We start from the raw sequence: 72,089 nt of genomic DNA on the forward strand, positions 1-72,089 counted from the left end.
TTTTTTCCGTATCTTAAATTGCGAAAAAAAAAATATTTCAACCAATCTTAATAAACAATGTAATAGTTCAAAAATCGTAGGTATTCATGTACCAACGATCTTCTTGAATAAAACTTTATATAAAGCTCTGCTCTGCGTTATGAAGCTTTCCTCCCGCCAGTCGAGCGAGCGAGGCGCGGGCGGTCCCGAGGGAGTGTTTGCTCGCGATAAGGGACTGATAAGAGCCGCGGAGCCTCTGCGGGAATCGTTCCTCTGCCTCGTTGTACGGTTTATATCCCCTGACGTTTGCTTAGTGCATCGTAATAGAACACCTTTATAGTTTCCTGTTTCGACGAAATCTAAACATTTTTTTATAAATCCTTCCTCCGATTTATAATAATGTTCTTATTATACAGATTCATAACCTAGCCATTCTATAGTGCGGCAAATCTTGAATTAGAACAAACACATTCGAAAACTATGCGACCGTTCGCCAAAGAAATAACCAAATTGCGCAGATTGTAATTGAAATCAATTGTGCACGTTTAAAAGTGCATATTCAGTCTCCTGAAATTCCGTCAATTTCCACCAAACGATATGCGTTTCATATTCATGAAGTTACAATAGATGAGATATAGACTGCTTTATTTACGTGCCATGAACTCGGACTCTACTATTTGTTTTATTCTTTTAATTATTTAATAATTGAAAAAAGATTAATATGATAATAGATAATATTCACTGTTGAGTAATCAAATATTTTCATAAGGCAACTCGGAACTTCTGAGACTGATTTTGTATTAACAAATTATTTCTTTTCCAAATATGAAGTACATATTTATCAAATCATGTACTAACACATAACATATTATTATAAGCAAGAATATTAATTAAATACCTCTAATATATTGTACTGTATCCTACATTTATATAAGTATTAATTTCCCATCACTTATAGATTCTGTGTATATAACCTCAAAACAGACTTTCATCTTAAAATTGTATGAACAGCTAAGGTGAAATAAATATTTATTTTAAGTTAAAATATTGAATCATAATTTTATTACATTATAAAAATACTGTTTTTGGCAAAGTTGCGTTTTCTTCTTTCAAGCAGTCTCAAAATAATTATCAAATTCATCATCGTATCAATGGAATTACTTTATTCGAATTCATAGTTTTATAACTTTTATAGGTGTTAACATTTTCTAGACACATTGAAAATTGTAGACTTCCATTTATACCGGTAGAGCTACGCGACGGTCGCGGTAGAGCGCCGGCCGCCGTTTCATGTGATGTCCATGAATCATATGGATTTTAAACAATATTCATTAAAGTATGCGTTGATATTACTGTTTAAAATAATTAAATTTTGAAAAGAAACTATAACAGCATTTAAATTCTATAACTTTGAAATACTCTACATTTCATCCGCCTTCGAGCGCGTTGAAGTTTTGTGTATTTCACATTGGAATTAATTGAAAAATTATTTTATGTATCAAATTTATAAAGCACTGGTGGTTAAAATCTTACATTATCTTGTTAAAAATATGATGAATTATTTTTTATAAACATTGAATGAAAATAATAGCGTAGGTAGAAAAGAATCTCTTAAACTGTAAATAAGTTTAAAATAATGCGCAATAAATGTGTAGGTGCTGTGCTGACGCAGGATTTTCGGCCGCGTAATAAAAATTCGAGGAAATAACACACATTTCATTTTAGAATATTAAATAACAAAAAATATTTTTCTTATTGAAAAAATAACTATTACACTCAACAAAGAAGTACCAAAATAATTATTATGCTACGCTTCGGCTACTAAATTTCCTTTTCATTTGAAAATTTAAAAATTTCAAGTTGGTATAGTTAAATGCTAAAGTTCAATTATGTATACTTATCTACGCCATCTTTAAAAATTTAAATAAGATTATTTATTTTAATTCGTTTAAATAAAAATTATTCGACACATGTTATGTTACATGGAAATGGTTTTATCATGTACCTACAGGTATTATCCTGAAATTTCTTACAATATTTTTATCTCCTAAATAATTTGAAAATATTCCTATTAAACGGCGAGTGATGATTCCTAAAAAAATATTCGTTAAAGAAATGACAAAAAATAGACAAATACACGGATAACATCATAGGTTTTATTTTGTTGAGTTTAATCCGAGTACCTATACCTACTTCGTTTTTATTTGCGGGCGCTTTATGAAAACCCTTTTTGTCGTCACTCTTCTTATAAGAATCTTTGGCACACAGTAATATTCATACAAAAACATAATAGGAACCTATTAGCTCATTATAGAGAAATACTAAAACGCAAATAACTGTAATAAGTTGAACAATTACAACGACATTTTTTGGATAGACATAATAGACCTGTACGCGCGGGTAAAATCATTTTGGAGGAACTAATCAGGTAGGTCTACATTCTACATTTCTCTACAATCCCAATATTTTAAGGACGTTAGAGGTAGAGCGATGTAAATAGATAAAAATACTAACTAATCTATTCGCTTATTTGTCTAGACTCTAGTCAACTCCGACACCACGTAACCCAACTCGATTAGCTACAACCCTTTCCTACTGAGATATCACTGCATCTAACGCATTATCTATGAGAAAAGTTTAGCACGATAATGATAGCACTACTCACCGTGCGCGATTGTCCTAATTACGATACGGTGTGAGAGCCCGTGCGGTGTGCGGTGTGTGGCTGCGCAGCGGCCGCGCCAGCGTCGCTATCGCTCGGGATCGGCACTGCGAGTGTTATCAGCGCGGCCGGGCGGGGCGGGGCGGGCGCGGTACCCAGGGCGCGGGGGGCGGGAGGGGGAGAACGTACCCGCCGCCCATTGGTCGACGAGATTTTCACAATTTTCTGCCGTCGCTGCCGGTGCTACGGCGCGCACTCCCGCGGCCGCTCCACCATGTTTGTCGACAGTGTTCAACTTTTTGACGCTCGTTTGTTTGTTGCTATGTGATGTAGCAAGCAATATCATCACATATCATCATACACATGTTTGAAATTGAATTTTTATGAATGTTCGGAAGTTGTCTGCGGAGATTTAGTTTACCTCCAAAATGCGGCATCTTTAGCAAGGGATGTAGGTACAATTTAAAAAGTAGGAAACTAGACAATAACTTTTGTTAAAAATTGGTCTTTCTATTGGGATTCTTGAGTTTAACACGAAGCTACGAAGCTACGTTCTTATGAAACTAATTCTTTGAAAGCATTATGACGATAATTTTATTTAGGTAGGTACTTATCGCTGACACATTCAGTTGATTTTATCTTCCATCAAATTTAAAAAAAATAAAGATGTATTTCTTTAGATTGGCACCTCACTTCGCTTATCGACAATATCATAGTAAAATTCATATCTATTAGACCTATATTGATGTGGACAAAGTATAAATTTGTGTTATTGATCTAATAGCTATAGCCTTTATAATCGACCCAGGTTCTTAATCTGTTTTTCATACCTAATATGGAAAAGGATTTTAGGTTCCTAAATAGATACCCGAGGCAACAGTTAGACCATGTTGATAGAGGCTGGACTATTATTTTTGTGTTCGTTGTACTGGCCTCTGAGATAACACTGAGTTCGCCCATGTCAGGAATTCTTGGAGTTCAATAAAATTACCTAAGTATCATTTTTCGTTGTTCTATTATATATAAAATGGTTTTCAATAGAACATAATATTTTTTTGTATAAGACGTTTAATTAACACGCCAATACCAATCGATGTTTAGAATATCATCAGAGATTAGCTTCAGCGATTTTCGATGGCGATGTGTCAGACAAAATAATATGATGATTGACTGCTACGCGGGATATCGCCTATCGATACATGTTAAATAAATATTATGTACACAATTTTTAGTAACTAGTCGATGAAATAATACAAATTATTACTCATTGCATAGGTAGGTACATATTGGCTGGAAGGTAACACTGCTCAACCCACAGACAGGACTCTATATTTCTAATCCAAGTTTAGTGTGCAACTTTTTGTTCAGTTGATGCCTACTTCAGTATGTTTTTATATATGTGCATTACAATTAAAAATAGTTGCAAGATACATCGGCATTAAGCGATTTGATAATGTAGGTATTTCAATTGAAAAATTATCTGAAATTGTAGGTATATAAAACCTTCGCGAGAAGCAGGTAGCAGCAATCTTATCTAAATTCGTTATTAATTTAGATTTCAGCAAGGTTAGTATATTATATTATTCTTAATGGTGTCTGATTTTATTAATGTCACTCCTACGCATTAAATATGGAAAATAATAACACAATCATTGTGTTCATTTACTAAATACCTACTTCATTTGTACATAAGCTTTTTCTCTCTTCATAATGACTAGAAAAACTTTTACAAAATTGATATCTTCATAATCCAGTCAGTTAATCCTATAAAGATGCAATTCAAATATTATACAAAAAATTTAATAAATATAACAAGTCAAGTTGATAACAATAACAAATACTTATATACATAGTTTATTATAAGTAATGTGTTTTTCCAATAAAATTCAAACCTGAGATTAATACAATTTTGGATTTTAAAACATATAAAAAGGCCATGCAAGTAAAAGGTCTATATGTATAATGTCTTAATATCTCAGAGACAATAAAAGTATTATAAGGCTCTAATATTAAAGGTAAAGGTTCTAAAAAGCCAGAAATAGAGATGGAAAATTTCCATCTGCTGTGTATATTGTGGAAAAAACTTTATAAAAACTTATAGAATTTATTCTGTGTCTAAAATGTATTTTAATAGTTGTGATTATAGTCAGCCTGTTGAGGTCCTCATATTTGTTATTACTCGACTAGACCTTGCTATACTTCTAGGTATATGACACACATACACACACACACAATCAATGTAATGGCTTCACGTGATATCAATCGCAAATAACATGACGGTCGCTAATCGCAGTTTATCCACAAACCGATACGTTAATGTGGAGACAATAATTTTTCGATGTTATCTCCACAATAAAAACTGTAAAAATTGATAAATTTAATGCGCTTATCTAATCGATGGCTTATTCGAGACATCGATCATCGGTCTAATTACTAAATATACACATATATACCTACATTTGTGTGTTATACTTACACATACGAAACAACCTTATTTAATTTAAAATAAAGTATTATTTGTACCTAACTCTACAAAAGCGAAATAGCAAAGATTGGATAATTATAGCGACCACAAGTGTGCCTAATGCCTATAAGTTGGAATCTAGAAGAACAATAATGCAATTAGGTTGTTATTATGTTCCGAATAATAAATACATAAAACACTTGTAAAAGCCTCAAGCGAGGTGCTCACTGCTCAAAGTCGAGCGTCGATACCAATAAAAATATATTTATTTTAATTTTGTGTCTAATCTAATTAATTAAATACAATACAAAATCAAACAATTTTTTTAATGAAAGTGAACCTAACGAGTTGGTCAAAATTGTTCCACTCAACACAGACATGCCACGCATAGTTCAAGACTTATTTATTTAAAAGAAAACGTTTGATAATAAATTACGATTTTTATAAAGTTAAACAGCGCCTTATCAGCCATGATCTTATTGCACCTAAACTATCTTTAATTATGAGTGTTTTCAACTGTAATACAAATTTGAATTAACCACAGTTTATTTATTATCCATCTAATAAATACACCGGAGTTGTGTCTGTGACGTCACGGTTATGTAACAGTAAACCTTATGCTAGAAGAACAAGGGAGCAAAGAGAGATAAGGAGACTGTTTCTTATGATATTAAATATAATGCATGCATGCATTTACGATTATTAATAATTATTATCTGACTCGCAAAATACAGACTGAACTGAACCTTAGTATGGTGTATGGTCTCTGTCAAAGACATATGCCAGTTATCCTAGTCTCGGCTTGTTACATGTCTACATTTTCGTGGGGAAATTATAAATAGTGTAAAACTTACTTTTTCGGTTGTATTATTTTGAACCCATATACTATAAAATTTCATTCAAATCTATCCAATAGTTTGTTTTTTAAGAGTTACAAACATACAATCTACATCCTCACGCACTTTCGCATTTACAATTATATTAGTAGGAATTAGGATAAAGTTACCTACTTTTAAACCTAGTCTCAAGAACGATCTCAAGAAGATTGCCGGCATTGCTATAATTGTCTAAAAGTGATTTGGTGTAGGATGTGATGAAATTTTGCGATGCTTGTCAACGATTTCGTGCCGTAGCGATAATGGCAGTGATTCCAACATTATCAATGATCTAAACGCCTAATTGGATACGGCGCGGATCGATTTTTGATATGTTTCTTGATTCTCCATACAGATAGCAGATAATACTGAAACACAAAATTAGCTTAATCACGAGTACGTAATTATGTAAAGTCATGAGATGTTTATATTTCAGGAAATCAAACAATTGCTGATATTTTTACTGTCGACCATTTCATGGTTTCATGGAACACACACACGTCAGAGAACCTACTATATAGGTATTATAAGTAAACATAAATTAATTTTTTCAGAATATAATTACCTAAAGAGAAACCTAGAAATTTCTGCTAAGTCAGTCGTGTTATCGATACAAATAAAAGAAAAAGTGTTAATTAATAACTTAAGAACGGCTGAACTGATTTGGCTGAAAAGGTAGAGAAGTTGGTGGAGTCGTAGCTTTCTAAGCTGGTTCTACCAGAAGAAGGACATAGCATACTTTTTATCCCTAAAGTTTTGAAAAAAAATACAACTGGGGCGGAGCGGAGGCCAATGCAGCTAGTTTGATATATTTTTATTTTTTATACTCCAAAATAATAGAAACCATTTTTATAACAAGGTGAAGATGAAGAGGAGCATCGAAAGCCATCAGCCAAGGTGTATGAAGTGTCGTTATCAGCACTTGTCGCGATACCGCGTGATTCACCGAGATCAGCGCTTATCAGCCTTGTTGTCGTACTCTACGTGAGCCCTGAGCCCTGGTTCGGCTTACGGCGACTCATGTATTGATGACGATCATACCATCGGAAAATACGCGGGCAGACTGAAAATCAGCGCTGTTCGGGTGCCAGCCCACAGCATGGCTGAGTCTGTTCCGATTGCCTAATATGTGTTACTTTTTAAGTTAAGATAATCTAAGTTTTTGTTGGCAATAAAGCTTTCTTTCTTTCTTCTTTCTTTCAGTGTTATATCTATACAGTTTGACCGACTGTTTGCCACTAGGAATAGAACTATTCGAAAATTACACCTACAACCTTAAAAGTGAACCTTATGAGTTTTTCATTTGCAGCTAAACCGATATAAATACGTAGAGTTAAGAGTAAAGTTTTCTCTGATTATCATGAAAAAGCAAATCTAAATCCTAAATTCAATGCAAATTTGCAAAATTATGAAAAATATTCTAGATTAGATCGATATTTGTGGGAATGAGCCCGCTATCGGCGGTATCGTGACAGCCGCCTGTCAGCGCCGCCTGTCCGATACTCGCTGATCTTGCATCACCAACATTTTTGTCAAACTCCTTATCGTTGACAGATCTGCGACGAAGACATATTCCTCAGTAAGTAATCTTTTCCTAGACAATATTAACAATGTTATTTGTTTTGACATTTGTCATGTTTCTAAAGTAGGTACCTACTCTTCCTGAAAATATTTTTCTGTGCGACTTTTCGTAATAAGTACTTTCAGATGACTACTCATTTTAATCCCTAATTGTATTGCTTGTGTCGTTTTTTTGGCTATATGTAACCAAATTTACTTGAATGTGTTATTACAATGTGTTATAAATAAGCCAAATGATGTCTACATAATATTTGAAAACCAAATGCGCAATATGATGAGAACCTGCAGCAATATAACGTTACTTGCGTAGCGTAATGCTTGCGCAAATAGCTTACAATGTACCTAGGTAGGATCTCGGCACATTACACCTACAGGTTTATTGTATTTGTTATGAAATGGAAAGCTACGAGTGTGGATTATAAATAGCAGAGTCGAGTGCCTTATCTGAATCGTGGATATCGTAATCACTTGTCACGTTGTCATAATAATATCTTCCTTACTGGCTTTTTTTGTGATGGTTTATATAATTCATATTTATTTATTTCTCAATTATGAGCTCGAGTTCTATTAGAATAAATAAATGTTATAATATAATATGACTCATAAATCATAATATTATTTTTATCTCTACATCCGATATGATACGATATTAGACTATAAAAACCGCTAAACCACACCCTACAGCTACGCGATCGAGTATGTTTCTATGAAAGAACCTAACTACGCACTTTGTTACTTCACTGTGTCAACACTGAAGGTATTCAGTGACACAGTTCCATCGTGTTGCAATCGTGTGGCCTCTATGTGTGGGGGGGAGGGGGGGGGGGGGGGGGGCGCACACTATGAGAGCATATTTGGCAACATTTCAGTACAATTCATGGTGTAAACATGCAATGTAACATTTCTGCTTACACGCAAATAATTGAACAGGAAACGAGAAGTATATTTGGAACACTTTAGGGTAATAGATTTAGGTAAGTACTCATGTAATAGCAAACAGGTTTCGTATGTTATGATCAGCGTTAGAACACAAGGGTGTATCTATGTACTAGTTACTACGAGTCGCGGGTGCAACGACCTCACCCCCAGCGAACAGGTTGTCTTAGATATGCAAAACGTTATCTCGTTTATCTTAACTAGGCGCTAATGTGGCGGTTATCTTAGAGATTTGATAATCGTATCTAACAGATACATTATCTAGTCCACCAGCTGTAGTGCTCGGCTCGCCGCTGGGCCCGCGCGTCCTGCGGCAGGCGGCCGCGGCGCGGGCTGCGGCCGGCGCGGTGACGTCACAGTGTCCTGGTTGTTGCGCTCTGGGTGTGAGCGATAAGCGGAGCAAACAGCGCCGGCTAGAGCAAATATTTGCCGGGAACGGCGTCGGCCCGCGCCCCCGCGCCCCCACACCTCGCGCTCTACGCCCGAGCCCGCTCTATCTGCGGCAGCTGAGATATCACGATACCTATCCACGATATGGAGTAATTATCAGATAGAAGGTTAACAGATTTGATTACGAGAGCGCGTATCTTCATTACCGACTACACCGCTGCGAGATGCCGCCTGGAGAGCTCCTCTCCGCGGCGCGAGCGAAGCCGCGCGCGAGTGTGTGTATGTGCTGTGTTGTGCGCGGCGGGGGCCGGGGGAGGCGGTAATCCCGCCGCGGCCGATCTGATAACGGCTCAATACGTCCACGGATTATTGATGGGCGCCGCTCGACCTCATCACGGTGTTATCAGTTGTTTTTTTCGTCGAATATTTTCCGAGAAAAGCTAATAAAGCGGGTGCAGGTGTGCGCGGGGCGCGGGCTCGCGGGCGGGGGGAGACGCTGATAAGCGGCCATATTGTTTCAGGCCCTCCCCTCCCCCCCGCCTCACCGCGCCGCCGCTACAGGCGCTGCGCACGTCCGCACCATGCTTCAGCTCACAAGAGCCTAAGTACCTACTTACCCGCTGGATACCTATTCTATCACACAACAATAAATTCCATTTTCTGTGTCAGGCACCTGCGATGAGCATACTGATTTATGAGACATACCTATACTTACCTACCTATGTATTGCGAATTGCGATGTTACAATAGAGCGCAATAATTATTAATTGTACCATTTAGCCTTAGGTACTGTAGTACATAATAATATTATGTCTGTACCAAGTTATGATATTATTCTGTCACTCAGGTATTTTGTTTCTCAGACTTTGGTTCGCTCTTAAAATTTCACTTTAATATTAATAAATCATGTACCTAGGTAAAATCTAAATTAATAATTAATTTATCTCTTCTAATACCAAATTGTACCTAATAGGTACCTAGGCTAGCTACAATGCTCGAACAAATCTTGGTGATATTCTTTACAATACTTATTGAGAATTATTGATGTTCAAACTGAAACATTTCCTTTTTTCAACTAGACTTCGTGTGACTTCGTTAAGAAGCGCTATTGAATCATCAAAATACAGAATAGAACTAATATTGACCACTGGTTCTGTTGCCTGTTGGCAATCTCTACATAGGAGAACCAGCGAGAAATTCTGTAGGCTCTAGGAAACTATATTATGTACTTAAAAAAATTAAATCCTTTTATGATGTAGAAGAATTGATTTACCTACCTAATATGTAACTAAATATCTGCCAAAATGATAATCAGCTAACAAATTCACCATAAATAATATTATAACTCTAATGAATTGACAACTATAGAACTTAGTATTTTACATTTGTAGCAAACCTCGAACCAACAGACAAACATTGTCTGAATGATGAAACTTACGCGGCCGACGGCCGCGAGGCGCGAGACTGTGATTTTACATGAAAATGTTTTTGGTGGGATTTCATTTCTTTTTGTAAGTTGTTTGTAACAATTTTTTTTTATTTTTTTTCTTCTTTTTTTGGGGTGTATTTCTTGCACATCAGAGACGCCTTTTTTTATAGCCCACTCTCTTGTCAAGGACAATTTTTCAGCTACTGTGTGGACCACAGTGTGGACGTAAGAGGCAGGAGACGTTCGCAACACTTCTATTCATTCATATTTATATGATCTGATCTGAAGTATATTATGTCTCAATATAATTATGTCGATTAAATTTTTATTTTTTTTTAACAAGGAGTACAGGATACATATAATATATATCTAGGGGAACCAAGTTTTAGATTATTATATTAGACCTCTAGCGTCATCAAATTTAATTTAAAATTACAGGTCTCATACAAACTCCCATCCCCTAGTTTAAGGGGTTGGGGGATGAAAGTTACAAGTTTTATATTTTTTTTTTGTTGTTTGTGTGCTAATACTAGCTTACATACAAAATTTCAGCTTTCTAGGACATTAGGAAATACCTTAAGAATTTTGATGATCATCAGTGAGTCAGTGACGAAATTAGCGTTTTTAGATATAAATAAAATCTGAAGTATAAAAGCTAATGTAATTAAAACTTAATATGTTCAATAAGTCCGCTATTGACAATACACCGAAAATTTTCTTGATCTAGCATAATCCAAACCCAAGTTGAGGGTTCAAAAAAACGTCGAAGCGCTTCGAGAAAAGGTAGGTAGTGCCCGTGCGCTTCGCTTTCGCTTGGCTCGTCTTGGCGGGGCACTACCGTGCCCCCAAATGTATGTTTTTTTTCTTGCAATTTTCAACTTACAAAACAAGTGGCACAATGTTGGCTACATTTTTATTGGGGAAAGATAGAAGAGATAGAACTCATGGGTAAAAAGGATCATTCTCCATTAGTTACATTACAATAATTAAATCTTAAAAATGTATGTGTTACAGGAAATGTATGTAATCCGTCATTGTATACAATTCCTAGGAAATGTATACAATTCCTAAAATCGTAAGGAAATGTGTGAAATAAATTATTTTATACACATTTCCTAGGAAATCTATACAATTCCTAAATAGCTATCGGAAATGTAAAACATTTAAGATATTGATATGTCGCAGGCAAGGGTTGGACTAAAGCAAAGGGGGCGCAGGACTTAAAAAATTTTTGATGGAGTTGGTGTCATTATAACACCTATTTATTATTGTTTTATCGTAAAGATTACGCTTATATAAGCATGTTTTATAGGAACAACTTTTCTCTAAAATAAAAAATAGCCGAGATATTCGCCCTCAAAGTTAGGTTAGGTTTAGGTTAGGTTAGCCGTTAGGTTAGGTTAGGTTAGGTTTGTTAAAAAAAAACTACACAGAAATAGGAGCCCCGCGAAGCGGGGCTCCGTCGACGAAGATCGAACGATCGAAGATAATAATATGAACATAATATTATTACAATTTTACGGTATGACTGTTAGCCGATTGTATCAATAAGAGCTATAATAAAAAAAAATAACAACGTGTTTTATTACAGAAAGCATTTACTTTACACATTTCCTAATACGATATAGGAATTGTATACAATTCCTAGAAGATTATACATTTCCTAGGATATGCATGCATTAAATAATAAAAAAATAAAAAAATAAATAAAATTTATTAGCAACTTCAAATATAATCATTACAATATTGCTCTGCCTTCTGAACTAGGTAATTACCTGTATCTCAGAAGGCAGTGCCTTCCCTTACAAATTCCATATTACATTATATTTGGCAAGTTAACAAAATAAATTTTAGTGACTAATGACGAAAGAATACAATGATAAAGAAAATAAAAATAAAATATACAATTTGGCCGATGGATATTGTGTGTGTGTGTGTGAGTGTGTGTGTGTGTGTTGTGTGTGTGTGTTGTGTGTGTATGTGTGCTTGTGTGTACCTGTGTTTGCGTGAGTGTGCATGAGTGAGTGATTTTGTTGCAAGCATTTATTTAATAGTTATGAAAAGATTTTCAGTTTGTATATAATCAAGATTTAGGAGCCAATTGACGATGTATTTTTTAAAACGATTGGTAGGTAAATTTATAATTTTGTTGATGTCATTAGTCGGGATACTGTTATATAACCGTGGAGCAATGCAATTTAGTTGCCGTTTTGCAAAATGAGTCTTGGTGGTGGGTATAGGGCACCTTACTTTTCTCTTCCATGTTCGAGGCAGTGTGTGGGCTGTAAAACGGTGGTATCTCAACAGAGCTTTTAATATATAAATCTTGCGAACTGAAAGAACTCCTGATTTCGCGTAAACATCCGCCGTGGAGTGCCTGCAGTATGGTAGGTGCATGAGTACTTTTAACACTGCCCGCTGGGCACGCTCAAGTTCGGACATTATAGTTTTAGGAGCCCCACCCCATGACGTCACACAATAATTTATAATGCTCTCACATAGTGCTTTGTACACTTGGATAAGCAGTTTTTTGTTAGCAACTGATCTTAGATGCTTAAATATATAAACAAGCTTTCTAACACGATTACAAACATGAATGATATGGTCTTTCCAACTCAATTTGTCATCTACTAGTATACCCAAGTATCTTATAGATGTAGCCCTAGTTAGTGTCGCACAATTACATTGACTTAGTTGCCCTCTATTACATGGAAAAGAGTGTAGCTTGATGGTTAAACTTGTGGATGGACCGTAGGTGGCTGTCTTTGAAAAACAAAGATATTTCGTTTTAGAAATATTTAATGTGAGCAAATTATCTTCAAGCCAGCTTGTGACATTTTTCAATCCTCTCTCTGCTTTACTGTGAGCTTGTTCCCAACTGTGACCGTGAAATAATAAGACCGTGTCGTCAGCAAACATCTGGATATCTGTGTCGGTAGCAATTTGGTCAGGGAGGCTATTAATATAGGTTAAGAACAGAGTAGGTCCTAACGTACTGCCTTGAGGAATACCAAAACTACACGACGAGGCATCACTCATATCATGTTTTACTCTCACATACTGTTCTCTACAAGACAGATAACTTCTGAACCAATTTTGTGCATGACCACGAATTCCTAAGCTTTCCAACTTCGATAATAGGATCGGAATCGAAACTGTATCAAAAGCTTTTTTTTATATCAAGAAACACGCCAACAACCTTGTCCCCTCCATCGAGAAATTAACGTTGTTAATCTCTGTATGGCTTCTTCTGTTGATTTTCCTCTCCGAAATCCATATAGAAAAGTAGTAATTAAATTGTTTTTTTCTAGGTATCTGATTAGATGGCTATTGATAATTTTTTCCAGAATCTTTGACAGTGTTGAAAGTAAAGATATTGGTCTGTAGTTGGAAACATCTTGTTTATCATCTGATTTATAAATTGGAGTCACGATAGCTTTTTTAAAGATGTCTGGAAAGATACCTTGTTCTAAACTTAAGTTACATAGATATTCAATTGGACTAATAAGATATTCTTTTGCTAGCTTTATAAATCTACAAGATATACCATCGAGGACAGGTGCGCTAGAAGTCTTCAAATCATTTATTATTTTGTTAATTTCATATAAATCAGTTGGTATGAAGGACATAGAATGGTTATTCGGGTTTGAATGTTTTATTTGATTTGCGAGTTCATCTTCCGTCTTGCGTAATTTATTTAATATCTCCCTAGCCAAGTTCCCACCTATGGTTGTGAAAAATTTATTAATCTTGTTTAAGGACTCCTTTGTGTTACTACCAATCGTGAGCAGCTCCGTGGGTATGTCATTGGGTGTTCATACGTGGTTTACTTTCATATTACATACGTCTTTTATAATATTCCACGTTTTTTTTAAATTTTTCTCACTATTTTGTAATTGCATTTGGTAATATTTCTGCTTTAAAGACTTTATAATTTTGTTACAAGTGTTCCTATATTTAATATATGTACTATTTATTTGACTATCGCAAGGCCGTAGCTTGGCTTTTTTATGCAACTTATCTCTTTTACGGATTGATCTTATTACTCCGGGGGTAATCCACGGCTTCAGAGGCAACTTCTTTTTTGATAAATACTTAATCGAAGTGCACTCTCTTATAACTCCACCGATACTGTTCACAAGCCATTCAGCACTAAGATTTACATCACGCAGGGAAAAATACTGAGTCCAGTCGATTGCACTGACTTTTTCCAATGCTAATGCGTAGTCTAGTACCTGCTTAGACAAATTATTTTTTAATCTCGACATCTTATTAATTTTTATTTGTAAAAGAATAGGACTGTGATCAGTTAATGGTGGAAAAACCAAAGTCTGCCAACTATCCGAGGTTTTTATCATAAAGTGGTCAAGGCAATTGTTAAGTCTTGTAGGACATGTTATACCCAGTTCCAGTCTCCAGACCATGACTAGCTAAAATGCATAAGTATTCGTTTAAATGAGAGCTATGGATATCATTACAGAGAGTGTTAATATTAATATCACCCGTAAATATTATGTGCGGTTGTTTAATTTTTTTGAGAATAGTATCTAAGCATTCTAAATAAGGTCGCGGATTTGTATAGCTGGGTGGTCGATATGAACAAATAACGGAATACTTAAATGGATATTAAGAACAAGGCAATTACCATCCACCATTTCAGGTTCCCAGGAAACAGCTGTCAATGATTTACGTACATAGGTAAACGATAACCCCGTCATTCTGGTTTAAATATTTTTTAGTGTAATGCACGTTATAATCTGTTAGATTCGGTGGAAAAACACCCTCCTTTGACCAACACTCAGTTAGAACAACGATGTCCATTGGTGTGGCGAGCGTTGCAAGAAAAGCCGCTAGTAGATCAAAGTTGCAATATATACTTCGAATATTTACAGTAATTATATGAAACAAATTAGGATCGTTTTGTAAAAGGTTTTGGCATCTGTATGTGTCATCAACTTGAGTACAATTTACTGAAACTGTATCCAAGTCAGACGTTATGATTTTGAACGAATCGAATTTATTAAAATATTTATTAAATATTTCATATCATTACCACCTTTATTAATTTTATAAATTTTATAATTAGTTAGTAATTAAATAGTTTTTTAAACAATATTTTATACATTTCCTAAATGGTATCGGAATTGTACACATTTCCTAGGAATTGTATACAATTCCTTGATTTCATACATTTCCGGTAACATATGCACTGGTTTAGTTTTAGAAATAAAACACATTGTATTTGATAATTTCATTTATTAAAAGTGTACTTTATCGCTTACATAATAATATGTACAAAAATATAGGCAAGTCTCCGCCTCTGACACAAGTCGAAGTCAAACCGACGTCGATACAACAGTATCCTCCTCGGGTCCGCGACACTACGTCGGGAACCCGATGTACAACATAGCTAACTCTATATAAATCTATAAATTGTCGTTCAATATAAACTTTATAATAGGACATACTCTGATAAATATTATATCTTCTAATTCGGTCTGTAAACATAAGAGAGGTTTAAAGATCTTGTCGCAATAGCACTGGACACAGTTTAGTGTGCGAGATGGCACGGCTCATTTACATTAAGCGATACACCGGCATCCACAGGTGTGGAGTGTGACAGACGAGCTCCGACAAATGAGAGATACGTAACTCAAAGGTCTAAAACCATAAAAATATATTAGAGGTATATTGTTATTGAAAGCTCCTGAGCCGAGCTGACGCTGCTCACATTCTGACGGTTATGCGACACGTTTGGAGTGACTTTACTCTCTCCGGTTCTGTTAATATAAATGAGCTGTGCTAGAATTTAATTCAAATATAATATACAGTTCTACAAGTCTAGAACGCAATGCTTCATTATATACATCATCATTATTATGCCACATAACGAAATGAGATGCCAATTATTTAATACAAAATAAAGTTTAAATATATCGATATTGATTAGCCTCTCGTTAGGTACAATTAAAATATATAATCCTGTATAACTTTGGTCTGTGATAAATACGATATATTATAGTAATATCAAGTGCATTTACACTAATTATTTGCTTAGTAATAACTATTTCTCGCATTTAACAAATACTTATTCAAAAAAGACAGTCAATGTTGCTATGTGACTGTCGAATAGCAGTAGTATTTTAGAAACACGAAAACAGTGTACTAATAGATCTGTGTCGCTTAATTACTACACAATGTAAATTGAGCTCGTTCTTCCTTTTCTTACAATTATTCAGTAATTATAAATATGAATATAAAATTGTACAGGGCCTTAAATAGTAAATTCGCGGAATGCTCTTTGAAGTCATGGAGCTCGCTGCGGCGCAGCGGTCTACTACATCTAGCGAACGATTAGCGCATATCGAAACAGCCTCTAAACTATAATATTACCGATAACTTACAATAAGGAATTCATCTTAGGAATGTTTTGCAGTCTCAAATATGTCTCGAACATTTGGTAACAGGAAACACGGTACTAACTCGTAAAATATCTAGATTTAACACGAATTTATAACTTAACTAGACAACATCTCCTACCTAATAATTAATTATTTATCTGCCGCTAGCGACAGATCGCGTAGCGTCTTAGGGTTAATTATTATTATATAAGTCGGGCTAGTCGCGCGCCGCGTGCCAGCAGGCGCCGCCGCGGGCGACCGCTCCATTTGGTCTACTAGCGACTCTTAAGCTATCCACCAGCTGGCCGCGCATTCGTGTTCAATGTTCATCCATATACATTCGGTTACAAGGAGAAACTAGATATTACTATTAGAGACTCACGAGTCGCGCCCGACGCGAACAACGAACGCGAAATGGCGCCAGGCGGTGAGGACACTTACACTACCATATAATTATTAACGAGTGAGATTCTTATGAGACCGCGAGCGGCCGCGGAGATTCCGGTTTGTTCGTCGCGGGGCGGGGGTGTGTGGCGGTGCGGGGGTGAGGGGGTTGGCTCAGCTGCCGAGCGACACGACCGTGGGGCGGTCGGCGTCGGGCGCGTGCGCGTACACGCCGTCCTCGTAGAACTCCTTGTGCGAGTGCGCGTGCGAGTGCGCGGCGTAGTGCGCGTGCGCGTGGCCGTGCGGGTGGGCGTGCCCGTGCGCGTGCGCCGGCGGCGGCTCCTCCAGCTTGACGGGCGCGCCCGGCGGCAGGTAGTAGTTCAGCGACAGCGCCCGCTCCGAGCCCGAGCCCGCGCCCGGGGACGTCTCCACTGGAACGATAAGCGATACATTACAAGAACTGCCAACGAACGTGATTTGTAAACACGGATTTCGCAGCACACGCTTTTTAATTTTAATTTAATTTGTCGAAAGTGGATATTTATTAATTGTAGACGCATTATGATCCACATCGTAGGCACAACTTCGATTTCAACATCGTTGATTACTACCTATTCGATTTTAAATATTCTCTATCGTTTTAATTTTACTCCTACCGAAATCATTAAAACAAAATTGGTCTTACCACTAAACAATTTCAACACAGTCAACTTTAAACAAGGGATCTGTCACTTTAATAGTTGTCTATGTGAAATACGACAAAACCAGATTAAAGAGAACCCGCGCTTAAAGTTAAACCATGTCTAGAGTTTTTTGTGGTAAGACAGTAGATGTTCAAGCGACTTGTTATTGTTATTTGCTCATTCGACTTGCTAAAAAGTGTGAAGTCACAATACCTATTACATAAGCGTTAATTGACAACATTTCATTTTTCATAAGGCCATGAAAGAAAAATACCGTTTCTTTATTTTGTTCTTGCGATTACAGAAAAAAATTTATTTCATTTTTTAATCGCATATTTTAAGAGAAATAAAATAAAAACGATAAATGTGATGATGACGTCATACATACGGAGGAATAAAAATGCGCCTTAGCCTAATTTAAAAAAAAAAAACTATCACTGACATTTACAGGGTATGGCATGTGTCAAATTTCATAATATTGTCATTTTTGTGAATTATTCATGTCAACAAACTTTTAAATCGTGTTATTGTGTTTTGGCTTTCTAATTTAATCTCATTAGCGTGATGTTTGTTTGATTGGAGTTGGACCAATTCATTTATATTATACAAATAGTGCCTATAGTGTTCATAATTTTCTTGAAATAAAAGACTTACAATAATTACAATACATATTTACAAAACTTGACGAATCAAAATGACAAATGTGCCAAAATGTCAACTGTCAAGATTTTTTTTTTTTAATTTAAACTAGGTAATGTGGCAAAGGAAAAAATGTATTCCTCCGTATGTATGACGTCATTTGGCGCTTACGACATTTTAGAATGAGATGATTTTAAAACTCAAAAAGATGAATGAAAACTTCGATATTTAGAAAAAGCAAAAAATACGTGTATCATAATTTTTGATCTAGTTTTCATTAAAATAAAAAAATAAGTAGCTTAAAATTTTGAAATGTTGTCAATTTGTGGCAAATTAATATTAGTTTCGAGCGAAGTCAGGCTTAGCGGCTAAAGCGAAGAGTGCAGTGGCCGTACCTTTCACCTCCCTCCCTTCCTTAAGTCTTTGCTGATGAATCGCAGAAGAAATCTGGCTGCTCACGTTCAACCCTACAGTTGGAATTAGACTTAGGAAAGTGTGAGTTTTAGTGTCTTCATTGACACTTAAACTGCTAAATGATACTCGTCAACTTAACCATCGAACAAGAAGCAGTATCTCAGGACTGCTTTAGTATTTGCTTAATCATTGTCTAAGTCTATGCCTACATTACAGACTACACAGACATCCTCTTACAGAATCTAACTATGAACATATTATAATGAATCCTTCTGTTCAAACACAAAGAAAGAGATCGTATATCCCACAAAATGTATTCAATCTACTCACATGAATTCTCCACTTTAACTGTTGAAGCCATGGAGTGCGGCGTGTGAGCGGAGCGCGCAGTGTGCGCGGCGTGCGCAGTGTGAGCAGTGTGAGCGGTGTGAGCGGAGTGAGCGGAGTGAGCGGAGTGCGCGGAGAGCGCCGACAGCGAGGTGTGCGCCGCCGCAGCGTGCGCGATGCTCTTGCTCAGACTCCGGTCAGACTTCTGACTGTTCTTCGGTTTTCTCTTTCGCGTCTGGAAATATCGTTTTTAAATTATCGATATTGAATAAAATATATGGAAGACATTGTTGTATTGTTATTTGCATACTACATTCTTGATATTTTTAATTAACATTTTTTTTATAAAATTTAGAGTTGCTGTTTTTTTATTATGGACTACAGGCCCATGTTGAAAAAGTTATGGGTCATTTGAACCACCAAAACGATATAAGAGCATAAAATAATAAGATTCAGCACTATGCTGTCACTTGTAAGCTGTCCAGATGAAAGAGAGGGGATTGCAACAATCGATATTTTCCCCTTGTCGCACTTTTTCAACATGGGCCTGTAGTCTATTATTGCTCCGTTCTGGGAAGTCCCCTATTCTAGGTAACAAAAATTCAAGTTAAAATTGGAAAACAATCAGATAGAAAGAGACCGAAGAGCTTTTTAGTGTCGGAATACAACTCGCGTTTTAGTGAAACCGAATAGTGCTCGCAAAATGGTAAATAGAAGTAAATTCCCGTTGGACGCACCTGTATGGAATCCTTCTTCATGGCGATGGGGCGGTTGATGTTGTGCAGCTTGTAGTAGAGGCCGCATGCGTTGCACACGTTCTCGCCGTGGGAGTTGCGGCGCCACAGCGACGTGGTGGTCGTCTGGCAGTTGCTGCACGACACGCCGTGCCGCTTGTTCGTGCCCATCTGTGGGGTGATCGGCCGGTCAGTGGGGGCTTGCGCGCGCAGGGACCATACCGTGCAACGAGTTTTTGGAAACTTTTTTTTTTCATTTCAAAATATTCGTTGAAAACAGAACAAAAACAATTTTATTAAATGGAGATTTAGATTAGCTTAAATTTTGATTTGAATAAATTTAAATTTTTACTTCGACTGTTTGATTAATGTGATGTTCTAAACTGTGCACGGTCGGGTGTGTCCTCGCGCGGGCAGAATGAAGTGAGTTAGAAATAAAAGCGTAATGGAAATGTTATGAAGTCTATGAAGATAATTCGTGACCAAAAATTTCATGAACGGTTACTTATGACCGTTATATGACTTAAAGATCGCAATGATCGCATTGTATTGCGCTAATTTAATTGCGTTAATTATATTCACTAATTAATATCGATTCCGAAATTGTTGGTCGACGTCGGATGATTCGGATGAGTTACCGACATGCTGATAACTTGGAAACTTATAAGCGTTGAAAAAGTTAGTGAGCGGGTGGGACTCGGGATACATAGGAGAGGATAGTAGAGAAGTATCGTTGGGGATGAATGTTTCGTTTGATATTGTGAAAACGGACAGGGACGGAAGGTAAGTGTATCGGAAGAGGACAGAAAGTAGAGGGTTCGGGATTCACGGCCGCCGACCCTCTCGTAGTTCCGGATGACCCATGAGTCTCTCCGGCACAAGAGCAACGGCTCGGAGCTCGGGGCGCACGTACCCCTTTCTTCTGTTTGTAGTCGGGGGTGGTGCCGGGCAGCGCGGGCGCGCAGTGCGGCGCGGGGGCGGACAGCGCGGCTCCGACGCCGTTAAACAGGAAGCCCTTGTAGAAATCCGCGCCCGGCGGCGCACCCTCGGCCACTGCAACCAACACAAGTGTCAACGACACGATAGGACGCTCGGCGGGCGCGGATTTCACGCGGGCGAGGGAGGGAGGGGCGGGGCGGGGCGTTAGTCGAGCGGAGAGCTGCGTACGTCGGGGGCGGCCGGGGGTGCCGCGTGCCGCTGACGTACCAGCCGCCGCGGCTGCTTCAGCGGCCGGTTCATGCCGTTCATCTTGTTGTAGAGGCCGCACGCGTTGCACAGGTAGTGGCCGGTGCCGTCGCGCCGCCACAGCGGCGTGTGGATGGCGCCGCAGTTCACGCACTCGCGCCCCTCCGTGAAAAACTCCGCCATGTCGACTGCGCAACACAACATTAGCTCGCACCTCGCCCGCCTCGCGCCGCGCTCCGCCGAGCGTCAATGGCTACCCGCCGAGCGGTCGCCGCGGCGACTCGCTCGGTGTACAATATAAAATATATTATTTAACAGTAACATTACAAAATTTACAAGTCAATAGAGGAAAGCCATCTTATTAATATTCTGTACTATGATTATTCTCAAGCATGTCAATAGTTAATGACTGTCTCGTCGCAAGTTTGCAAAATATTTGCAAACTTTGATTGTCGGTAGGTATACAGCGACCTATGCAAACATATTGTAAAAGAGCGCTCGATCAGCAGAAATCGCGATTGTTTATGTATGTGTCGTCGAACCGGGCCTTGACAATGGCCTGTGTGTGTGTGTGTGTGTGTGTGAGTGTGTGCATGTCCCACGGCAAGGCCGCGCGTGCTCCATTCATGCCGTGCGGCCCGCGGTCGCGCGGTCACGGAGCGCCGCACCGCACCACGCCGCGCAGCTTGCTCGCCGGACACATTGGCACGAACCGATGTTCTGAGCACGCTACTGCTTGATGCATTTACATGAGCTTTTACTCAAATGTATGTTTCCAGGTGGAATTTATCTTCTGTTATAAATAGGTAGAGGTTGAACATAATATCCAAAAGCTTTATGTATTAACACTCCTTCAAAATGCGTGTAAACTTTCACAAGTGTTTAAGAATAGTATTTTTTTAGCCTTAAACTTCAAAAATGCTTTACTTGTTTAAATTTCCAGTAAAAAGAACTTAGATTAAAACATACGTAGGAAACGTCATATTAAAAACGATAGTTTATTTATGTTTCAATTAAAAGAAAAAATAACAAATGAAAATAAATTCAATGTCAGGTCATTGTCGTCATTGTCGCGGGTACAATGTGCTGCGGAAGTGTATTTTGCTGACGAAGCGAACCTCGCGTCTATTGTTTTAATAAGTTACGTCCATTCAACACTGACGATATGAAATTCAACTAATAACTATCTTATATACCTAATAGGAAAGTAAACAATCTAAAACAACAATATTTAAATTAAGTTAACAACATCTTGATTTTAGGTAAGGCACCTCCTACTGTCTCTATTCGAATAGGAAAGTTTATTATAGTGCATTAGGGGAATTCCGAATGTGGGGTAATTCGGAAAATTGTGAATACCTACCACTTCAGAGCATCGTTTTATTGTGAGTATATGAAGTTTTATTGTGAGTATCATGAAGGTATTGTGTGAAAACTGTGTGTGAAAATTAACTACCTATTGCAATTACCCGTCATCCGGTATATCTGAAATTATTTAGGTTATAGAAGTATTGGTAAAACATATTTACGTTACGAACAAACAATTTTTTGGTAAAAAAGAGTCCATAAAAGGTCCCCATCCGTTTTATAGTGCCTTATTTTGTGTTTAAAATGAGATAAAACTTGACATCGTTAGAAATGTGTTGAGAATTAAAATGTGAAACATGAAGTAAAGAATGAAATTAATTAAATTATTACACATAGCACAGCAAGTCCGTTAAATACCGTTTATCCGATTACGTTGGCAAGGCAGTCGCCACTCGGCAATCGAGCGGCGTCACATTCTGGTGTCGGCTTACGGCCATGTAGGTACCGAGAGTACCTACTCGTGTTGTGTAGAAGCTGTGTGTGCTGCGACTGCCAGATGCTTCTCGGAACTGGCCATGGGATTGTAAACAATCCGCGCAACAACGGAAATTGGGCTCCAAACTGTATATCTAGCTAGCTATAACACTATTCATAAATTGGCACTAAGATTTATAGGCAGGTGGACGTAATTTACCTACATGGGAGATGACGTAAAATCTACGATTCGTATTTTCATCCGTTTGTTAACAATGGTGGTTGAGTAAATGTTGAACGTTGAATTTATAGTTACTAAATATAGTAAAAACTAAAAAGTAAACATAAAGTAGGTACGTATAATACCTATATATCCAATTGCCTGCAATATATTTCAAAACCCAATTAGTTATCTAAATATCCGAGCAATAACGGTCAGTCCCGGCTCATTGTAGTCGTCTGTTTGATGTAAAACTAATTATTTTGGTGTAAGCGGAGCCGGCCATGTGTGGCGAGCGGCGTCACTCGCCCGCCTTATCGTGCGACGCGGTTAAACACTCATTATCGTTACACTAATGTTTAGTACGAGTTTTGTAGTGACATCAGTACTCTAGCAGTTAAACTAATACATTTAAAAACAGAAAATAAATTGTTTATAAGTTATAACGGGGTGACGACAAACGACCGAAATCTCAATGACTTCTTTTCTCATCATATTTCTTAGATACCCAAATACCCAATTGATACACTGTACCTACACATAATATGATGTAAGTACCTTATTGTTTTCGAATAACTAACTAATAACAAAATACCGATTTATCAATACAGAAGCTAAGCACTTAATTTACTAATAACATGTTCAACAAGTTAGAGTCACCTTCAAAACGAAAACCTATCTTAGCATATTTTGGCAAACTTAAATTCCTATTATAGGTAAAGCGAATGGTTGGCACCTGGCAGGTAAAACAAAAGAAATGTAAAAGTGACGTAAGCATCGGGCGCGCACGCAAGTGTGTCAACGGTCCTGCGCGTGCTCTCTCCGCGATAAGGCTGCGGAAGTGTCGCCGACCCATTAGCTCCCGCCTTACGCCGCGCACCACGCACCTCTACCATACAATATAACATTATACTCTATGCCTCTGGGGCCTAGGCTCACGTCTCGAACAATTAACGCAATGCCACGCTCGCCACCATTAACTAGCTTGCGGCCGGCGGTACAACTGTAACCGTACCTTACTCTGAACTAGCTTGGATCCCGCATTATACCTACCTTACCAATCTCAACAGAAATTTATTTGAAATTGAAAGATTGAAAGACAATAAACATTTGCACGAACACGACGGTCGCGGTGGAGTTAAAATGTTAAGTAAGTATTTAAATGAAGTACGTACTGATTACTGACGGAACGCTGAAATATGTCAGAAACGATACACTAATACATTAAAGAAATTGCACATGTGTAGTAACATTACTAAACACGGACTACGTGACTACCTACCTACAGCTACTACCTACCTACAGAATGCGACACCGTGAGCGTCTCGCCTCACTTCATTCACTACTCTTGGCTTTTGTTTATTCATGTTACTTGATCGTTACACGTTAATTCATTGTTTAATTTAATGATTGTGTGCCATTTATAATTTATATTATCAAACAAGAAGACATATCGATTAAACTTTATTTAATATTTCAAATGACAACACTTGGGTGTAAAGAACAAATGAATCACAAATGACACTCGTATGGCGATGGGCACACACGGCTTGTTGGCTCGCGGCCTGTTTGCGGCGCGTGCCTTATCCGATACCATTTACGGAATGGTCAAAGGACTTCATCGGAAAGACATTTTTTGTCTTCGCCTCGAGCGGCGCAGCGCCGCGGCCGCGGCCGGCCTGGGCAAACACACCGCGAGCGACCCACAGATATTGTTATTGTATTATCGCGCCTATTTTACACCTCGTATGAAGTCGTATGTTTTCGTTATGGACACGTATGATCCGTGCGCTTCGATAAAACTCGTTTATTTTTCAATAATTATAGTCGTGCAATCAAGTTCTATATTCATTCTTTGAGAAATTCTATAATATTGGAATTTAAATTGAACTTCGTGACACATTTTCAATAGGATGTGCAGTTATTATTTTACCTATTGCACTAAGTGACGGTAGTAAACATTGATAAATGACTAATAATACACATTTTACGGCAAAACAAAGTGTAAACTATGCGTTTTTTGCTTTCCGATGATCAACCGTAAAACAGTTTTTGTGCAATTCCCGCGTAATATTTCAAAGAAAGGCTATTAATGTTTTATGGGGCACCAAACTATATCCACTTTCGAAGACGGATGACGGTTTAAGAGCCCGGGTGATAAGTGTCGCGAGTCTCCCCCCCCCTGCCCCTCCCGCACGCCCGCACACCGCGCCCCCCACCCCACCTGCCCCGCTAGTTATCCGGCGCAGATCGACTATCCTAATAAAAATATATCGTTCGACTCTTGGGGCTATCGCGATTGACCCCGGCCAAAAATAATAGCTCCGACTTCACAATTATCTCAGGGTTGTCAGTACTTATTCCAACTAAATACACTTAAATTTGAAAGTGTATAACATTATTGTATAGTTAAATACAATAACCATTTCTTTTTTAATACTGTTTACGAAAGATAAAACCGTCAAAACAGTCGGAAAAAAATTGACATGTTTATTTGTTTTATCGCTTTTATTTTTTTCGGACCGGAGTCAACCCTACGCGTTATCATCCGCAGCATCCTTCTCCAAACATTGTTATGAGGATCTCAATATATCGAGATAACGCTGTGAAATTTTACGCTACCGCCGATAACGGATAAACTCATCATCGTATCGATAACCGATACTTTTTTTTTATATACTTTTTGTCCTCACAAGATTGTTGAAGCGATGAGCATAGATAATATTGGATATGTTTACGCGGACAGAAGAAATGTTTCGACATATTTAGATGACGAGATAAATATAAAAAGCAAACGCAAACGCTGCTATAATCGCTTCCTATAATTCGATTAATATTAAAAAAAAAATACGTTTCAAACTTTAACAACAATAATGACGACTAATTATAAGTACCTAGTACATGTTAAATAAAGAGCTCAGAACAATGGATAGAGAGCAAGTCGTGAATCAGAGAGCAAACTCCACCGCGCCGCGGCCGGGTCGCGCCGATCGCGCATTGCTTTACGACTCGGCGACAAACATGCTTTACTGCTAACTATTGTTTCTTTGCATTTATCATATTATGACGGTAATCAATACGTATTTAAAAATAATTTCATAGTTATGGAAATTGATGTGCTTAATTTTGTATAGTTTAGGTACGTAGGTAACAGTTTAAGGTCGATCATCAAATCCCAATAAAACGAATTGTCTTCGTGCACATCTAATCGGAATCTCATCAATATGATATTAGATAAAGCCATTAACTAATGACAAACTCGAGATGTTAACGATATTAACTATTTATAGCATATATTTAGCATGTCTAATTACTAATACCAACATACATCTCAATTTAATCAAGGATTGAAACAAAAATTTCAATATTTTTCAAGGTACTTATTGGAAAAATATTGTAGTTGGTTTTGCTAAATTGAAAGGCTTATGTAAATTCAAAGTAGGTTTAATAAGAGGAAGTACTCACTGGCTGAGAGGCTGGCGGCGGCGGACAGCTGCGGCCGGTAGCTGCAGTCCACGCGCCATAGCTCCTGTAATGCATCGAGCGAATATTTGTACTGGCTGAACTCTGAAGTATGAACATAAATACTTCTCAAACAAATAAACTAAACTAGGAACAACGCTTTAGAATCCCATGCAAAAATTTCTCACTGTGACTCCTACTCATGGCGACGTTACGTTAAAACGACTGATTATATGTATAGAAAATATTTTGATTGCATAAGCATCTCACTAAACTAGGGTCAGTGTACCACTAGCTGACCAAGCACCAATAAAATAAAATAAAATAAATAAACCAAGCACCAATACATGACCGAAATTCAAATATACGCGCCAATTAAGAAAATACAGCAGCCCCAGATGATAGTTTATTGTTTTTTCTGTATAGCAACATCATCTATTAATAAAAAACAAACCTTGCTGCCATTGGTCAGAAATATTGACATTTTTTTAACACGAAGATGTCGCCCCGTAAGTAACCACATTTTTTACTAAGAGCTTTTTATCGGGAGTTGATTGGGAAATCTTAATTAATCTTGAATGCAATCGATTACTTTTTATATCTCTTGTTATAGGCATAATGTTGAACCATTCTGTTATAGACTTTCGTGAACAGAACAGTTTTTCATGATTTTTAGCGGCCTGGTTATCTTTTGGAGCAACGAAAACAATTTTTCGCCTATTGTTGACCAGTATGGTCAGCTCTTGGTTCTTTATATTTTGCTAAGAAAGACTTGCTTTGTTTTGTGCTTATACCTAATTTAACAAACCATAAGAGCCGCCTAAGTCCTATTCCAACACCAACAATGCATTTCGAATCAACATCGACTTCAGTCAGCCATTTCCTTGAACCTCCTTCGCCCAAATTAGTAGATTTAATAACTAAAAAGCAACAGCAAATAAGCCCAGCTTTTGGCAAACATTTAATATGGCCTTCATTCTCCGTTAAAGAAGAAGACTGAACGGGCAGTACAACTACAACTACCCTTTGCTACAACTTCCAAGAAATGGCAAGACTACTGGGTGTCGAAGGAAAAAGAGAAAGAAGAAAAGATTGTATGGTACGTAGGTATAGTCATTAAGGATTAATAACAGTATTGTAAGAATGATTTATAACGTTTAATAAAAAAAACTTCAATTTAAATACAGACTTTTTTATTTATTAAACAAAACTAATGTTCGAAGAAGGACATTTTGTCCATTTTGAAAATGGTCAACTTTTAAAACAATGATGGTCAGATATTGGTGATCAGTGGTCAGGTAATGGTATTTTTAGCAGAAGTAACTTTCAGAGGAGTTTTCATAAAACCTTTAAAGGTTATCAAATTGATACTAAGAACAATAGTTGCAGTGACTATTCAATTATCTGTGTCATTGAACGTAAAACAAATAACCCGTTTTTTATATATAGCTAAAGATAAAACCGCTTAAATGGTCAACTAGTGGTACATCAACCCTAATTCATTAATATTAAAAATTGCATTGAACACGGATGTCTAATAATATATTATTAGCCCACATTAAAGGAGCTAACACAGGTAACCTCTAAAATGTATGATAATTAGGTACTATTACCATTAGTGAAGGAAATGAGCAGTATATAGACAAGTGAGTTGTCGGGTGAGTCAGGCCGGTGCTCGGCCCGAGCCCGGATGACGTGGTACCCATAGGCTATTGTTGGCGCTGCTATCAGTTCGAGCTTTTGGGCTATTACGCTTATCTATTCTTTGAAAGTTCTGATAAATTTGTTGCAACTTTCATTCTTACTTAGCGATAAGGTATTTTGCACGGTTTGGGCATTCATTTTTGGAATTTTACTGAATATGATACCTATTTTGTCCAAAAACATTTTGTACCCATAAAACTAGAGTATAGAGACGCTATACAACATTCTTATTAATTATAAAACCTTAAGGCCTACGTTTAGATACCTACTATAATCTGTAAACGCTGCTCTATACCACGGATATTTTTGTTTTATTTGTTTTAACTAGATATATACCTACTAATTTCAATTGATAAGTGACGTAAGTAGTTGTATGTTCATTAAACTTTTCCATATAATTAAAAGCGAATATCGAGTGACGCAATATTGACGAATGGTGGTGGACAGCAACAGTGAGCACGTGCGGCGCTTTCAAAACCCGCAGATAACCTGATTCTGGGTAATTTGAAAACAGACGACCGACATGCCGTATGTGCTTAATTTCACAACTGCCCTATTTGTGTAATCCTATACATTGTGGACAAAAACAAAGTTAACGAAATGTAGGTACCCCTACATGAACTTTCACACACCACTAACATACTTTACAAAACGTGTAGGCTGTATCTGCAGAGGGTCGTCGCAAGGAAAGTTGCCTATCTGTCAAACTGCATATCCTTGTTACTAATATGCAGATTTATGTATAAGAGTGCGTATAGTGTGTATAACAGATATGTGAAGGGTCTTACTGGTTGAGCGTAGGTGGAGGCGGCAGAGGGTGCGGGCGAGGGCCGCGCGGAGGCGGCGAAGGGCCCGCCGAAGCGCGCGCTGAAAGCCGGCAGCGCGCCGCCCCCCGCGCTCCCTGCGCCCCCGCCCCCCGCACCGCCCTCGCCCTCGCTCTCCGGGTACTCGCTCAGCACGGCGCCCGACCCGCTGCCGCAGTAGCTGGGCGATCCTCCTGCACAACCAGAAACACGGTAATTAACATGATAGTGGAAGCCAAAGGCCAGAAGAAAGAAGAATACGCTACCTGTATTAGTGGTCCAGATCTGCGGTTGCGTGAGGTCGGCGCCGTTGCCAAAGTAGGGCGAGCCGGCCGCGTAGCAGCGCGCGTACTGCTGCCCGCCCTCTCCGCCGGCGCTGACAGACAATACATTATACTTTAGACTTTTGCTCTTAAATCATAATAATTATAAGAAATCATAATAATTAATTCTCACCGCTTCTTCTGCTATCTTGGTCCATTTTTATACAACAATTTTAACAATCTATTTAACATTTATATACAAAATAAAACTAACTGTAAAAAAACTGTCACTAATTACCTTAAGTCCCGAACATACGAAGAAACTGAAAATCTGCTATCTCCACCGACGTAATATTTTATACTTTTCTCCCAGACTTTACTAATTTGTACACTTTCACTAGCGTTTAGCTACTATTATGTATTCTGTGCTTTCACCCAAAATGTCTCCAACTACAATTACACCCAAATACATACAAATTCGCACACTCACAAATACACATTAAATACATACACATTACACACTTGCAACATTACACACACACACATTATATACATTCACACTTCATACATACACATTACATACATACACTTAAGGATCAAATCGTGATCAAATTCACATGAGTTGATTTGCTTTCATTGTATTTTTATTTTATTTTATAAGGTATAACTTTTCTTACTTCTGTTAATTAACTTTAGTATAGAAGTAGGCTATACAATACATAGTGTAATTTTAGTTATTTAGTCTTTTATCACTAAGATGCATCATTTATGATCGTTTGCACCGTCACCTAATAATTATTCTTGTAGTTTGTTATTGGTACGGGGGGGGGGGGGGCTGGTGACTTGTACTCCAGGTTCCTCGAAACCTATTTCAGGCACCAGTCTCTCACAACACTAGTTGATAAGCTCTCTCACTATGTATTTGCAAGCAATGTATCTATTTACCTAATGTTGTGATGAGACAAATAAAGTTATATTTTATTTTATTATTATTTTATTATTAGAAATAACGATATGCGGTAGGTGAGGCACACAGACTTCTTGTCCCGAAAAGGATCGTTCCTTCGTTGAGGAAAGATAGACGAGGGACCAAAAAAAATTTTAACTAGGTAGGTAGGTACTAAAGTCTAAAATATAATTAATTTTAGTGTATAGGTACCTACTACCAATTGCAAAAAATGCAAATAGGTATAAATAATATTTGACAAGTGCTGAACTTTGGACAGAAATTATTCCGAGCGAATAATTAGCCAAACTATTATCAGGACGAATGGTAAGTGGTGCGTCAGCGTGAGTCACAGTGCGGGGCTGTGCCCGGTGCAGTCTGCGGAGGGTCACACCATCTCTATACTTGCATTTTAAATAATACTGCAATATTGTTTAGATGCAAGATGATGACTAATGTTCTGCATATTATGTGAAATAAAACGAATAACCTAGGGACAGTTTTCTATCATTTGAATTAAAATCGACAAACTACTGAAAAACATATTATTACTTACACATAATAGGTATATTAAATATTTACAGTTTTATTCAATTAAACGATATCAATATGCTTAATTTGAAATTGAAATGTTAAGTTTGGAAATGGCGGAAACAATAATTCACAAATGTTTTCGACTGGAATTAGCATAAAAAGCATTTATAATGTTCATCGATCTGATAACGCTCACATTTAGGTACTTATTGCTTACTTGTTTCTCAAAAACATTATTATAATTCTTAAACTTGTTTCTACTTTACGTCAATTGATTGTTTTTAATCGCATTTAGTCAAAAAGGAATTTTAAGGATCTTCTGGAAGTCGTGGCTAAAACTATAACAGCTAGAAACTACAAGTCGGCTGTCGAGTAGGTATACTTAGATTTGTAGGTATATTGCATCGTGCACGGAGCCGTTCTTGTATAGTAATGTTTAGTGCGCAATTAGTTTCGCATATTTCACAGCAGTCGGCGCAAGTGGGGCGCAGCTAATGGCTCGGAACGTCTTCGGGAGACTTATCGCGCGCCCTTCCCCCTCCCTCACCCCGCGGTCGATGCAATAGCACCTGAGCCTCGACCTCCTTGCATGCATTACTGCGACTGTTTTACCGTTCAAACTTGCTACTTTTCGCTTATTTTATGCTTATTCCCAAACCATTAACTTTGAGGCCATCGCAATCGTCTCGAACAATCAACTTCCATCCTTTGTTTACTTTGGAGTTTGGACGGATCATCATGAATAATTGCTATCAAAACAGCTGATGACATAATCGTAAACTTCGTAAGTCGTCTCGTCCATCTTGTACTTCCTGACTGATTGCTGCCGTAGAAGGCTAAGTGACCGCGGTCGCAAAAGGCGCGCGCCATAGCCCCCGCGCCATAGGCGGCGGGCGGCTCTCCGCGCGGGGACAGAGCCTGCGTCGTGTAACGCGAGAACACGGATGTAATAATGTTCAGCCACACTGCCCTACTGCCGAGAGCGTTCACTTCTATTGTTTACACACACCTTTATCGCTACATTCAACCCGAGGTAACGCGGCCGACTGTGAGCCGCATGCCATTTATACCGAGTAGGTATTAACTTCATAGGTTCGAGAAGAGAAAATATTAGGTCTTTCGATATCGAATGTCACATAAGGAAAGGCTAAAGATACGAATTAAATATTAATATACACACTTCGAGTGCCACGGAAATGTCGCACTCCGACGTTGAAATGTTATAATCGTCGTCAGTCGTGTCTTACAAGGCAAAGTTTTTGGCACGTGGTTGCAATTAAGGGACCCGCATATGTGATGTCGTGTGTACGATGTGGCCGTCCGGTCGGCAGCTCGTCGCGCCCGCAGCGAGCGGCTGCTGGCCGCACGTGCGCCGCGCCTGACCGCCCGCCGGCCGCACGTGTGCTCTACAGCTCAACCCGTTCACAGAACTGCTCCGGTGTTCCCAATCCCTAAAATCTAGCCGGGGGTTCCAGCTAGCGAGATTAACGCAAACGTCATCGTTATGGCTTCTCATATTTCCGCCCGTCATCAAAACTCGTTTCGACTAAACGTACCTAAACGTCGATAGTGAATTCGAATGAATGACAAACGACTCGTAGAAAATAATTCATAAAGGTATGTAAAAAATTGTAAAGTGGCGGGACGAGCGATATTTGCGCAGTCGAAGCATAATCCCTATCCTGAGAGCCTATACAAATAAGTCATTTCGAGACACTTAAGTCGTCACTCGACACGACAAAAAATAAAAAGTACAAATTTGGGAAGAGGCGAGGGCTCGGGACGTGTAAAATGGCGCGTAGAGCGCGCTCCGCAAACACGCTAGCGCCTCACCTGCGGTCCGAGCGCCTCGCAGACCCTTCTGCTTTCGACATCTTTTGTCTTAACTCAACTATTTTCTAATTCGAGATGTTATCAATATCAAAAAAACGCTATTGGTTTATAAATGCTCGTTATAATCCTTTTTCTTTCGACTCTAACCATCTTTAGTACCTAATTATTAATCCCAATAAATATATTTGTTCCGCTGTCATATTGTGGCAAAATAGATTTCCACATCATTAAGTTAATGTTGGTTGTTTTCTAAATAAATATATTTTCCTCCAATTATAGTTTATTTGTGGCTTCAATAATTAAAACAAGGAAAATTATTCCGAATGTTGTTCAATAGGTACCTAATGAGACTGTTGAGTATTGTTATGCCGTTAAAATAATATAATCATTTTAAAAGTAGATGGATTTATGAATCATATCTGTATAAATGTATTATATACCTACGATTATTATCGATTATAGAGACTCTATAATAAAGTTCGGTATCTACATTAAACAATATTTTTGGGATCTGCAGTTATTTATATTTAAGGAATGTATCTTAACTGATCTTAATTGATTCCTATTTCATAAATGTAAATAATACTTATTTGCAACAAACGACATTATGGTTGATTGATGGGATTTGTTTATAACCAAAGCCTCTTTAAACTATGCAAAACAAAACGATCACGGGTAAATACGAAGGGCTCTTGTTTGCAGTATTTATTTCGATAGTTTCTCACATTAGTTTGGTTAATTTCCGAGCGAGAGATCGACAAACACACATTGTTTCGCGGCGCGCAAACAAGCGACTTTTTCCGTCCTTCCCGTTTCCTCCCCGGGCCGCCCCGGGCTCGCGGCCCCGCCAGCCGCGCTGTTTGCGCTCCGATCTCAAGGGTCGTTTGCTCAACTACTTAGAATGCTTGCTATAAATTAATGCTCACAAACTCAAACAATCTTGTTTGCAGTCCCGAACTCTCACCTAGTTCCGAAACGAGATCATAAAGCTCTTTTATTTTTTATAGGTACATATCTACATAATAATATCAAAATTCAAAACCTATACGGTACCATACCTAATTTCTAGTCAAGATAGGTTAGCTCGGCTGGGGCCTAAGCCTAACTATCGCCTATCCTTGCTTCTAAACACCAATCAGTGGATTTGCTCTTCTATATAGGTACCTAATACAAATTGTACTAAGCAGGTACAATTCGATACGAATATGCGTTGAACTAACTCGCGAACTAAATTAGTAAATATTTGGACAGATCGGTTTTTAACAAAACGTATGTGTCATTACTCATTAAAGTATTTGACAATGCGTCCAAAATGGCACATTCTTGAAGAACAATTTGGGGCGGACATGAATCACCGGCGCGGGGGGTTGCCGCTGCTTGCGCAAGGCTACAACTTGGCTACAACACTGTGAGACTTGCAGATGATAAGATAACAGTAACGTAATGGGGAAATTGTTATTTATTACAATTATATCTTTCTTTATTCTACAAGTTAAAACTGTGTGTAAAGAATGGAAGATTTATAATTATAATTAATTCAGGATTTGAAGAATGATTGACGCCTGGATGGGGAGCTCTATTTAGATCTCAATAGACGATGTTTAAGTAACTTTATACAAGAGGATCTTGAAAGTGCGACCAATTGAATGGATATAAATAGTACTAGATATAATTCGCTTGAAGTAATGTTCAGCCTAACGAGTAACGACTACATTATGTATTGTCACTTGTCAGAGTGCGCACTGCGCATGTGGTGTGGACACTGCTCGCGTGTGCGTCCCGTGCGTGTGCGGCGCTGCGGCTGTGTGCGTGCGCTAATTGCGTCTACGATAAGGCGCGAGGACGGAGGACAATCCGCCTCCACTCGCTACTCGCCACTCGCCACTCCGACTCCGCCGATATATTACACTATTCCGATCATATTGTAATGAAACCTAGTACAAGTAGGTAGGTACCTACTGCTGATCGAGTACCCAATATACAAAAGAAGAGAAGGTAAATGTTTTCATGAGTGGATAATGATCTATACTGACTTGTAAGTCACTAAATATTTATTCTTGTAAATTTTGATCGCATTAAATATTCTTCGTGCTATGCTATACAAAATTCAAACATGCGTAGTTAAATAATGATCTGCCAAATTCAACAATTAAAAATATATTCGATAGTCATTACGCAGCCGGCAATACCGTTATTCCTATACCTAGACAACTTAAATTTATGGTTTGTATCAAAACCGCATCATTTTCTCAAATTAATAATTGATTTCATTCAATTAGGCACGTTGACTAATGTTTTAAACATATCATTATTTAGCGAGTAGAGCGATTGAAAAATCTTAATTTTACAACTTAGTATCCTTTGCGAGCGGGTCAACCTGATTCTAAATTTGTATATCACGGAACAGGCAGCGTAAGGAATATGACAAAAGACATGCATAGGTGTATGCAAGGCAGTTACAGTTCAATATAATATTTCTGTGATGCAATCGAAGCAAACGTAACCGAAGGTGGCGAAGGATTGCTCAATGAGAGCGAGATAGAACGGAAAAGTACCCGCGAGCACGTGCGCCGCCGCGGAATGCGCGCCGCGCACGTAGCGCCTGCGCTCTGATAACCGCTGCCTCCTGCCTACTGCCTGCTGCCTGCTGCCTGCTGCCCTTGCCGCCACTGCCCACCTCCGATCCTTTGTATCCTTTCCCAAGCTTGGCACTCGAATCTTTCATTCCGCTCTTCGCAGTTCTGCGGCCCTATTTGGACGTAGGTACCTACTGTGGTTCACACTGGAAATCTTTGTAGAGTCTGGCACCTTCGAGGACACTTGACTCTGTTCAGTATCATGGGAACCGACTGGACAACTGCATAGCGATGTCTGGCTGAAGCGCCGATGGCATTGGAGCGCGACATCAGCTGGGCTGCGTTAGAAGCCGATAGAGCGGCGGCCTGCGCTAATCTTATCGCTGCAGCGCGTACGCACTATCTGCGAGCCAAAAGTGCAAGCACGATAAGTGCAGACCCGCCGTCTGCGCCGTATCGCTTTATCGCAAGGAATCCCTCCTGCCTATCTAAATTGCTCTTAATTCATTAACTACTGCCCCTGCGATACTACACCGATACTATGCGGACGGTGCGACGAACGGATGCGATTAAGATGCGGTTAACCGTATCGGTTCCATCTATAAATAGGTATACATCACGATATTATTGTCCATCGTCTCAGAACGCAGTACGAACTCTAACCCTTGAGAACTTAACAATATTTCCCTAATTTGCGTAGAAACAAACTCTATTCTGGATTATTCATCTACCGCAAAACTGGGCAAAACCAGATAAGATAATTTTGAAAATAAATGGACAAAATTATACAATATAATATATTATTGGTAGTTAAGTCAACTTGGAGGTCAACTTTGTCCTCTCGAACTGAGGAAGATGATTGGTAGTTAGATAAATCCTTAATTTGTTTATTCCAAGAGCAACACTACACTAAACTGAGCAAACAACGAATAGGTCGTTAGTATTGTATTAATTAGGTATATTGTTTGTGGAGACTATTGACAAAACAAGGCTCTAACTAAATAATATGTAGTTAACTTATGGGCATAGTTATCGAACTTTGTATAAAATAGAATAATATGTATGTATATATCTTAATATTATTATTGAACCAGTTGCAGTGGAATGATTATCACCAGCGCGGCGTCCTGTCGAAGTTGGTTTTATATAAATCTTTGAGAATAAGAAAATATGTACCAGACAAAAAAAGTACGGTAGATTTGACCTTGTGATATTTTCATCCAATAAAACCGAATCGGAAACTTAAAGAGAATAAACTAAATAGAAGACAAGTATACCTAACGATATTTTCATTAAAAATACTATATCCTAGTTTAGTAACTGATAGTTCCTAGTGGAATTGCAGCAATTTTATAAAAATTCAATATCACCTAGTTCAATAACTTTTTAGCTTAATCTTCCTCCGAGATAGGTGTACAGTTAGGTATGGTTCACATGCCGACCGGACCCAATGCTCCATCGAGTTCAACCTACCGAACTTAGAGAAACAGATCGCTTATATCCATTTCATTAGTATTTTAGTGCACCTTGGTACTAAGCCTTGGCATGATGAAAATTTACTAGAGCTATTAACGGTGTTTACCTTTTTGAAATTATTCGCAGTCACAATATATTCAAGTTACTTATGTTTGAAAAAAACTTTGCCATCATCGTTATAATATTTTACCATGACACAAATCAAAAATTCGTAGTGTAGGGTGGTGTAGGTAACTAGGTAGGTACCAAATACGTTGGACCTAAGTTTAGTTACATATTATATTGCACTAGGCCACTAGCTGACCCGTCAGACGCTGTCTTTTTTTTCTTTTTTTATATGTCTGACGCGTACCTAAGTTTTTCTCTCATAAAATAAAATATTTATCGAAATCGGGCCAGTCGTTCATGTGTGATGCCGTGACCAAGGGAAAAAAGGATTCATTTTTATATATGTTACCGGAAATGTATGTAATCCGTCATTGTATACAATTCCTAGGAAATGTATATAATTCCTTAAATCGTACGGAAATGTGTGAAATAAATTATTTTATACACATTTACTAGGAAATCTATACATTTCCTAAATAGCTATCGGAAATGTAAAACATTTAAGATAGGTATATGTCGCAGGCAAGTTGTGTATAATCTGGCCGTTTACAAACGGTCGGCATTTTGTAGTAACTATGCCGATAATTCGTAATCAGAAATTTCTGGTTTGGATAAGGGGGTGGGTTAGGTTAGGTTCGTGTTTTTTAATACTACACAGAAATAGGAGCCCCACGAAGTGGGGCTCCGTCGGCTCGCGACAGTCTTTTTGTAGAATTTTGGAAAAAGACGAATTTTCGGCATATTAAAACAGCTAGCTAATACATTAAATATTACGGCGGATTGTACAATCCGACTGCGACAAATATACGCGAGGACAGCGGGACGAGGGGACTGATTACTTGCAAAATGAAAATTTGATCTTATAAGAATAATTAATATAAGTTGATTTTGTGATATTTACGATAAAAGTTAGATAGTTGATTTTTAAAATGTTAATAAGTAAGATGAACATAATATTATTACAATTTTACGGTATGACTGTTACCCTACTTACTTTACACATTTCCTAATACGATATTGGAATTGTATACAATTCCTAGGAAGATTATACATTTCCTAGGATTTTTTTTTATGGTAGGTATAGGACAGCAAACGAGCAGACGCGTCGCCTGGTGTTAAGCGATACACGCCTCCCATAAGCATCCACTCCACTGGGAAGTGGATCTGTCGCTGTCCTCAAAGGGATTTTGAAGGAGTTAGGTAGAAGGGGCGAGGATGGGAGGGAATGAGGATAGGGAAGGAGAGGATGGGTAGGGGATGGGAAGGGATGTGGGCCTCCGGATATGCATGCATTAAATAGTTTTTTAAACAATATTTTATACATTTCCTAAATGGTATCGGAATTGTACACATTTCCTAGGAATTGTATACAATTCCTTGATTTCATACATTTCCGGTAACATTTACATTTATTTAATTATCTAGATACCTAGGTAGGTATATATATGCGAGTGCTTTCTTTTCTTTGTTTGTCTTTATGATTTTTGTGTCTAGGTATTATTTTATTAGAATTATAGTCCTTTTCACCTATGATGATTCCTGTGACACTTCATCGTGTTCCGAATTACGTATTTTATGTTTAAATCAAAAACAGTATTGTTTAGTTTAATATAATAAAAAATAAAATAACACAAAAATATAACACCTACGCAATTCGTGTACATGAAATGGATCGTTGAAAAATCATAGAGTTGGAAAATCATATCATCGGCGCCTATCTTGTGATCGTTTGTCAATCGAGTCAATCGTCTGTACGAGTGCATCAGCCTTGTATACAAGTTGCATTTTTATATTGATTCTTTACGTGGTATTCTGTTATTGTTATTGTTGACTTTTTGTTGCTGTTGTTTGCTAAGTTTCCTTAGTTAATTGTTGGCGAAATGCCGAAAAAACCAATTTTGGTACTTTATTCAAATCGATTTCATTTCCATATAAAATATTATCGATTATCGGAAACAATTGATATGATTTCAGTAAAGACATCTCTACACGTGTCAAAAATCGATGTGTCACAGAAATCATCTTAGGTGGAAAGGACTATAGGTACCTACCTATATAAAGATGAATGACAATTAGGTAGGTATCTATTCATTGGACATTGTATTTAAGGTGGCATTGTTATGGTAGTTCATTTGTCATGTCCATAATAATCAATATATGTATATTATATATTTTTTTGAATTTAATTGCATTTATACCAGTACTTATAATGTAAACAAACAACATCATTACCTAAACACCCTCTCGAAAGTAATTTTAAATGAATCGATTGGATTACGGTATCGATATTCGGGCCAAATTATAAGGTTTTTCAGTGACGTTTAGAGCGTTTCAGTGGAAGTGAATAAAAAAAAGCAAGTCACCTGTCGACATGGTGGTGCTCGTGCTGGTAGGGCGGCGGCGGCGTGGGCGAGTAGGTGTCGTAGTGTACGCGGTACTCGTCGCGGCGCTGCGGCGGCGACGGCTCGGGGCTGCGGCGGTAGCCCTCCGCCCCCAGCAGCGCCTCCTCCAGGTGCGCGTAGGTCTGCATCTCGCGCGGGACTGGCGCGGGCCGCAGCTCCTCGTAGCGCTGCGGCGACAGCGCGCCGGGGGCGTAGCCGAACTGCAGGGGGGGCGGGCTCACCCCGCTCGCCGCGCCCGCGCCGCACTCCTCGCCCTCTGCGGCAGACACTGCGCTCAGCCATTGGCGCGCGCCGCGCACACAGGCGCGCCGCACACCACAGGGAGCTGGCGGTCACACTATGAATATGCTAGGCGCAGTCTGTGACGTACTACGCATATCATTGTATGAACACCAGATTATTTGTACATATAATAACAACTTATGGTAGGTAAATTAAATCCCATCAAAACATCAACAATAGAACACCACTCGGTACACAATCGACTGGTACTGATAATCAATCGATGTTACGTTATCGCCTACAAGCATGGGGCGGAATAGTGCCTATAACTAACCTTTGACGTAGTTATTATTGACTTCAGCTATGAGTTGTTCCAATTCGAAGTGTTCTGCGCGGTGGCAGGCGAGCCACGCTTCGTGCAACATAATCACAAACACTACAACAATAAACACGCTTGTAGCGGACCGTACGTCTGTCCCGCTCGGTGTCACGGTGACAACTGAGTGCGGTCCCGCTGCGCTGCCCGCAGCTGCGCCGGCACACGCCTCGCGCATCCCCTCACAGGCCCCGCCCCGGCGCCCCCGGGAACCCGCGGTGGGAGGGATCGGGACGGCGACTCGAGTTGAACGACTCATAGCGACCTCCTCATATTGTATTATTTGTAAGGGTTGCTATTTATTACAATAGATATGTGATAGATTTGTGTCTATGTGATAACTGATAAACAATTAAAGTTTAAAGTTGCAAACAAACTATTGGACGCGGCTTACGGAATTATAAAATAATGCATAGGTGAATAAAAGTACCTATAATTACGCTAATCTTGTTGCATGTGTTAAGATAAGGCGAAAATGTCATTAAACAAATAGGTAGTGTTGAATGAAAGCCAGGCCAGCGTGTAAGGTGTTAGTGTAGGGTTGATCAGCTGATAGCGCTGCGTGTAGGTGTGCAGTGCTCAGCAGTGGAGACGAGATAAGCGCGCGCACGTGCTCGCTATCAGCATCTCGCGACCTACGATACGGATCCGACACGATCACGCGACGCCGCGACCCAAGTGCTGGGACCAATTGGTAGACGACCAAAACCTGACACTGCATGTCTGCATAGGTACAGCAATATAATAAACAGGTCACATTTACCGACTCAGTTAGTACTTAGTTACAATTGTCACAAATGTTGATGAATTTTTATTTTGGGCTGCACTTTTTCTGCGTAAATCTAATAAGCCATTAGGAAAAACGAGGAATCACGTTTTTTAAATACAAAACCGTCAATGTGAAACGAAATACCTATCTATCTATGACAAAAAAAGACGGGTTGCACTCCGGGAGTGCCGGCAGAAGTGAAAACTTGATTATTAACGTTCAGCATGTTTGATATTTTGGATTTTGGAATGGTATCCGTCTTACGCATGGAATATGAGAGCTAAAAAAAAAAAGTCCGTCTTACGCTTTTTCGATCAGGCCACGTGTCCTGACGCGAGTTTAAGATTTTATACCCAACGCCGCTAAAGAAGTTTTCACTTCAAAAATTGTAACTTCCTCGTTTATTTTTCATTACATTTTAAAATCGTTCATTTTTATACACAAATCGAGTTTGAAGAGAAGATTTTTTGGTCGCAAGTCGCAACAATTCCTCATAATATGAGTAAATAGAAGCCTAAATATCACTCAGTTAAATCTAACAACACACGCACGCTGCCTTGTCTGACTGATAAAAATGCTTTTTTTTTCGTTGAAAAAAGTCAATAAATAACATCAAATAATTATGTCATCGAATGTGTAAAAATCAATAACATTTCTGTGAAACATAAACCGTCCGCGTCGGCCACAAATCACGAGGTCGCCGCTCCGTCTCCCGGGAACCAATAAATTTTATCACGTTAGCGTTAAGGGCGCTGTAAATCGCTTTTTTTGCGCTTCCGAGTATCCGCGCGATGTTGTGACAGCGCGCCCCGCTGCGAGCGGCCCGGCCCCGCAGCCCGGCCAGCGCGCTGCCAGCCCGCGCCCCGCGCTAATCCGCGCGACACATGTGCCGCACAAAGGGGTAACCTCACGCTGGGCCTGCGCCTGCGCCTTCGCTAAGCTCGTTGTAAGCAAACACACATTGGCAAAACGAAAACAAACTAATTGTTATCACAAACAATCGACGCCCAGCAGATATCTTACAACTTCTTTATCCAACGATTGTAACAAAAACCACAAAACTACTTAGGTACATTAATTGCAAAGAATAGCAACATTTTGACAGCATTTTAAGGATATTTGAAAAAGGGTAGGTAAATAATACCTATTATTACATTTTATAATATTTTTAATTTTTAAATGGGAAGTAGGTATAGGATCATTTAATATAAGTAGTTAATATAATATGCAAGCCAATGCAGAAAATCTTAAATACCTACCTATTAATTAATGCATAATAGGTACATTTTAGTAATGTGGAATTTACAAAATGTATGTTTGTGTCAACCACAAAACTTGCTAATTATAATAATACATAATATTATATTATGATGGACAGAAGGAAAATACCTACACGCTTATGAAACATAGACTAGGTAGGTACCTATGTACCTACCTATTTGTTTAGAAATTTACTTTATAATATTAGTACCTATATACATGTAGCATTAGGTAATCTGTGATTAACTATTAAGGTATCTAGTATCTAGATAGTTATGTTTTTTATCTCAATATTTATTATGTTCCAGATATTGATCAATAACACTAATCATAATACCTAAATAATAATTATGTACTAACTTCTCTATAGACTAGGTATATCTAAGTGATATGAGTACTTACCTAAATATTTTTACTCAACACCGCTAATTCGCACGAACATAATATTAATATGATAAGATTAAGGAAATTTTTGGAAATCCATTAAGAATGAGGTCAAAAACAACAATAGTCCTGCCAGCACTCCCAGGGCTCATTAGTCTGACAAAGCGGGGCTCAATGCTCGCTGCACAACCAACATAAACAAACACGCATTATTTTTTTCCTTTTTAAAAAAAATATACCTAAAAATAAAATATTTTTTTTGTTGAAAAAGTTATTACCGAAGTAGGTAGGTAGGTACCTATACAAAATTTGATCACGTCAAGAAAAATTTATGAGACTGAGAAATATGAGAGATCTGACGCGTTCCGAATAAGTGGCAATACCTAGGCATCAAAACGAAAGTTAATTATTTCCGAATAACAATTAACGTAACGCGGTATTAGGTAACAATGAGAGTACCTATAGCTGTGCTACAGGTACAACCGTACCAGTGAAAGTCGCGGGCGGCGGGCAGTATAGAGCGCGCGCGCCGCGGCTGGCCGGCTGGCGAGGTGTTCGCGGAAGGTCGTGGGAACGCCGCGCTTCCGCATTCTGCTAAACTATGCCCTGCGCTAATTTCAATAAAGGGAACTATATTTTCTATCACCAAAATTTATTTTTGTCATCAAGTTGTATCACCTAATAAATAGATCTATCACCACGAAATATTTTCGTTCTCAGATAAACAAAAATTGTTCCCAGGTATGAATTATCAAATTAATGTTAATATATGTGTAAAATAAGAGATCGATAACCAATAAAATTATATTGCATTACATGAATATAAACTTCGTTCTTATAATAACAGTTTTACTTAAATAATAGCTCTGTGCTCAGAATGGTAGATCTGTCATCAAATAAATCGATTATCGATCCCTAACTGCGATTCCTTTTTATTTGATATTTTGTCACCTATACAGTAGTAACATTTTATTTCGTTCAGATAATAAATTAATAGTATTCGTTATCAATTTAATGCATCAATTTATAATTTTAATGAAAAAATAATCAAAGAGGCGGAGACAAATTGGCGCGCTTTAAAAATTGACATGTGCAAACATATTAACGGATTAGCCATACGCTTAAAGCCGGCCAACCCCCCACCAGAAGCAAAAAATGTGCTTATCGGCCAGAAAAGAAAAAGGGGGCGCCCTTCGAAATCCAAGCCAGCGCTGATTATTCAGTGATTATTGTTTTTTAACAATAAATATTGATTATTTTAACTTTAATTAAGTGTTTTATATACAATTATGCTAACCATTTGTCAGCTATTAAACCAGAGCTGATTATTCAGTGGTTATTATTTTTAAGAATAAATATTGATTATTTTAACTTTTAGTAACATAATATGATTTATTGGTGATCTCTTTAAATTATTTTGCTTAAATACTTATTAGGACACACCTATTATAATACATACAAAAACATTTATATGGTACTAGACCTTATATCTCAGGATTTTAGGTGATTTATTGTGGAACTGATTTTGCATTGTTTGGTGACTACATTTTGGTGACAGATCTACTATTTTGAGGACAAAACCTATTATTTAAGAAACACAAAACTAATTAAATTGGTGATAGCTTAAATGATACCCTTCAATAAATAACCTTTGCTCGTTGTTTAGCGGCGAAAAGAAATACAGGCAAAGTTTTGCGAAAACAATAAATTTAAGAAAATAAGCTGTACCTAACAAACTGCATGATAGCAGATAGACTGAAAATACGACAATCTTGTTAAACTTTTTGATTCAAAAGTAATTACCATATCATTTTCACCTTACTCCTAATCCATTCAGGCAACTCGAATAGATCTAATTATTCATTATTAGGTGCTTATGAAATTATGAATGCTTGAACATCGATATTCTTGACTTTCTTGTATCCATCCAATCATTCATCTATTGGTGAAAAATATATTTGTGTAGCACTGAGCACACGTACCTAAAGGTGATCGTGATTCGACAGCGATACTGGCTGGATACAGATTACAGGCTGATGATACTATAATTATTATTATTATTTTTTTTTATGAGAGAGGAGGCAACAGAGCAGACGCGACGCCTGATGGTAAGCGTTCAGCGTCGCCCATAAGCATCCACAACGCCAGGGACATTGGGAGTGTGTTGCCGGCCTTTTAAGAAAGAATACGCTCTCTTCTTAAAGGTCCCCAGATTGTAACCATTCGGGAATACCGTACTAGGAAGCTGGTTCCATAAGACTGTTGTGCGCGGAAAGAAGCTCCGTTTAAAGCGCACAGTTGTCGACCGCCAGCAGTCAAGGTGGTGAGGGTGGTATTTCTGTTTATGGCGGGCTGTGCGGTAATGGAACTCAGCGGTGGGTAATGTTCCAAACAATTCCTCAGAGCACTCCCCATAGTAAATGCGGTAGAGAACGCATAAGGAAGCGATATCTCTTCGCAACGCCAGAGTATCAAGCCGATCGGTGAGACTCGGTTCGCCAACGAGTCGTACAGCTCTCCTTTGAATGCTTCATCTAAAGAAGCCTCAATTTCAGACACGAGGTTGTTCCGGTACTCAATGACGCGATCCCGAGAGACATTGCATTGGCCGGTGTAAACTGCATCACCAGTGCTGTCGTCTGCATAGCAATGAATGCTGCTGTTGCGCAGCATATCATTGATATGCAGAAGGAACAGAGTGGGAGACAGAACGCAACCTTGTGGGACACCAGCATTCACAGGCAATTATTAAAATATCCTAGGCTGTAGGTACCAAAGATTTTAAATTTTGCTTCATTCAAGATCTTTGGGCTGTACTATGGTCCGGCGCGGGCGGCTGAGTGCGGAGCGGTGTGGGCCGGGCTGTGGCCGAGTCGCTAGCGGGCGCGCGGGCCCGCACGCTCGGTGGCGCGGCCGGCGCGGTGACGTCACACGCGGCTTAGTAACACCAGCTGCGGCTACTTCCCAGGGTTACGGATTACTACATTCTTCGAAAAACGCGCATTATACATTCTTAAATCGATAGCTACCTATGTGAAAAATATCCTCATTAAGGATTATTAATTTATATCCTATATCGACCTTAATGCCCGGTTTGGATAATAACAATTAATTCGATTATACCTAAATACAATCCAATATACCAAACGGGACGACGTGTCCAAAAGTGACCATAAAAGTTATAGGGAAGGAAGAACCTATATAATTTATTAGGTTTTAGACAAAGCGGGCGAAGCCGCGGGCGGTAAGCTAGTACTAAATAGGTAAAACGCTTTGGTTATTGCTACAATTCACGCAGAAATACAAATTTCAGTTTTATAAAAAAATCTATAAATATTTAGTATTTACCTAATAGGCCGTAGGTATATGTTATGACTTAGCAAAGACAAACATGATTATAATGAATGAGTGTAAACAAGGTTCCGCCCGCCGCCCGCCGCCCGCTGCCCGCCGCCCGCCGCCAGCTATCCGCGGCGCTAGAGGCTAATTCGTTAAACTCGCTCGAATTTCAATTTACAATTAACGAAATAAATTAAATTTATCACGTTTAGGTACAGATACGTAAATCAAACAGTATTCTGAAGAAGGTTTTTTGACACTGCTGAAATTTGGATGAAATGTACCTAGTTGTATGAAGTTACGATACCTACACTCAAATTATTGAAATACTTTTTATATCAACAATATGTAGACAAAAGTGTTTTTATTAAGCAATTCCTAATGAATGAAATTAAAAGGCGTCTAATAAAAAGGCGGCGTATAGGTAGGTAGGTCCTTATAAAACAATGCCTTCAATAAAATCCGCATAATAGTCATTAACTTGTGAGTAACTCTTTTTGGAAAAAATGTCTTCAAATTAAAAATATTCGACTACAAGGTACCTATTCATAATAGGTATTTTTGATCATTAGCTAATTGCGCGAACGCCGTGTAACACCCGGTTTAGAAATTTCCATAGACTTGACGAAAACAATGTTTCTAAACAAGGCTCAACTAGGTATTCGAATTTTGCAAAGCATCTACCGTGACTAATAGCTCAGCAGTCAGCACCCTCTCAAAGAGACGCGATGAATCATAAGTCGGAAGTGAAGCACCCTTATCTGACCGCATCTGATGCAGACTTCATGAGAACATTCTCTTTTTAGTTGGCATTTTAACCTGTTCCACACATTGCTAAATGATTTCCTAGTGTAGCGACGACAAGCCAATTTATGAGTTAGCCCAAAGAAAGTTCACACGGTAACTCATATATAAACAGTTCGTGCGCTATGCACGGACAGTTACGGGCTTGTCGGGACGCGGGTGGGTCGCATTAGGTCGAATATTAATTACATACGGATAAATATATGTAGTTAACGAAATATAACCTTTTGCGTAGTTAATCATCTTTTATTACACCCGCACATAACAAGCCCCCAACATTGGTGACCCCGACGTGATACCAAACATTGCATTGACGAACTGATCAACATCTGAATGCTTTATTTAGGAAACTTATCAATTTTCTCTTCGTATGTTGTATCAGCATTATGCATGAATATAAATTCGTTAGTTTTTATATTCGTAAAAATAGAAAACATAAATAAACGAGAAGGTAGGATTGTTTGCGGTCGACAATGCCAGTTAAATATGTTTTAAATTGTTTGTCTAATTCCAGCTAGTTAACGGTAAAAGAGAATTATTATTTTGTGAATAAATTATCGATTTATTATTATTACTTAACAATACTAATTAGTTTGAATAAAATTTAGTTTACAAAACAAGTCAGGCGATTCTTAATTATTCCAACTTGCTTAAGCTGATGTAGTAATAAATTAATTAGGTATTAGACAAATAAATTAATACCATCAATTTTTTCAATTTGAATCTAAATATTTTTAATCTTATCGAGAAGTATAAAGTTTGGATCAATGTGAACTCTCCCAGGTTGTGGTATGCGAGCAAGGAATGATAGAATACTAAATAACAGTGCCTTGTTATTATATAAGCTAGATTGGCCAATGAATGTTATGAGATTCTGCAATGGAAAGGTCGAGGAAAACCGGATGCCTGCGAACTGTACCTACCGTAGCGACACCATCTCGACCCATGACGATCCGTGTCACGTTCTAAACATCAACACTTTTGATTCGAACTATAATGTAATTTTGTTATCTTTGTACTTAGTACTTACACACATTATGCAAATATTCGATTTCATTTGAATGCAAGCCGCTAAGATTTTACAACCAAGTTCCGACCCAAACTTGCTGATCACGAAAAATTAGGGACGGTCTACCTATGTCTCTTTAAAGTTTAGACAAAAATTGAAATTTGATCATTTGAAAACTACTCAGCACACATGCTCTTTTTTGTTTTTTTTTGTATGTTTGTATTAAGTAGGTAACTCAAAAAAACTGAACCAATAATTGTTGGTTATGATTTTTCACTTATCTAGATTCTGCATCTATCTAGGTACTTTCAGAAAACTACATTATGTATTAGGAAGTTACATAGGCTATAATCTAAGTATATCTTTTTATGAATGACAGAACACAGCCGAATGCCCGGCCTGTGTCCGCGTCAGGGCCGGTTCTCGGGAACCGCGATGTTTCGTTCAAATTAATTGCCTATTTTGACAAGCTTCAATTTATTGCTTGAGGAGATTACTTGTAGCCTCTGAAGTATAATATAAATATCATTTATTATGCAAACGAATAGTTTTGGAGCGGTTTGCGGGTAGCGGCGGAGCGGAGAGCGGGGGCGGGGAGTGTCGATGTAGATCGGTTAAATAAATAAGATATTAATATTTTGAAGCGCAGGCCGAGGCCGGAGGTCGCGCCTTATCAGCGAGGCGACCCCCGCCCCGCGCACCGCACCCCGCACTCCGTGCGCCTCACCCCGCGCCCCGCACCTCGCGCGCCACACCGTCACAACAACACTCGCCTTGTACTACGCTTTAATTCCACATACTATTTTGTCAGTACGACATAGAAACTATCTACAACATCAAACCCTAGAAAATAGTACGACATAGTTTTGGTTTTATGACACAATTCACGACCTAGGTATAAAAAGATATAACAATAGGTAGGTAATAGACACAGTGATAGGTTACCTACTCTCTATTGAGGCGGCGAAAATAATAGATACCTAGTAATGGAAATAATTAGGTAGCTCTGAAATTTTTCAAAAGAAAATAGTTCAGTTCCCCGTTCGAACCGAGTGCTGAAATCAGTAACGGCATCTAATACACAGTACCTATCAGCCGAAGCTGGCAGATAACGCCTTTAGTACACCGACGCGTTCGCGTGCGGCAGCGAAACATCGAAAAATCTGTCAGTACTATGGCAGGATTTCGCATATGATATGTCTCACTCTAGCACATAGATAGATGAAATAGTTGCGTCCTTGTCATAAAGTTTCGCAAGGAACTGCGAAATGGCCATTACACAGACGCATTGCGAAACAGTTGCGAAAACATTGCTGTGTACTACGCCTTTTTGGTACACCGACGCATTCGCGAGCGGCAGCGAAAAAACGAAAAATCTGTCAGTAGTATGGAAGGTTTTCGCATATGATATGTCTCACTCTAGCACATAGATAGATGAAATAGTTGCGTCCTTGTCAGTATTGTTTCGCAAGGAACTGCGAAATGGCCATTACACAGACGCATAAGTTTCGCTAGTGAAGTTTCGCGTGAGTTTCGCATCGCATAGCGTCCGCTCGCATTCTGTCGGTGAGGACAGATTTTCGCGTCCATGGACAATGATATTATATAGAAGTGATATAGAAATAATATATACTAGCTTCCGCCCGCGACTCCGTCCGCGCGGATGTCCGTCTTCGCGTGGATGGTTTATTTATCCATTTTGAATACCTCTGACAATAACATCTTATAAATATCTATTGGACCCAATTCCCAAATACGGCTAGGCCTATAATAATACGCAACGTGTGTTCGCGGTTCTACGGAACAACGTCTATGGATAAAACTGAAAAATGAAGATTATTTTTTTTCTACGTATTTTTCCAGGATAAAAAGTATCCTATTTTACGCCCAGGATAATAAGGTATAATTATACCAAGTTTCATCGAAATCGAACCGCTAGTTTTCACGTGATGCCTTCACATACAGACAGACAGACAGACAGACAGACAGACAGACAAAAATTTTTTTAATCACATATTTGGGTTTGGTATCGATCCAGTAACACCCCCTGCTATTTATTTTTTAATAAATGAATAATGATAAAATTTATAATTTTAATTAGGTAGGTACATTCTTGTAAATAAAGAACATTTAAATTACCTAGAATGCATTTATAGCATACATTATAGTATTTTTTATTACACATCTTCCATTTCCAAAGATTCCATCCTGAGGAAAAAAGATAATCTCTCACCTACCACTTATTCCATAATTGTATAAAATAAGTATGGAAATTCATAAACCGAACAGTGCTAGACCGACCATACGCATGCGTATTTTGCTAGTTTGCTACGCACTGCCGCGTACGAGGACCGTCGGTCGAGCGCTTGCGCGTGCGTAGCGTCGCGTCGGTCGACTGACACGCTATGGAAACAAATTAACGCGTTAATCCCATAATTTTTAAGAAATATGTACCTAGAGAATTAGCGTTTGTGTGGAACTATTCGTCATTGAAATATTTTTTTATAAGTATTTTTGATTTTCTAGAACAATCTTGTTTCTTTGTAATAGCAAGTAGAATGTAGCGACTGGTGAGCACGTATTTTCAGCGAATCGTTGTTGCGGCGTGCGAGCGGCGCGCGGCGGCCTGCGCGGGCGCACGTTCCGTATTCACTAACTACATAATTTTATACATAATATAGCTGGAACACAATATCACTTCAAAGGCTTTATTTTTCTTTATATATATTATTATTTAGTTTAGGAGAGTTTTTCCGCTTTTCAGTTTCATTGGCTTGGCACAGTAAACCACAAATTCAATACGGCTGCGGCCTGACGCAGGTTGGCACGGCGGTGCGGGGTGCGGCGGTGCGGGGCGCGGGGTGCGCCGTGCACGGCGAGCGGGGCCGGGTCAGCGCGGGCGCTCCGGGCGAGCTGTTATCGCAGCTCCCCCCCCCCCCCACCGCCCGCTCCCGGCCCCGCACCGCCGCGCCGCGACGCGAACCGAGCAAAGGAGCACTACTAGAAAACTTGGAAAATATTATAATCGTCATAACCACGATTGAAGTCTTTTTCCTAACGTGTCGCGTAAAGCGCGCTTGCCGAAACAAAAAGTGCCTGTAGGATCCCGACTACATAATATTCGCATCGAATTTTCAATTCAGGGTAATTTAAACGCAATTTAGCTAGTCCTAGGTACTGAAAAGTAAGACGCAAACCCTTCATTCATAACTCTGCAACTTAATTAAAGCACCTAGACGAAACAAAAAATAATAAAAGCACACGTCAACATAAAACTTTCAACATTTTGAAGTAAGAATTATTTTTCCATTTATTGGTCAATTGGTACCTATTTGGTACCTACCTATCTAATCATATTGAGCAGAAATCAAAATCCAATCCTACTAATACCTATTATAAATGTGAAAGTTTGTGAGGGTGGACACAGAGGAACTTACATAAGGTTTTACATAAAAATACCCAAACAATTTCATGCATCAAAATGTCTGTATGTATTTATATGATAGTGTGAAACTGAATTATAAGAGACTTTCTAGTTACTTTCATCAAATAGGTAGATAATTATAATTAATTAATGTCATAAAAATCCTAAAAAACAATGATGATGAAAATGACTAATTGTGTATGGCTCTTCATATTAGGTATTCCTAATCATCTCGTAACATATTTCTAAAAATAGCCAGACATGCGTTTTTAGAATTAATCTCAAAGTTGAAAGTTTTTTAAAGCAGATCTGTTAATCCGACAAAATATTATCCTACTAATATTATAAATGCGAAGGTTTGTAAGAATTTACGGAAAGGAGAATGGCAAACTCCCATAGGACTCTGGGCCTGATCGTTACACTGATGATTTATGGGTGATTAAATAGATAAAAATATACAGACTCTATGAATATAATAATTATAGATCTTTTCTATGGGATAGCAGAGATATTGGGATATTGATTAAGATCAATTTTGAATGTAACGTTACTAAGGCCCTTCTGCCATTAGGTACGATACTTCTAGAATACGATACTCGCGTAGAATACTACTTAGATATTTGCTGGCTACCAGATGCTCGCATATTATGCGACTGAAAAATGACTAAATTCATCATTATTGTGCCTCGTTTTTGTGGACCGACGTTATAATAATAAATAATAATAATTCATTTATTTATTGCAACAACAGTTACGTCGTTATGTCGAGCAATCAGCAATTCCAGTGACGAAGAAGCTCTTGCAGTTTTTCTTTTTTATAGAAATAGAAGACGCCAACGTAAGAGTAAGAACTAAGAAGTACTGGATTCATCCATATATTGAAAGAAACATAAATTATTGTAGAGTTTTTGTAGCCGAACGAGAACTACAACATGATGATTAGATATTTTTATCTTTCTAACGAAGAGATACGCGCGAGAGTCGAGACCCGATGCAAAAGCGACCGACACGGTGAGTAGTGCTATACTAGTCGCAGACGTGTAGGATACCAGTAGCGTAGTGTGCGAGCCTACATAAAAATGTATGTGAGATACTCCGCGGCGACTAGTCTCCGAGACTTGCATGATACTTGAATCGCCTATGCGTATCGTAATGGGAGAAGAAGCCGAAAACTTCACTCAAATGTCAAACAACAAACATAAACAAATCACTCATCACTGACACAATTATGATTAATAATTTGACATTTTATTAATGGCCAGCTACCTAAATAAAAATGTTATAATTATTATTGATTAAGTAAAACATGTTTTTATTTTAGAGAATGATCTAAATAAATTAAGATATGTGTTAAAAATAAGTTAAGTTTTGCTTCTGATTTATAAAGCATTTGAATTCAATAAAATTAAAAATAAAATATAGTCATTCATTCGTATTAATCGATATATTCGACTTTTTTACTCCTGACAACACTGACAATCTCTGCTTGATAAGACCGGTAGTCATAGAAATCTAAATAACAATGCCGGTAGTGAACACATTATCTTTTATATCAAAGATTTGTTTTCCCATAGAATCAGAAGTAAATATTTTACCAAGAATTACTAAAAATAACATAATGAATTTTAAATATATTATGATTTCTGTAACAGTTAGGCCCAGTTTCGCCATTCTCCTTTAACTTGACGAGGAAACCACCGAACGGGTTTGAACTTTACAGTTTATAGTAATATGGCCTTAACATCAAAATAGCACATGAACAATAGAAAAACTTGATTTAGCCCAGGAGTGAAACCACTCGGCACAGCTAATTATTTATAACTACATAATATCTGCTCCGCGCGGTTTCACCCCCGCCATTCCTGTTGGTCGTAGCGTGATGATACATAGCCTATAACCTTCCTCGATAAATGGGCTATACAGCGAAAGAATTTTTCAAATCGGACCAGTAGTTCCCGAGATTAGCGCGTTCAAACAAACAAACTCTTCAGCTTTATAATATTAGTATAGATTATTGAATCTTATTTGACAACACGACACGTAAACAATATTAGTTAAATAGATCTGAACTCCACTGCAATAAAATTCAGTCAGAAGGTCAGATAGACGAGAGAATCTCACATGTACGATTGATTGGGACCTGCATAGAGTCAGCCAACACCTAAACGTTCAAGCAATGCAATAACGGCGGAGAATATCGCCGCAGTCCATGAAAGTGCATACCAGAACCTGAGGCAGGTGATCTCTTTCCGTGCCTAGTGTTCCGTGCTTGAACTTACGCTTTCATAGACTTCAAAGTGGCGATTATTAACCTGCTAGACTTTTTCTTGTAGGATTTCTTTAAGCTGCAGGTATCAAGATGTAATCCACAATTGACTGATTTTGTAAATGTACCTAAATTCAATTCAATCAGATCTCACCAATTTTATTATTCTTCTGTGAAATTGACTTAAAAGAACTACACTTATTTTGATCATAAAATTTTATTATTTTTGCTCGCTGTTGTTCATTCGTGTTACTTTTTTGGCTGAACAACAAAATATATTTTTGATAGATGCATGTCACTCACTGCAGAAGGTGGCCACCACAGGCCGCAAACATCGACCCAGGCTTAATAAAAGACCCTACATATATTATGTATAGTAATCAAGAAGCTTATATCTAATACACTGGAGATTTCGGTATGAACATTGACGTGTAACAAGAAAATATTGCCCAGTTCATGTTTTTTATCACTTTCACACCTAACTTGGTATTGCCACTGTTAATACGAAGTTTTCCCAAGGCTACTATGTATGCTGTAATATTCTGTGCAAAAGGTTTGTTTTTGTACATGAGTTTGTTGATAAATTGCCAAAAACGTCATTCAGAAGCATTGTTGGATGAGACAATTATTATTTATGCTAAATAAAATAAGTATCTGAACCAATTATTAAAAAGCGATACTCCCTGATTATGGGTAGTCACCATAATAAAATTGTAGCAACTCTCACTTTGTCAATATGGCATGTGTGTCAAAAAAATTGCGTCGCTTCGAATATTTGAGTTAATATTGTTGCTTATTTAATGAATATTTTCCGAATATAAAGAATGCATTGTATTGTGCAAAATTGCAGAAGCGTTTGGACACCGAATTCTGGCATAGAATTTCACAGGCAAGTGTATATTTACGTTATTTACAATATTCCTCAATACTCCTGCATTTACCTGTTTAGAATCATTTCAATGGCAAAAATTGTCTAATTTAGCATCATTTTAGTAAGCAGTCATGTTAAATTTGTTATTTCCCCAATACTTTATCATTTTTCAACAAGTTTTCAATAAACAAATTTAACAAGTAAGGTAACCATGATGACGAGTTTTTATGGTTAGCGAGGAGAATATATTGTAATAACAATATTATGATGAAAATTTAGAACACCATTTTAAAGATTGTTACTAGTAATGAAACAACACACGACATCGGTATTGCACTCACATGTAGTTATAAGATTGTTCGTTTTTACATTGAAATTTATACTTTTTTAACTTACCTTATATTTTTTTGTTTTACGTATTTCAGCTTTCCAAAAAGTAAAATAAAAAGAAATATATGTGCCCATCAAGGTTACTGAGGATTATGACCCAGAAAAAAATACCTTTTGAAAAATAAACTTTGTAAAGTTAGCTGAAATTTGTGCAAGGCCGCTAAACAGTTTTTCTTTGATGATTTTGGCTTGAAATTAACCAGTCGAAGCAACGCGTTTCAAAAGAAGATCTGAGTAGCTTACAATTTGGTAAACAGCATCTAATGCAAATCACAACTTTCCTCTATTTACAAAGGATGTTAATGCTATATATCGGTTCATATCCAAGCTTTGTAGCCAAAAGTTGTTTAAAACTACCATTCTATACCAATTAAAATTGTATGTACCTATAAAGTATGACCATAATATTATAATATAAATACTGTTAAAAATATACCTTTGTCGTTATTATTTATAGACCATGATTTTTAGTTTGTTCTATTTTGAAAAATCCTGAATTTACAAACCAGCGTGGTCACTCAACAGAAAGAGACAAAAAACATGACTGACGTCATTCTAGATCATATTTTCTTGTTACAAGTTATTGGTCATAGTGCAATCTCCAGTGTATTAGATATAAGCTTCTTGATAGTAATATGTATACGAGTTAGTATGAAAGGAGATGCCAAAAAATTAGGTTAGGTATATCTACCTATAGAGTTTTCGACTCATGGAGGATCTACTTAGGATGGTTTTGATTCGACATAAATAGATAATACTTTTTAATTTCGAAAGAAGAAATAATAATTATTGATCTTAAGCTTCAGGTAACGTAGTGAATTACGTGACATTGTATCTACTATCTAGGTACCTAATGACTTGCAGGACCTCACTGGTTACTTCGACTAATGGATTTGTTTTTTAAATTAGTCTAATCAAATTGAAACATAGTAGAAATTGGAAAGGTTAGTTTAAAATTTTAAGGATTTTTGCAAATTTGGCCTTGGAGTGGCAATGTTTTATTGTATTGAATTGTTTAAAAGTAGTTACCTATTTGTTAGACGTCAGATTTGAACAGTTTTCAATTTTCATAATCCATGCTTAAAATTATAAATGCGAAAGTAACTCTGTCTGTCTGTCTGTTACTCAATCACGCCTAAACTACTGAACCAATTTTCATGAAATTTGGTATGGAGATATTTTGATACCCGAGAAAGGACATAGGCTACTTTTTATCCCGGGAAAATGACGCAATCCCGGAAATCCCACGGGAACGGGAACTATGCGGGTTTTTCTTTAACTGCGCGGGCGAAGCCGCGAGCGGAAACCTAGTAGGTATATTATATACTTGATTATATACATATTCCAAAGGCAAGCGTGTCAATATACAGATATTAATATAAGTACCTTTTTAGAAAAAATACAGAAAATATTATATTAACGACTATAATAATTCGCTTGTTAAGCGGTTTGCGCGGAAACTGGACAGCTGTTGTTGGAAACCTAGAGGTCATAAATCTATTGAAAATAATAAAGTGAATATACCTAGTGTGTACGAAGACTTTACGTTATCGTAATATAATAAAAACATATGAATGCGATATATTGCCGTAACATTGTAACATTATAACAAAGCTTGAGTTTTGAATTGTAAATGCGAACAAGCTCCGTGCTATGCAATAGTTTTGGGTCGTCTTGTAAAACGTTAAATTGTGAACATTTCCCCGAAGTAATGTGTCCATAGAGCACGACGTGTGTTCGTAACGGTTCGAGCGTCACATTAGCATGTGGCGCGTTATCAGCGGCGGGCGGAACTGGAGGGGGCCTTATCGCTGCACCCACAGCTACATACTCACACGGCATATTTAACTACGGACATTTTACTTTCAGTTAAAAGATTCGCTAAATAGTTAATTTCCAAATCGACAAACGTACCGATCGTCTTCGAGCACACGCCACGCCGCGGGCCAGGTCCGGGCCGTCCCCGGGTGCTCGGGGCCGCGCTGCGAGGGGCGCGGCGGCGCGCTCGGTGCGGCGAGCGGGCAGCGCGCGCGGCCGCCTACTGCCGCCACCTCACTTTCAGCGATTTTGCTTTATCTAATCGCGGGATGATAAAGCGCTGCGACTCCCGCGTGTCTCACTCGCGCCGCCGGCCGCTCTCGGCTCTCGCCGTGCAGCCTGCGGCGCCTGCTGATCTGCCCGGCCCGCCGAAGGGACGCGCTCGACCCGACCCGCAGCGCAATGAGAAGCGAGAGAAATAAAATAAACATTTTACGTTACCGCAAGCTGCACTTTCCATCGTTCCGATATGTTCACTTTATAGCGCGACGGCAATAAACCTATAGTATGTGCGGAGGTCGCGGGGACGGCTTCGTCCGTTGGTAGCGAACAAAGAATGGAGTTCCGTGCGCCCGCGCCGCGACACGTCAGCGGCCGCGGCCCGCGGACGTGATACATTGCGATTTACTATTCCCACTTACACATGACATGTTTTGAAATATGTATTTCTTACCATTCGAATTAGTTGTATTTGTTTTATTAAGTAAAAGCCTTCAATTGACTACGACTATCAACACTGTCGAACCAACCTTTAAGCCGAACCGACACATTAACATGCCCTTTGCTTTATTTAGTTTGACGACGCGGTTGGCGCAGTGGTAAAGTAACTGCCTACTGAGCCGACGGTCCCGGGTTCGATCCCCGGTCAGGGCAAATATTTGTGTGATGAACTCAATTATTTGTTCTTGGGTCTGGGTGTATTATCTATATATGTATTTATTAAATATTATATTTATCGTCGCCTAGTACCCACAACACAAGCCTTAATTGAGCTTACTGTGGGACTAGGTCGATTTGTGTAATAATGTCCTATAATATTTATTTATATTTATTTATTTATTTATTTATTATTATTTATTATTATTTATAGTTTGGTACAAATTCAACTCGATAAACAAACTAATTTATGGCAAACATGTTCATTAATCTAATTGTAAAATTGGGTTCATTAAAGGATCTTTATTCTTTACATTATTTACCTAATTGTTCAGTACACTGTACAGGCAGCGCCAGTAATACTGCTGAATTGTTTACATTTTGAATTAGCAACGTGCATTTTTTCAAATGTACACTATTGTTATGCTCAATAGGTACCTAACTATTTAATTCAGAAATAAAGGTTATCTTGGCTACAAAGTTTATAATAAAGTTACTTGAAAGAGTGGGTGCTAATAGAATGTTTAAAAGTGTATCTCTATTTAGTATGTAAGTGCTCAATGATAATATTATAAAAAAGAGCGTGTGTGCCGAGCACACGTGTTAGAAGTGAAACTTGTTTGGCAAGATTCAAAGATACCAAAATCGTCGCCTTACTCCATGACGTGACGGTATTGCCACGCGACATTGAAATTTTAATCTCAAGTCTCAACGCGTCTAAAGAAGTTTCACTCGATATACCTAGTTCTGTGAGTTTCACTTCAAAATCAACATCTTTCGGAAAGGGATTAAAATGCTAATAATCTGGTTTTATGACCTCAGTTCTTATTTCACAGAAAATCTCCCGACGGTATTAATATATACACTGTAGGTATAGAAAAATGCTGATGGCTGCCATAATAAAATAACTAGGGATGTAACGATACCGATACCGATACCGATATATCGGCCGATATAATCGGCAAGCCGATATATCGGTATCGCCGATAATAAAACAACCGATACCGATATCAAGCAATTAAAAAACCGCGCCCAATGAACGATGCGGGAGGTCGCCCGCGCGTGCGCACTTTATTTTCTGAAAAAACTCTAGCAATAGTAAACTTTTATTAGGTACTGATTGTATGTGTATTACTTAAAGTTTAACTGACTTTGTAAAATAATAATACTAAAATAAATGGTTTTGTTGTTTTTTGATTTGGCATTTTTATTTAAAAGAATACGATAAACAGTTGAGTCTCTGTTAAATGTTGGTAACTTTTTATGCATAATTCACTATTTATTTTTCTACCAAGCCATCGATATCAGTATCGGTATCGGTATCGGTATCGCCGATACATTACTACAAATATCGGTATCGGTATCGTATCGGCAAAATCATGTCATTCCTCATTACATCCCTAAAAATAACATTAAGAAAAACATTGCTACGGCGAGGTTATGTTACCCACTTATGTCAAAACAACTTGATCGGCGATCAGCTGTTCGTTATCTGTGCAGCGATTAGGCCGCACGTCGTATTAGGAAAGTCTTTCGAGCTTTTATTGGCGCTTATTTATAATTTATTTATATTATGTGCAGACCTGGTCTTGTTATGTATGTGTATATTATGTGTGCATTCCGCGTGTGTGTTTGTGTGTGTGTGTGTGTGTGTGTGTGCTCGTGGCGGAGCTCGTCGCTATCGGGACAGTTTGGTCGATTTAACTCGCCTCCGAACAGTTTACATTGCTGATAACGGGGGCAAAAGTTCGCCGAGACATTTTTAACGACTAATGTTATTATTAACTTTTGTTCGTGTCGTCAATATTAAACTATAGAAAATTCCAGAAAAAAATAGAATAACATCTTAGTAAAATCCAGTTTCACAACGGGGAGCCGCGTTTAAAGAGGCGGAACTAATATCGAATTTATACACTTAATTTACAGAGAAACTACCCGACCTCACCGTGCAAAAACCATTTTATACCTAAAACAAATCTATAAGCACTCGCGAGCCGTAAAAGTTAGACGATACTGTGAGATAATCAACAGTAATTAATGAAATGATCCGGAGCGAGCAAAGGGTGGTTGGTCAGCGTACTCACCGAATTGGTACTCGTTCTTGGTAGCAGCCATGCGTGGTGCGGTGCGGCGTTGCGCGCGGGTGTCGCGCGGCGCATCGCGTCGGCGTGAGAGCGGCGCGCGCCGGCCGCCGCGCCCGCGCCGCCGCGCCGCCCGCGCCCCGCGCCGCCGCAACGCCCGCCCGCCGCGGCCGCGGCGCTGTGCTCATGTTCATGCATAGCTAATAGTCGAATCTGCTGTAAAAATAAAAATTAATGTATGAGAAGAAAAGAAAGAGCTCATTGGAGGCCCGGGTCCTATTAGTGGGAACATAATATTAATATAATATTATGATGATGAAACACACAACAATATTTCATATAACATTATAAATCAATTCTTGGATAATAATAAAAAGTAATTAAAAAAGTAATTAAGTGTGGCCCAAAAAGGATGCCATACTCAGGACACCGGACACGGAGGCGCGCGGAGGCATATCGCCACACCACTGATTTTCAGTGACACCCTTTCGACTTGTGCATTCTAGTGAGATTAACAAAAATAATAATTAATCATAAAAGCCAGGGTAGAAGCTTTTAAAAATAATTTAAATAAAAAAAGAACAGTAGGATGAATCATGAAACCTATCAGAAAAGGACGAGAATTATAATGTTAGTGAACTTGGCAGAGCATTTTTAGCAGTTCAAAAAAATAATGTGAGTTCTTATCGCGTGCAGTTGAGTTCACACATTTTTTTTTTGATCTGCTAAAAATGCTCTGCTAAGTTCACGGACATGAGAATTATCAATAAAACCGGCCAAGTGCGAGTCGGACTCATGCACGGCCGCTCAAGGGATCGTAAGCTTGAGTATTCAAAATAAATTTGAGCTTGATACTTCAACACGTACCTGACAGAATATAAAATCTTATTTTCACATAACCTCAAATTATATGAAAAAATAAAAAAAATTGTAGGTTATTTTGGCTTTTCTGAGAAGATTTACTAAAGAAATATATTTTCTTTCATCATCGGAAAGTAACTAGGTTCATATTTCAACAAACAGAAAGCTCACCAACATTTTAAAAAAGCTAACGGGTGAATTTTCGATTGAAAATTAGGATACTTTTTCGAAATTTGTTGAAAAAATAAAAAATTACAACATATTCAATAAAATATTTTAATTTATGGCAGTACTGCGTTGCCACAATTTTGCCAATGTCCTGTAGTGAATGGGTTTGTTCACGTCCAAAAAGTTCAAGCCGTCAGCTACATCTGACAGCCGTCATTTACATCAGACATCCGTTATATTATACATCTGCCAGTCGTCATATACATCTGACAGCCGTCATCTACATCTGACCGCTCATCTACATTTGACATCCGTCATATACATCTAACAGCCGTAATCTACACCTCACCTGTATAATCTTGGCTCCTAATATGTGACTTGTCTCAGGATGACCCAAAATAGCTCAGGAGCTATTCTATTTCTCCACATTACCAACTATTAACTAAAGTGCATCTCCAACCATATCTCATCAGTATAATACAGTGTGGAAATTTTCGATGGGCCCTGGAAGGAAAGAACTTGAAATACTGAGATAGGGAATTTTGCTAAAAGGAAACATTCCTTCATTGTTAAAAAGATATAGAACTTCATTCATAGATTTTCGAAAAAATTCTTACTTCGACCGGGAATAGAACTAACTGAAAAAAAATTGAAATTTATTATTTTATTATTAAAATCTATTAAAATCGATTTAGACAATGTTAAAGATAATTAATTCCTAATTTATCGTAAAAATATTTGCTCTTAGAAAATATAGGAATATCATGGAATTGAACATTTTTTATTGTATCATCAACTCTATGTCAACATAAAGAAAGTTACTAATTTTAACACTTTTTAACTAATAAATTGTTCAAAATGAGACCTTTTATTACAAGTAAAACAAATTAAAAATGCAAGATAATAGATACCTAATCGAATTTGTGATCGAAAGTGCGGTCTTGCACAGCAAACCTGTTTAAAACGTCCTAGGTACCTAATTACTATAAAACTGAAACGTCTAAGAAATAAAATATGTACCCACATTTAATTATTATTTATTTATTACCAATTAAATTATTTTCTTACCTTAAATTCATGTCTTTAATAAAAAATATTCAGGTGTTACTTTGAGAAAGTTATAACTGGTTGTTCAGTGTTCACGAGACAGACGGACCATTTTTCGACCTACCTAGACGTTGATCAAGGCTCATGTGTACCTAACTACCTAGTACCTACTCAATAATAAAAATTGAATATTTTACGGATATACTATAGACAATACTAGTTTAAGGCCTATTTATATCGATTTGAATAAAAAAATAACAAAGTTAATTTTTTTTTAATTTTTAGTTAAGTAGTTCGATTCCCGGTCGAAGCAAGTGAATTTTCGAAAATCTTTGAATGCAGTTTTATTTCTTTTTAAAAATAAAGGAATGTTTCCCTTCAGAATTTTGAGTATTTCAAGTACTTTCCCTCCAGGGCCCATCGGAAATTTCCTCACTGTATATTATGTATAAAGCATGGGAAAATTCAAAGAATGCTTTGGGGATATTCTGCAACCTTTCTAAGGCTTTCGACTGTGTAGAACATTCCACTCTATTACGGAAACTAAATTTTTATGGTATTAAAGGTTTAGCTCAGGATCTCATAGCTTAATATCTTCAGGACAAGGTACAGACCGTTGTTGTTAATGGAGAGAAATCTTGCGGTGCGCAGATTAACATTAGTGTTCCGCAGGGAGAATCTTAGGACCGTTTTTGTTCTTAGTGTAAATTAATGACCCATCCTATTATTTGCAGGATATGTGTGAAATAGTACTGTTTACAGATGATACCTCATTAATATATTAATGTGGATAGACATGACACAAAATATGTTGACGAAGTAAACTTTGCTCTTTTACGCATATCAAAAGTAAAGCATATCACCGTAAAGGTGTACGCCGTACGTAGAGCCCTTCTTTCACTCGATATCAATAAATCGAATGTTTCAGATGGTATCCCTGCGATAGTCCTTAAATCTTGTGCTCCCGAATTAGCTCCAATCCTTACGCGTTTGTTTCGATGCTCTTACACTTCCAGTATAGTCCCAAGCACTTGGAAGACCGCCCTGATACACCCTGTACCGAAGAAAGGCACTCGCTCCGACCCGACAAACTACAGGCCGATCGCAGTTACCTCCTTATTCTCAAAAGTGATGGAATCCATCATTAATTCCCAGGTGTTACAGTATCTAGAGGATCACCAGCTGTTAAGGGACCATCAGTACGGTTTTCGCCGAAATCGCTCGGCTGGTGATCTTTTAGTTTATCTGACCCATCGATGGGCATCTGCAATTGAGAGTAAGGGGGAAGCCATGGCAGTTAGTCTAGATGTGGCCAAAGCATTCGATCGGGTGTGGCACAAGGGGCTCCTCTCCAAGCTGCCTTCATACGGACTACCTGAGAGATTATGCAAATGGATAGCCAGCTTTCTCAAGGCACGAAGCATTAAGGTCGTTGTCGACGGAACATTCTCAGAATCCTTGCCTGTGAACGCTGGTGTTCCACAGGGATGCGTGCTGTCGCCGACGCTATTCCTTTTGCATATCAATGATATGTTGCAAGTACGTGATATACATTGTTATGCCGATGATAGCACGGGTGACGCCGCATATACCGGTCTTACAAATCTCTCTCAGGACCAAGTGGATGAGCATCGGAAACAACTTGTGTCTAAAATTGAGAAATCTCTTGAAGAAGTCTCAAAATGGGGACAAAACAATCTTGTCCAGTTTAACCCCTCAAAGACGCAAGTTTGCGTATTCTCGGCTAAAAAGAGGTCTTTTGCAGTGTCACCTACATTCCGGAGCACTCCTCTCACCTATCTGGAGTACTGCTCTCACCTATGGGCTGGAGCACCCCAGTATCAGTTACTTCCTTTTGACCACCTTCAGCGTCGTGCCTGCCGCATTGTCGATCTACCTGAGCTCACCGATCGGCTGGATCCTCTGGCTTTGAGGCGTGATGTTGCGTCTCTGTGCGTATTTTATCGCATATACAACGGGGAGTGTTCTGAGGAATTATTTGCCTTAATATACCACCTGCACAATTCCACCACCGCACTGCCAGACACAAGCAAAAATATCATCCACACCACCTGGATGCATGGCGCTCGACAACCATGCGTTTCGCACGTCATTTCCTGCCCCGAGCTACACTCTTGTTTTATTTATTATTAAATGAAAAAAAAAAACAAATTGTGTAGAATTTATCCTTCCAAATAAAAAAGGCGAAAAAGGATATTATTTTAAACGGGGAGGTATTATTATTATATCCTGTGGAATCTACTGTTTTTCTTAGTTTGACACTAGATGAGAAGCTGCAATGGGGGGCCCATGTTGCCACCACCGCTGCTAAGCTCAGTTCATCTGCATAATATGCAGTTCGAAGAATAAGGCATCTCATCGATGAATGTTTGGAAAGATTGGTTTATTTTAGCTACTTTCATAGCATTATGTCCAATGGAATTCTGCTATGGGGCAGGGCTGCAGATATAGAAACTATATTTATACATATTACAAAAAAGAGCCATACGCTCTATATATAATTTACGTGCTCGGGACTCACTAAGAGATCTCCTTAAGAATACTGGTATCTAAATGCCATTTTACCGGTTAGCTAAAGTTCAAAATTCATTAATGGCCCAAGGTATACTTTTTTACAACAGAATTCTTCATAGCATTAAAGAGTTTAGTAGTGCTTAAAACTTATGTAAAAAAACGTATAAGTTCAGAGAGACTGTTACAACATTGAGGAATATATGGAAGATAAAAACCCATGGATGTAGCTATGGTTGTAGCGTAAAAACACACAACAAACACATACAGATTCATTTATTTGGCACCAAAACAAAAATACAGTAAAGGTAAAACTAAAACGTTACGTAAAATACAATTTTAACATTATAATGATATGAATGAATTGTTCCATTTGTTTCCACATTTAGTTCCCTAAAAGCAGGCAAAGGCCGTTCACTTGTACCTACCATTGGTAAAGATCATTTCGTTCGTCCGTTCGTTGCAGCCTTTCAGGACGTCCACTGTAGGACATAGGTAGGTGATAGGCCAAATATTTCCATTACGACCGATCACCAGCGGCTCCCCGCCACTATGATCAGGTCGTCGCCATTCGAGAACCAATGGTATAAATTCACCATTTACAAAGAGCTTAAAGGATAGAACAGTCTGTAAGACAACAGACAACTCCGAATGCCAGACTAAAAATCAGCGCTGTCATACTCTCGAGACGAACAGCATAGCAGTCTGGGCCTTTTGCCACAAAAATACTGCTTTCTGTTCTTATTTTTAAATTTATTTTCATTCATTTCATTTCAGGATAGTAAGATTAAAGATAGCTAGCTATACTTAGTAAAGAATAATTATTATAAATTTATAAAGAATAGAAAAAATTAACTACTAATAAACCCGCATCCTTTCGCGCCATAACCAACTTAGCCACTCGTGACCCGCCAGAGCAATAGAATTTATTCTATTCTTTCAGTTTTATGTGTCTTAAGGGACACACCGCGAACATTTGAATGCCATAAAACCAAAAAATATAAATTCAACAAAAAAGATCGTGTTCCATCGTTACAATATTGTATTCACTGAAAAGTGCTTCATATTATATTGGTTGAGATGGTTGTTAAATCATCTCAATAGATGGCGCGCGGTGTGTCCCTTAAGACACATAAAACTGAAAGAATAGAATAAATTAGATTGCTCTGGCGGGTCACGAGTGGCTGAGTTGGTGAGGCATCCGCCCCGGAATGGCGCGAAAGGATGCGGGTTCGAGTCCCGCCTCGTGATCGAATTTTTTCTATTCTTTATAAATTTATATTTATAAAGCATATTTTGAATGCCATAAAACCAAAAAATATAAATTCAAGAATAATAATTATTGTTGAGTTTACTACTGGTAAAAAATTAAGGGATTTTTTTGAGAAATTTGTGTAAAAATATTGTTACTTTTAGATATTTAAATATAACTAAACTTCTATGTAAACTACCTACATAATACCTATATAAACTTTTTAGGCGCGTTGAGAGTAAAGTTACAAGGTCGCATCATGGCGATAGGTACCGTCACGTCATGGAGTAAGGCGACAATTTTGGTACCTTTGAAATTTGAATCTTGCCAAGAAATTTCACTTTTGACACACACTTTTTTTATGCTAAATAATATTGCATAGCTTCTATTGCGGACCTTGAGCGCGGGGACCGAATCCAGAAATTGCGTAACGAAAAACCTCACGCTACCCACTCCGACGGGCTCGGAGGTGTGGCTTGAAGGCATGCTATGCAATAACTTTACCGCGGCAGTTCCCGAGTGCCACACTTCTTTTTTTATAAATTATAACTTGGACTTAGTTTACAAAAACTTAGAGCGGTCTGAGTGAAAGTGTGGCGCCACCCAGCGGATGCAGACGCAACTATTTGTGGACGCTCGCGCTGGCCGTTGGCCGTGTTACTACGTACTATCACTCATAGATGTCGCTCTGTCGGTAAGGCTAAGGCTGTACACGTACGTGGTTCACTGCTCAGCTAGGAACTGCGAAAAAATTCACGCGATTTTAGTTAGTTGAATTCAGTTTTCAATCTAGAAACACGGGTAATAGAATGGCTATATTTAATGAGTAATGGATGGATCTTTTCAATTGCGCCGTTGCCCGACTGGACAAAACGCGCGAATTTTTTCCGCAGTGCGGACATGATAGCCATGCTTACTTTATACTAGCCACTAGGTACACAAAATATCCGCGTGGAAATAATTCGTACCGATTCGCGTTCATTTTGCATCACGTCACAGAATTATTTTCCGAGAGATTTCTTTACCGCCATCGTGGAAACGTCCAAAAGATTCATACATGGAGATAAAATCCGCGCGGTAAAAAATCCGTTGCGTGCAGCGTGGTGCAGTGAGACCGAGACCAGGCGAGCATGCATGAAATTAAATTTGAATTTCAGCTTTCTAGCTATCACGGTTTATGAGATACAGTGCAGCCTGGAAAAATTATACTAAATTTTTTTTTATTTTATTGACAATCTCAATTGATCACAAGATACCCGAAACAGAGTTTCCAGTTTCCACACAAGTTTATTTTTTACGTGATCAATATTTTGATGCTTAGAAATTATAGAGGGGAGGGGGACCATGTTAACGACTTTGGCGGGCTAGGTATACTTATCTTGAAAATGATACAGCTATTTTTTCGCTCAATCACTTGTTTCGGTTTTCTACCGTAACGTGTCACCTTCAATAATATTATCATAGTATGGCCACAGTATTACCATATTTCCTAATATTGTAATACTGTGGTGTGGCTGTATGGGAAATCGGAAAACATATCACAAGCAAGTTTATTTATTTTATTATTCTCAAAATTTTAAGAATGTAACGTCAAATACGATTTCATAATCAATGTTAATGCCTAATACATAAAATAATTAAGAAAGTGTGTTTCTTTGTCTCATTTCACATTAACACGGAGAGATTTTATTTAATTTTTGTGTTTTTTTTTAGGTGGCAAGAAGTTTCTTTTCATTTCAGTGGGTCATTTAATTTAAGCCTTAAAAATAAATATTCAGAGGTTTAAAAATGACCAACGAGCTAATGACCCATTCGCTACCGATCGCTCCTTGTAATATTATATTTAATAAAAAATGTCGTTAAATATAAGTATATACCGTAGACGTAGCTGGCGCACCGAGGGTTCTGTGTGAAGCTTCAATTATATTACGTAATTATTGTTATTGGTATGTATCGGTTCTAGAAACGAGTTTGGCCGTTCGTTGATAGTGGGCAGTGCGGCGTGTGCGGAGCGGCGGCGGCGGGCGCAGGCGCGGCGCGCGGGCTCGCCGGCGGCGGCGGCGGGCGGCACTCGGCAGCCCGCCGCCACCGCAGCTGCCGCGGCGCGCCCGCTGCCGGCCGCGTGCGTTGAGCCGCCGGCCCGCGAGCGACCGCGTCGCCGACCCGATGCGTCGCGCGCCTCTGCGCTCCTGTGTGCCGCTCCTGTCAGGTACCCCGTCCGGACCTCGCCTCTGTCCGGTGCCGATATTAATTAGGTACAACGTGTTGCTTGACCTCATTTCGTGTTCGAGTTTCCAACTTCCCCTGTACTCCTTTCATCTAGGAGAGGCATTTTGAATTTTACTATTTATTTGTGAGTTGTGACTAATATTTATTTATTACAATACTTGGCTTCATTTTTTGAACATTGAAATTATATACTAGGTAAGTACCTAGTCATCAAAAAAAACGAAACACTAGTTTTTATTGTTTTATGTACCTATTTTAATTATTGTTGTATATTATGTTAATATAATGACGTGGTCATTATGAATTTTAAAACTTTTTTATATGAAAGCATGTAGGTATGACTGTTATATTCTTATACAAATAAAATAAAATGTTGTGTGGTTTTATGAAACCACGGTAAAAGTGAAATTTTTTTTCACACTATAGACATTTAACTAAAAAATATCGTATTTGTACGATAATTATCGTACGTATCGTGCGTCACGCGACATGCGCTACACATTTGAGGCGATGTAATAAAAGTTTCACTTTAAAATAATATTTGATCTTAATTTGAATTTTGAACATTAACAAAACCTCATACAATTCTAAAATGACGTTTAACATTAATTATTTTTAAACATACACATTTTTCTGATAATCCTTATCAAAACATAAACTTTGAGGTGTTTCGATGTTTTTGATGTGAATAATATTTGCTTGCAGCTCCTATTGTTGTTATTGTACTACAACGTAACGATGCTCTTGCAAGAAACTCTACGTTAGGTACCTATAGAATTTCATCAGTGACGGGAGTCGAGGATAGACCCGCTACAGGATATACTTTATTGGATACTAGCTTCCGCCCGCGACTCCGTCCGTGCGGAAAAATAAAGAAAAATAAAGATTCCTTTTTTTCTACGTATTTTTCCGGGATAAAAAGTATCCTATTTTATGCCCAGGATAATAAGGTACAATTATACCAAGTTTTATCAAAATCGAACCGTTAGTTTTTACGTGATGCCTCTTTTTTTTTTTTTTTCTTTTATTTCTTTTTCCTTTGTAAATGTATATCATGATGTGATTCTGACAATAAATGTGTTTATTATGTATCTCAATTCCATAATACACGGGTACCATCATAAGGAAGGTACCCGGTCCTTTGGAAGGCTTACGTGGGGACACGGATCCAACACGCAAAGGCCCTTTCGAGAACTTTACTGTGTTGTGGGACACCAGCCGCAGCCTGCCCATGACTGCACTATAGAGATACAGCCCTGGGCAGTCCGCGGCCGATGTAGGACTATTGCAAGATAAGGAAACAAAATAAACTGGGCTATGGAATGGGATGTTAATGGACCGGAATTAAGGACTATGGAAGACTATGGCACCTGCCTTTCTACTAAGATAAAAAATTGTTGGCAGGTGGTGACTCGCCCTCTCACTGTATGGGCCCCCGAAATAAGTCGCTGCAGTAGTTGTGGCGGACAGGAATGAAATCTAATTAAAAAATAGTTTGGAAAATCCAAAAGTGCCCGCCTCATAATCTCATCCTTTACAATAAAATTGATTATTTATAAAGAGTACACTATAAATATAAAAAAGAAATAAAATAAAACAGTTGGAAAAGTAAAGAAAGCGGTACCGTAATAATTGAGTTATTTTTCTTGTGGCCCCACCTAGATGTGAAACTGCGCAGGTTTAAGGGACTGACTACCAACTTATTTTTTAAACCTTGGCTTATAGTATAAAGAATCGAGTTTATAATGGTGAATTTTGAGTAAGTACACTATAAATATAAAAAAATAAATAAATAAAGAATATATGTATATAGATATACTAAAATTATGGAGAACAGTCGATATTTTTTTTTGTTTATTTAATAACAATTAAACCACATCGAATCAGACCCTGAAAAATGAAAGGGTTCTATTCCTGAGCATACTCAAGCGTAAGAGAAAATAGTTTGGAAAATCCAAAAGTGCACGCCTCATAATCGCATCCTTTACAATAAAATTGATTATTTATACACTATAAATATAAAAAAGAAATAAAATAAAACAGTTGGAAAAGTAAAGAAAACGGTACCGTAATAATTGAGCTATTTTTCTTGTGGCCCCACCTAGATGTGAAACTGCGCAGGTTTAAGGGACTGACTACCAACTTATTTTTTTAAACCTTGGCTTATAGTATAAAGAATCGAGTTTATAATGGTGAATTTTGAGTACACTATAAATATAAAAAAAAAATAAAATAAAATAAAGAATATAATATATAGATATACTAAAATTATGGAGAACAGTCGATATTTTTTTTTTTGTTTATTTAATAACAATTAAACCACATCGAATAAGACCCTGAAAAATGAAAGGGTTCTATTCCTGAGCATACTCAAGCGTAAGAGAAAAAAAAAGACTCGATTAGTAAAGTATTTCGGTCGCTAAATAACAAAAATGACATCAAAAATATCATGAATGTTAAAAATAGTGTTTTTTCTTAATGTGTGTGTATGTATTATCTTACAAGTGCAATGTATGATACATAAAGACATTTTAAGTTTGAAAAATCAGATGTTTTGCGCGAAGTGACAGTAGTACTCACCTCAACGCTTCGCTTATGAGGCGTGCAAAAAAAGTCGATATTTTTTTTGTTTATTTAATAACAATTAAACCACATCGAATCAGACCCTGAAAAATGAAAGGGTTCTATTCCTGAGCATACTCAAGCGTAAGAGAAAAAAAAAGACTCGATTAGTAAAGTATTTCGGTCGCTATCGTGTTAACAAGAAAATCCTCCGCACATACAGACACACGGACGTCCAAGACAGAACTTTTTTAAACTGTTTTTTAACTAGTTTAAATAACAAAAATGACATCAAAAATATCATGAATGTTAAAAATAGTGTTTTTTCTTAATGTGTGTGTATGTATTATCTTACAAGTGCAATGTATGATACATAAAGACATTTTAAGTTTGAAAAATCAGATGTTTTGCGCGAAGTGACAGTAGTACCCACCTCAACGCTTCGCTTAGGAGGCGTGCAATAAGTTATGGAAATGGCTGATCATAAATTGCTTCTATAGCGTAAAATAATTTTTTGATCAAAATATGATGTTAAATTTTATATATTGTGTATGTGTAGATTGAAATGTTTTAGTAGATATCCGGAATGATATTCCAATTAATTGTAATAAGACTTAGTTTTACTACGGATTTAGTTGAATTTAATTTAATTTTTCATATTTGCATTCTTAATACTATAAGCGAAACATGATGGACTATCATATTTTTTGACATCTTGCTGTAGTTAAGTGTAGTTACCAAGAGCAAATAAGTATTTTTTTTTTATGCTACCTGTATGTTTTGTGACAGATGAAATTATTTTTACGTTATGAATCTTAATTTACGCCATGTCGTAAACGAAAATCCTATAAACACAAGAATGAGCTGCTGGTATATCGATCGAATTATTTGCGGCCTAGGAGAGATCCGTTTGATCCGGAGCGGTCAGGCGAGCGTGTAATCGGTTCAGCGAAGCGCGCGGGCGGCACGCGCATGGCGGCCGGCCCCTGACGCCGCGCCATGCGCGCCCGCCTCTCGCCTCGCTGTCGTGCCTCGCTCGCGCTACAGGCCGCGCCGCTCGCCGCGCCGCTCGCCGCGCTGCTCGCCGCGCTGTTCGCGCTCGCTGCTCCGGCTCCGACGCCCGAAGCTCCGCTCCTGATTATACTTCGTTCCGCATGCCCTCTTGCCGATCCGCAACTCTTCTCTGAGCACAATCTCCGCAGCTACGCCGCTACAACGCTACGCGACGATCTGCTCTCACGTCCGTTTCGTATTCTGCCTTTCGACGGTATGTGTGAATAATTAATGAACTAAACGTGAACTATGTATGTCATGCAACTGTAAACGTTTCTTTCCGGCTCCTGCCTGTAGAAACTGTTCTGAACCTATGACGTTATGACGACACAAAAGCACTTCTTTATGCCGAATAAATAAGTTTAAATTTGATTTCGGAGTATATTTTATTCTTCACTGTTATTTTATACTTATAAGTATATGGATTTTTATTGTTAGATACGTGCGGCGAGAACTCGAGTCGTACGATAACGCGCAACTCCCTGGCTACATTGGGCGCTGGAGGGATGTGCGTGTACGTAGGCTGGCCCGGGGGCGAGGCCTGCACCGCCGCGTCGGCCGCGGCCCGCGCTCTGCGCCTCGCGCCGCCGGCGGCCTGCGCGGCGCCGGACGCGCGCGCCTCCGTGCTGGCCGTGCTGGCCCGTCGCTTGCACTGGAGGCGAGCGCGTCTGGAGCCCGATGCGGCTGTCTCCACGGAATGTAAGAAGGCCATAGACCGAATAGAAACAGCTCTACTCGCCGCCGGTGTGCAGGTACACCGAACGTCGCTCGATGTGGAAGGAATTAACAATTTCCATGGTGAGTTTACGTCAAAAATATTAAATGTATCGCACGTGCAAAAAGTTCGACGAAATAAAATAAGAAATTCGTTTCAATATCTATATTTTGTTCCAGTATCGGTGATTTGTAAGGATCGATCGAAAAATAAGCGTAGGAATATTGCTCCGATGCTGATAATTCTGCATATTATAGACTCTTATAATGTCGCGAGACAAGAGGTTCCATTATCCACTCAAACTTTGAACATCGCTAATGCTACATCTGACCTCGACCCATATGAGAAAACTTTGCCGTCGCCGTCGAGCGAGAGTATCATAGGCTCTCTTCATAAAAATAATACTTATATTTTACGCGATAAACCTTCATCCATAGCTTCTAATACGTTGAATTTGTCTCACTCTAAAAGTGAATTTGTTAATAAAAATCAATATGTTATTAAAAATAATGACACAATTTCTTCTTATTTATATGGTTTAGATTCCGTTAAATATCTCAAAGCTATTATTCTTGTCGACATTGATTAT

At 38.2% G+C, this 72,089-nt stretch overlaps 3 protein-coding genes across 11 annotated transcripts in view; 1 reads left to right on the forward strand and 2 right to left on the reverse strand.

The window, feature by feature from the left end:
• LOC123704700 (transcription factor GATA-6-like) overlaps window positions 1-2,746 on the reverse strand; it is a 10,577-nt gene extending 7,831 nt beyond the window's left edge. The window contains exon 1 of the mRNA XM_045653139.1: window positions 2,645-2,746. The gene's annotated coding sequence lies outside the window, so the exon portion shown is untranslated. The remainder of the gene's footprint in view (window positions 1-2,644) is intronic.
• A 12,811-nt stretch (window positions 2,747-15,557) lies between these two features.
• On the reverse strand, window positions 15,558-59,155 carry LOC123698594 (transcription factor GATA-4-like). Of its 7 annotated transcripts, none has more exons than XM_045645345.1 (10): window positions 59,085-59,155; window positions 39,154-39,448; window positions 29,321-29,430; window positions 29,040-29,248; window positions 26,551-26,614; window positions 21,066-21,271; window positions 19,902-20,069; window positions 19,168-19,399; window positions 18,819-18,890; window positions 15,558-17,532 (listed from the first exon to the last, which is right to left on the reverse strand). In XM_045645345.1, the coding sequence occupies exons 1-10, from the start codon at window positions 59,113-59,115 to the stop codon at window positions 17,276-17,278; spliced, it is 1,644 nt and encodes a 547-aa protein (XP_045501301.1). In that variant the 5' UTR covers window positions 59,116-59,155; the 3' UTR covers window positions 15,558-17,275. The 7 variants fall into 7 exon arrangements, with proteins under 7 accessions (XP_045501301.1, XP_045501309.1, XP_045501277.1 ...); XM_045645353.1 differs by lacking the exon at window positions 59,085-59,155 and adding an exon at window positions 56,566-56,668; XM_045645321.1 differs by lacking the exons at window positions 21,066-21,271; window positions 59,085-59,155 and adding exons at window positions 20,812-20,951; window positions 39,749-40,800.
• Window positions 59,156-67,017: 7,862 nt separating this feature from the next.
• LOC123704653 overlaps window positions 67,018-72,089 on the forward strand; it is a 14,086-nt gene continuing 9,014 nt past the window's right edge. For 2 of the 3 annotated variants that reach the window (XM_045653066.1, XM_045653080.1), the window contains exons 1-3: window positions 70,488-70,999; window positions 71,224-71,583; window positions 71,680-72,089. The exon at window positions 71,680-72,089 is cut by the window's right edge and continues 651 nt beyond it. In XM_045653066.1, coding sequence (XP_045509022.1) covers window positions 70,732-70,999; window positions 71,224-71,583; window positions 71,680-72,089 — 1,038 coding nt within the window. In that variant the 5' untranslated portion in view covers window positions 70,488-70,731. Of the gene's footprint in view, window positions 67,151-70,487; window positions 71,000-71,223; window positions 71,584-71,679 lie in introns of those variants that run through there. The other variant, XM_045653073.1, reaches the window with a different exon arrangement.

Source organism: Colias croceus, chromosome 2 (genome assembly GCF_905220415.1).
Source record: "Colias croceus chromosome 2, ilColCroc2.1".
Taxonomy (NCBI): Eukaryota; Metazoa; Arthropoda; class Insecta; order Lepidoptera; family Pieridae; genus Colias; species Colias croceus.

Coding starts and splice junctions, on each gene's coding strand:
- LOC123698594 (XM_045645305.1), bottom strand. CDS start 40,049: ATGAGTCGTTCAACTCGAGTCGCCGTCCCGATCCCTCCCACCGCGGGT. Junction 39,449..39,748: donor CAATAATAACTACGTCAAAG/GTTAGTTATAGG, acceptor TGTCTGCCGCAG/AGGGCGAGGAGTGCGGCGCG. Junction 18,891..19,167: donor AGTTAAAGTGGAGAATTCAT/GTGAGTAGATTG, acceptor TTCCAACTGTAG/GGTTGAACGTGAGCAGCCAG.